Source organism: Oryza glaberrima, chromosome 3, assembly GCF_000147395.1.
Source record: "Oryza glaberrima chromosome 3, OglaRS2, whole genome shotgun sequence".
Lineage (NCBI taxonomy): Eukaryota > Viridiplantae > Streptophyta > Magnoliopsida > Poales > Poaceae > Oryza > Oryza glaberrima.
Genome location: NC_068328.1, coordinates 26,155,531 through 26,209,847, shown reverse-complemented (window position 1 = coordinate 26,209,847; position 54,317 = coordinate 26,155,531). Strand labels below are relative to the sequence as shown.

Sequence of the window (54,317 nt, the reverse complement as noted above, 5' to 3'; positions counted from 1 at the left end):
TTAGCAAATACCACAAACTAAAGCTGCGTTCGGAAGTGAGGGTTGGGAACCCTCACTCCCCAGCACGAAAAACGGAGCAGTGATTAGCACGTGATTAATTAAGTATTTGCTATTTTTAAAAAAAATGGATTAATATGATTTTTTAAGCAACTTTCGTATAGAAACTTTTTTCAAGAAAACGTACTGTTTAGCAGTTTAAAAAGTGTGCGTGCGGAAAATAAGAGGAGGAGTTGGGAACATGTCCTTCCGAACGCAGCCGAAGTGTCAGTAGTAAATTTTGCATTATCCTGCATTACCACGAAGTGTGACTATACAGGCCTATAAAACTGGTGCATTCTTAGTAGAGCTAAAAAAAAAAGAAAATTGATTTCACCCACGTGAGTTGAATTGTTATCAAGTTTCTAAAGGTCACTCTATAAATAATGGAGGAGACTATACTTAAGAACAGTAAATTGATTCCGAACAAAGCGGGCATCCATTAGCTGAACACCGGCCAAAAAGAGAAGCAGTGCACCCATAATTGAAGAGTATCCCGCACGCCCCGGATAATAATGTCTTAGGACCAAAATCATAATTGAATAACAATGTCCAGAGAGGAGAAAATCTCGTATGTCTTCTTCCCTGGGCATTTAAACATAAGCCAACAAAAATGTGTGTGTATATGCATAGATCAAAATGGTCCAAATCTATTTGTGAAGGATATGTAACGGCCAACGGGGCCGTTGCATGCAGCAGCAGCATGTGCTCCAACAGTTTGCAACATGTACCAGCAGTTATTAGGTTTAGGCACCGCCTGTTGCCTTGTTGTCGTCGAACGGTACAGCGCTAGTACGTCCACACATTTTGTAGGTTGTCAAGGCAGGATTAAATTAAACCACTAAAATTGCAAAGGTTAATATTTTTAATGTGAAATGCTAAGTTAAGAGCCCTTTGATTGGTAGGGAAAATACATGACATTTATAATCCTTTCAAATAGTAAGGATGGGGACCTGAACACTGGTGGAGAAACCATCTTTGGTCGGTCGACCAAATTTCATAATAGTCCCGGTTATATTAAAAACCAGGACTAAAAATATCTTTAGTCCCGGTTTTAAAGCTCCAGGGGTACTTTTCAATCTTTAGTACCGGTTGGTGCCGGTTGGTGTTACCAACCGAGACTAAAGATCTATTTGTAGTCCCGGTTGATAACACCAACCAGGAAAAAAGATCGCCATAAACTTTACTCCCGGTTGGTGTTACCAACCGGGACTAAAGATCTATTTGTAGTCCCGGTTGGTAACATCAACTGGGAAAAAAGATCGACGCGGAGATCGGAGAGGCCTACGCGATCGGATCGAGGTATCTCCTCCTCTCCTTTAACTCCTTCCTCCTCCTCTCCTCAACCATATCTCCTCCTCTCCTTTTAACTCTCTCCTCAACCTTATCTATTCCTTTCCTTCTCCTCTCTACACAACAGCGGTGGGGCGAGGAGATGCCAAGCCGGCGCGAGGGCGGCGGGGCACGGAGGGCGGCGCGTGGCCGCCGGCGGCGGCCTTTGAGGCGGCGGCCTGCGGCTGTGGCCTGGCGGCCGGCGCGAGGGCGGCGCGGCGCGCGGTGAGGCAGTGGCCGCCGGCGGCGGCCTACGGCTGGGGCCTGGTGGCCGGCGCGAGGGCGGCGCGGCGCGCGGCGAGGCGGTGGCCGCCGGCGGCGGCCTTTGAGGCGGCAGCCTGTGGCGGCAAGGCGCGGATGGCCGGCCGGCCGGCGCGTCGAGGCGGCGCCTAGCAGTTTTTTTCTTTCTTTTTTTTTTGAGAATCTGAGTTGAGATTGTTGTGAGATGTATTTTATTTGTGTGTGATATGAATATGTATTTTGTAGAAGTTGTGATGTAATTTTTTTTAAGATTTTGTGATGTATTTGAGATGATCAATTTGTGGATTTGAAGGCAATTTGAGGATGATTGTTTTGGGATTTTGGGGACGGGATAGGGTTAGGGTGAAATCAATATATTAAAAATAATGAAGAAAAGAAAATAATAAAAAAGCAACCGGATCTGCCTCTGTAGTACTAACCGGGACTAAAGATAAAAGTATCTTTAGTCCCGGTTGGTAACACCAATCGGGACTAAAAATCGATTTTTACTCCCGGTTATCTCACCCGGGACTAAAGATAGTGATCTTTAGTCCCGGATTCGTAGTCCCGGTTGGAAAACCGGGACTATAGGGGTTACGAACCAGGAGTAAAAACCACTTCTCCACCAGTGGAACAATCCTACCAAATTCCTATGAAATGACTTAAACAAATGAGAAAAGTTAGGCCTGGTTTAGTTCCCAAATTTTTTTTCACAAAAACATCACATCGAATCTTTGGATATATGCATGGAGCATTAAATATAGATAAAAACAAAAACTAATTGCACAGTTTACATGGAAATCGCGAGGCGAATCTTTTGAGCTTAATTAGTCCATGATTAGCCATAAGTGATACAGTAATCCACATGTGCTAATGACGGCTTAATTATACTCGAAAGATTCGTCTCGCGGTTTTCAGGTGAGTTATGAAATTAGTTTTTTCATTCGTGTCCGAAACCATTTCTGACATCCGGTCAAACATCCGATGTGACACCCAAAAATTTTCTTTTCACGATGAAAACAAGCCATGTGAGGTACAACCGCGCGCTCACAGAAAAAACTTTTTGAGTCTTTAATTATCTCTCTAATTTCAATGTTTTTCTTATGATCTATCCGAATGTCCATTTCTTTGTTTTATCTATGTTTTATGATCCACTTGCATTCATGTTTAAACCTTATAAATCTTATTTCTATCTGTGCGCTTTCTCAATCTCTCGTTTCAAACTTCAAAGTACCCTAACTTGCCGTGGATAGCCGCTGTATGCATGTTGGAATTTTGAGTACTTTTATTCAGGTAAACAACAGTGACCAAGTCAGGAGCTTAGCTGTTGCATGTACAACGTATGCATGCAGCTTTTCGGCCATTAATTCGACCGAGATGTTTGCTGGTTTGACACTGTGGTGATATAGCTAGATTGCTGGAAGAGAGACTGTTTATGATGTGGCCTTTGTCCTTGGTATATGTTTTTTTGGTGAAAGATTTGGTGGTACAAATTAAGACTCCATTTGGAAGGCATAAATTAATTTCATAAAGAAATAGTACGTGCAAGGCCTAGTTCTTAATAGATGACGGATGGAAATGAAACCGAGTTTAGATAACCGTTTCGATGGCGCAAATGAATAAAATAAATACTATATATTTTTTAAAAATGATTATATATATTTTTTAAAGATACTTTGGTGAAGAAAGTTTTTGTAAAAATCGCACGGTTTAGAAGATTGGGAAGCATATATACCCCCAATAATCCATAAGCCAAAAAGAACGGGACCAAATTGTTGTAGCAAACAACCTGACAAATTTTATTCTTCAATTTTTATTTTTATCTAATTTTCTAGGGAGTGGGTATATAGGGTTGTAGGAGGAACAATTAAAGAAAAGAATGAGTATTTAGAGAGACAAGGATCAAAATTACACATATTTTTTTAGCGGACTAAATTACAGATACCTAATGTAGGACAGAAACATATTGTTATGATGAAAATGCCTTTCACCCTACCCGATACTAGGTAACTTAGATTTCTCAACTAATCAACTAGTCATGGGGCACACACTACTGTTTGAGATAGTACTGGATGTTGCCTAATTGCCAGTTATATGATACTCGAAGACAAAGAGAAGGATTGAATGTGTGTGAATTATGCATCGAGCAGCTTGTGTGATTGGTGAAGGACATCCACTTGACCACTCCTAATTTCATTTCTTTATTCGAACACGGATCCTATATCTGAATATCTAAAAATCTAATAGCAATCAAACATATCACTCATCTGCAGTGAAGCAGCCAGCAAGCTGCAAGCCTGCCTGCCTCCATCCAATCTGCTTGGCTGCATTGCATTGCATGGTTCCAGGCTTCCAGCCAGAGCCTTGGATGCTCTCAGGCTAAAACACAATAGACACCATCTTGTCCTGTTGCGCCGTCCGGCTGTGCACGTGCAGACACGAGAGCGACAAAGCAAATCAAGTGCCACGCCATAAACAAAAAAGCAAAGCTGTCGTGTAGTTTATAGCTGGCTCTCTCACTGTGTGTGTTCAGCGGCCAACGACACTGCGTCGTCGTTCTGAATTTCTGATACTATCGCTGCTTGTACGTACTCCGTATTTCTGATGGCAACTGTGTCGCCGTCTGGTTCTATCTCTCTCTGTTTTCTTTTTTTTTCTTTTGAAGAGTTTGATTCTTAACTTAGCACTACGTACCAGTGCCTTTTTAATTAATTTCGTCGTCTGCACATGAGTAGATCCTCCATCTGTTTGTGTGTTGACCGAATTTAGTTTTATATTTGCACCGTGCCTTTTAAAAACAAAGCAAGACAAGGAGAAATGGAACCGAGTGGCTGTGTACTAGAGTATATATCTATCTGCACTTGCTTTTGTTTGTATACGCTAGCTCTTAGAAACTCCTTAATGAAACCTATAACTCGACTTAGGTGTGGGGTAGCGAGCTTTTCAGTTTGCAAGGCTTGCCGATCTGGTTGACCCGTGCTCAAGCAAAGGTTGGTGATCGTGAAGTCGGAGCTGCGGCATCGGCGGGGCGCGACGTGCGGCAACAAACATGAGCCCTTTTCTGTTGTGCTTCGGCGTGTGTCGGGTCATTGACATGACTTGGCGTTTCTTAGTGAAGTCGGAGTCGCCCGATCACGTGAGTGATAGTGTGACGACGATAACATCATGTCTTTGCCAATGTGGGAGTCTTGATTTCTTCAAGTTTGCTGCTTGGTCTTATCGTTCTGTTGAGCAACGTTTGTTGTGTGTTTTGCTTGGTTGTCCTTTTCTGTTGCCGTGGTTGTTTAGGCTAGTTGGAGAGTCTGTGTAGTTGTGGTTTTCGCTTAGTTTTTTCTAATTAAAATGGGATATTCTTCTTTGTATAAAATGTCGGCAATGCACTGGTGGAGAAACCATCTTTGATCGGTCTGGCAAAATCCACAATAGTCCCGGTTCCAAAAAGAACCGAAACTAAATATTGTTTTTAGTCCCGGTTATAAAAATTTTGAACCGGGACTAAAGATGATATTTAGTCCCGGTTCATCCCCTGTCAGATGCAAGTCAGGGGGCCGAGGATCTTTAGTCTCGGTTGGTGTTAATAACCGGGACTAAAGATCACCACTTTAGTCACGGGACTAAAAATTACCAACCGTGACTAAAATTGAACACGTAGTATATAATCCCTATCTTTTATCCTCTCCTCCACAGTTACAACTTAGCGGATCGAATCTCTCCCTCTCTCTTCATATCTCACCTCTCTAACTCTCTTCCTCATCCCCTCTCCTCCACCTCCTCCCCTTCTCATCTGGCGGGCCGGCGGGCATCGGGGCCGCGCGCGGCGGCGGGCGGCGGGGTGCAGGCCGACGGGGCCGCGCCCGGTGGCGGGCGGTGGGTTCCGCGGCGGCAGCCGCGGCCAGCGGGGCCGCGCCCGGCGATCGTGGCGAGCGGCGGCAGCGACATCGTTTTTTCTTTTTTTTTTAAATTTGTGATTCACTGAGATGTACAAATTTGTGATTCATTGTTTGGATCTGTGATGTATTTGAGTAATTTTTTAGGATTTTGTGATGTATTTGATTTGTGTGTATAAGTAACTTTATGATATGTGATGTGGATTTGGTGATGTGAATTTGGGATGTTACTTTGATTTGGGGATTTGGGGATTTGCCTATTTGATTCGGGAGAAAATACAAAGGAAAAAAAAGAAAAGGGGACCATCTGGTACTGTCGTTATTGTCTCTTTAGTCCCGGTTGGTAACATCAACTACCAACCGGGACTAAAGATGGACATCTTTAGTCCTGGATCCTTACTCCCGGTTGAAAAATCGGGAATAAAGGGGTTCCCAACCGGAAGTAAAGATGGTTTCTACACCAGTGATGGCATGACTGTTTGGAAAAAAAAAAGAAACCTGTAACTCGAACAGAAGCCGTCGAGTTGTCTCTACATCTAAGTGGTTATCAAACCTAAAAAATCTACCAAATTTTGAAAAGGTTCTAAACTAAACACATTTAAGCCCGAAATGTGCCAATATTTGATAGCGTTCAAAGTGTCAACAAATAAACCAGCCCGAAAAAAATATTTTCACTACGTAAGAGTCCAGAGTGAGGCTCTCCGTCAGTGAGTTCAATTTTGGTCCCTAATCTGTTCTATACTGTATTTCCAATCACCAGAAAATAAATATCTTATGGAAGTATTAGTATCAGGACAGGCAAACTCGAACAATTTTGTTATATATTTGTCAACAAATTTTCTCCTAAAAATTTGACAGATGTAATTACAGTACAATCATAGTGTAGTTACACTGTAACTTGCATGTAATTACACTGTAACTATAATGTAACTTGCATGTAACTTTAAAAAATCTCTCCGTAACATCTTATTTCAGTAAAATGGAGGTCGTGGGACAAATTCTTTCACATGTGTGTGCTACGATTTTTTTCCTCACCAGAATAAATCTTGTAATAGATCTAACGATTCAAAATTACGTGAAACTTACGTACAAGTTACACTGTAGTTATATGCAAGTTACAGTGTAATTACATATAAGCTACAGTGTAATTACACTACGATTGTATTATAATTACATCTGTTAAATTATTAGGAGAAAATTTATCGGGGTGGTCCCAATACGAATATGGATCCTCTCTCTCTTTCTCTCTACGTCGTGAACCAGTAGATGGGCTGGCGCGAATAGGCCTTTCAGCACGAAAGAACATACGGCCCAGAACACCGTGAGCCCATGATGAGTCCTGCGCGGAAGTGAGGGAGCGGGCTGAATCCGGGAGAAGCCCACCGTGCACCAGTCGACACGGCCCTGGTCTAAATGGGCTAAATCACGGGCAGATGCATCTCTACATATTTAAAAGGAGGAATAAATTCACTTAGGACCCTCGTCTTTGACGTTAAGTTTGACTCACGTCCTGAAACCACAATATAAAATATTACATCTGAGGTCCCTTAACTTGTCAACGAATCTGATTTTCGTCCCTCAACCGAAAAACCAGACGTAACGGGTCCCTCAACTATCAATACCGGTGCAGATTACATCCCTCAGCAGTTTTGAGAGTGGTTTTGGCTGACGTGGTGCCTACATGGCTAATTTGACTCAGTCTTTATCTGACGTGGCATTGACGTGGCGCTTACGTGGCAATTCGATCCGGAAAAATAATAAAACCGGTAGGACCCACATGTCAGTTTCACACACAAATTAATAAAAAGAGAGAATCCACTCAGTACCATTGAGTTTTCTTCACTTCTACAATCTACCACTGACTTTGTTAAGTTGAATAATATGCCATTGTGTTTTCTTGAACCTCTAGTGCGTGCCATCGCTGTCCATGAGCCGTTAGTTGGCACCCGTTTGATGCAGTGAAAATTTTTTTAATGACTAAAATACCCTTTGACTAACATACACTGACACTTCTTGACTGAAAACCCTAGACGTGCACCCAAAACGATTTGCTCAGTATAAGGCTGCGCCGACTCCCATCGATGGAACGCCAGCCGCCCAAGTCCCCGACGCGTGGCCGAACGCCCGGCTCCCCATCGACGACACGCAATCGAGCGCAGGGCTCCTCATCGATGCGCGGCGGCGGTCGGTCGCTGGGCTCCCCATTGACGCGCGGCCGGGCACAGGGCTTCCCATTGACGCATAGCGCATACTCCAGCACCGCCACGGCCGCGTACGGCTGTTTCAATGTACCTGCGGATGGATTAGCTCGCCGAGTTTTCTGGATAACGGGAATAATCCATTTTAATAGCTCGATCGTTTCTACCTCCGGACTCCGGTGTATGCGACCGCGTCGCAATACGGTCCTGCGTCATCCTTCCGTCACCAGTTTCTTGCCGATGAGGAAGTGACATCACGCGTATATATATATATACGCTCCCGATATACGTGGCCGTATATATATACGCCGGGATATAGTAGGTGACCAACGTACGCAACTGCTGGCCATCGGCCCATATGCATGCAGCCCACACGAGCTGCTTGTATGTTTCTTTCTCCCTTGACAAAAAAAAACCATGTATAATGAGTTAGGGGCAAATATGTCTTTTTACAGCTGACGGCGATGACACACAGTAGAGGTTCAAGAAAACACGATGGTATATTATTCAACTTGACAAAGTTAGTGGTAGATTGTACAAGTGGGGAAAACTCAGTGGTACTGAGTAGATTATCTCTAATAAAAAATGGTGACCCCCACATATCATGCTCACCCCTCTCTTCTTCCTCCTCTCTCCCCAATCCCCATCTCTCCTCTCTTCGTCTCTCTCCTCTGCTCTCTCCAGGCGACGGAGAGGTAGCGGCACGTGGCGGCCAGCGGCCGGCGGGAGAGGAGGAAGCGGTGCGCAGCGGCGGAGGCACGGCTCTGGCGGTTGTGGGCGGAAGAGGAATCGGCGACGAGAGGTGGCTTTGGCTGCGGCGGCCGCGGTCGCTGCATGTGCTCGACCCCTTCGCGGCCGCTGCCGCGGCCGCCGCTGCCGAGGCTCCGTCCGGGGAGGCCGCCATCGCCGCGGTCGGAGCGGCGGCGGAGGAGGCAACCCCGACGCTGATCGACGATTCCCCTCAGCAAGCTCAACAACCACCTTGATAAGATGCTGAAGTAAGATTTCTTATGTTATGGCAAAAACTGAAAATTGATTCCACAACGCTTGATGCATTCCTAAAAAAATGTTTGAATTTTCTGTTGTTGAAATCGATCATATTTTTAATAAATTTTTGGTTCTGGTATGTTATGTTTCTTTTGAACAGAGACATGGAGGAATCATGGCTGGGGCCATGGAAATGCCTTCTCTTGGGGTACGAATGTACGATTTAACTGACCAACACATTGAGGCAGCTCTGACAAACCTGATTGCTGGTCTGGAATCAGAATACAAATTTGAAGTAAATTCAGTGCTCATCAAGGTCATCCTTGGTGTTGCTATGTCAGTGGATGAAGTGCAGGACTGTGTTTCTCAACTTATATCGTGTAAAGGCTATTTTGGCCGAGGAGGGTGTTGTGGGAAAGACAGACTTAGAGCCTTCTCTTCTTGCTGTATTGAGTCTGAAGCTCTGGAGACAGTCGAATGCTTAACAAAAAGTACAGTGAATGAGCTGAGTGAACCAGTTGATAGAGATCCAGTCATTTTTGTTCTCGAGGAACCTGCTGCGGCCACGGCCACGACCACGATGACACTTACGCTCCCGAGATACCGCCACGTAGCAAGCCCTCCGCCCCCAGTCCACGCCGGGGTCGCGGGCTTGGGCGACGAGCAGCAATTGGAGTAGCTGGCGAGGGTGCTCTCCTCGCTGGGTACAAACGAGATGGCCTTCGCGGCGCCGCTCCTCGCCAACTCAGCGTTGCTCGCGGCGTGGCCAGGGTCGATCACCGTCTTCGCGGCTCCCGACGTCTTCCTCCGCTCCTCTTGCACCATGTGCTCGCGCTGCCATGTCCTACCGGAGCACATCGCCCTAGGAGAGAGGAGGAAGAACTGGAAGGGTGAGTTCTACTGACATGTGGGTCCACGTGGGTCCCTCATTTTTATTATTTATGTGTGAGACTGACATGTGGGTCCCATGGGTTTTATTATTTTTCCGGATCGAATTGCCACGTAAGCGCCACGTCAATGCCACATCAGATGAAGACCGAGTTAAATTAGCCACGTAGGTGCCACGTCAGCCAAAACCACTCTCAAAACCACCGAGGGATCTAATCTGCACCGGTTTTGATAGTTGAGGGACCCATTGTGTCTGGTTTTTCGGATAAGGGACGAAAATCGGATTCGTTGAAAAGTTAAGGGACCTCAGACGAACTTATTCCTATTTCAAAGGAGGAATAAATTCACTTAGGACCCTCGTCTTTGACGTTAAGTTTGACTCACGTCCTGAAACCACAATATAAAATATTACACATTCCTCAAATTTCAAAACATGTGTAAGTTAGGTTCCAAAATGGTTTGGATGTCAGTTTTAGCTAATGTGGCACTTACGTACGTCGCTTGTTTGACTTAGTTCTTGTCTTATGTGGCGTTGATACAATAGTAGAAGCAAAATAAGAATATTTAAAAAATTAAATAAAATATGTGGGACCATATGTTAGTCAAATAAAAAGATAAAGAAATACTAGGATGCACATGTAAGTAGGTCCCATCCTCCACCTCACCCTCCTCTCTATCTTTTTCGGCCGATGACGCATCCTTCCACTTCTCCTTTTCACTCCTGACATTTCCTCCTCCCTCCTTGAGATCGCTCGGTGGTTGGACACGGCTGCTGCATCCGTCGATCATGGAGGTCGAGCACCAACGATGGTTGTTCCCCTGCTAGGGACGAACTCAATGACGACACAACTGCTAGGGACGAGGGTCTCGAAGACGATGTTGTCCTACTTGGCAGTGGTGTCTGTGACCTTGTCAAGGCCTAGGATGTCCATCTGCTTGTTTCTCCTGGCGGCGGTTAGACCGTCCTTAGCCGTCTACCCTAGCACGAGGTTTACGCCCAACTATATCGTGGTTCTGGATTTCTCGGTAGGAACCGATGGTTTAGGGCAGGTTACAAAAATTCCATATCGGTTCTATCAAAAACCAATTACAATATTATTTCGCCAATTTTTTTTGATGTTTTTCAACTTTTTGTGAATTTGGCAATATTCGTACACATTTGACTAATTTTTATTAAGAACGAATAATTAAGGATCAAAATTTCGGAAATTTTAACCATGTCGATACCCTCGATAGAAATGGTGGAAACAGAAGATTGAACCCATGTTTAGGGTTGTTTCTTTAGGCGATTTGGCGAGCAAGGCAACATCCTGTTGCTCGCCGGTGTTGGATCTGACCGTGAGGAGGCAAAATATTGGTTGTTGAGAAGGGCCAGCTCGGCCTCACAGTCGATTTGTTTGCCTTGGGTTGAGGCTGCGGTGGCGATTGCTGAGACGCTTCTTGATTTGAGCTCATTCTTGAGTTTTTGCGTGGTGATGCTTTAATAATTTAATCCGTCGCCATTCAATTCTTCCGTATCTTTTTTTTTCCCTAAATCCGCGTTCTTACTGTCGTGGTTCTCTTGTGCTGTTTGAGATGATCAGCACCGCCTTAAACGACCGTTGCAGGCTTGTTGCATCAAGATTTGCTCATCTCGTTGTACGCAAAGTGCTTAAAATGTGGGCACCCTCACCCTATATAAACACACACATACACATAAGTATTAAAAAAACATATATATATAAAACTAAAGTGAGAAAAATTAAACTTGCAACCACTTCTCAAGCCTTTCGTGCAACATCGACTACTACTACTATTAGACTATGTTCTTTTCTCCAACAAAAGTTGGATAAGCTTCTAGATACTCGTGGCACGCTTTTCAAACTGCTAAACAGTGTGTTTCATGCGAAAACTTTCTATATGAAAGTCGTTCTAAAATACTCCATATCAGATTAATCCATTTTTCAAGTTTGTAATAATTAAAACTCAATTAATCACATGTTATTACCATCTCGTTTTGCGTGAAACATTTAATTTTTATCTTTATCTTTATATTTATCTTCAGAAGATTTAAACACCACCTTAGTATTTGGTGATTCACCAAAAGGATAAGAAAACAAGAGAGATTTTATAGCAGGTGAAGTCTTTGGTGATCGATTCACGAGCATACGAACATAACGAGCTTTAATTTGTTCCGGTCAAAAAAAGTAAAAATAAAACGGTAATACTTTAATCTATTTACAGTAAACCATAAGGCCAGAAAAATGGCGTGATCAACTTGATTCAATCGTCGTTCAGGGCTTGAGGAGGCATCGTCTTAGCCAGCCTCACCACGCTCTGCACCACACCGCCGGGCCCCTTGCACGACAGCCCGAGCCCGAGCCCGGACCCAAGCCCAAGCCCAAGCCCGAGCCCGAGCAGCTTGCTCCCGCCCTTGGGCGCCCCCCTGTTCCCGCGCTCGGTGCACGCCAGGAACGCCGCGAGGAACGGGTCCTCCTCCGGCCGCACGGCGGCGCCGCCGCCGCCGCCTCGCCGGCCGCCCCGACCCGCCGCCCCCGGCGGCGGACGCACTCGTATCCTGTGCGGCACCGCCTCCTTCTTCGCCGGCGGCAGCTTCTCGGCTTCTCCCGCCGCCGTCGTGGCGGTGCCCTGCAGCAGCTTCGACACCCCCGGCTCGTGCTCCCACGCGAACGCCACCGCGCCGCCGCTCGCCGGCGCCGGCGCCGCCACTGCTCCCGCCGGCTTCATCTCACACGTACTCTCCGGGCTCTACCTAGCTAGAGATCTCAACCAGCTTATATATAATTGTGGATGGTTTTTGGAGACGGTGGTCAGAGCTAGCAGCCTAGCATGCATCTTTGTTATTCTTGCTTCAGTTTTTATAGCAGCAGCAGCAGCAGCAGCAGCAGATAAATCGATGGGGATGTCAGGTTGGGCAAAGGTAAGGGGGATCGTCGTTTGATCGCTCATCGCTGACGTGGACATGTAACAATGGTGGCTTAGGGCTATTTCTTTTCTCCAACTCTCGGCTTCCTCATTTTTCGTTATTATATATTTTTTAAACTATTAAATGGTATATTTTTTACGAAAAAAATTAATATAAAAGTTGTTAAAAAATTAAATAAATACACTTTTCAATTTTATAATTACTAAAATATGCTAATGAGCTTTCTTATTTTGTGTGCGATAAAAGTTTCTCTCTAAATATGGATATCGGACGCAGCCTTAGTTTGAGCTTGACCATCATCTCTTCTCTCTTCTTCTCTCTCACCTTGTCGTCAGTATTTTCCTTTGAGCATGGCAGCTGGAACGGACACACGCAAGCCCGGCCGGCAGCTAACTGCAAGTGGTTGCGATGCAGCTTCGTATCGTCGACGTATGAGTTTTTTTTTCTCTCCGTGTACAGATACAGTCGATGGAATCTGTTTCGGATCATATCGTCATCATGTAGCTGGTAAATTTCTTTGTCATCGATCGACGACCCCTGCCTTGATTAACGGATGAATGAATTTAATTGTTTCCTAATTCCTATTTGTTACTACGTATAGGAGTGAATTTCACTTTGAGCACTGGTGTTTTTCTTTGTACCATAATTTAACCATTTTTTTAAAAAAAATTCGAACGAGATAGTCTTATACTCCCTCCGTCCCATAATATAGGGGATTTTGGTGGGGATATGATACATCTGTACTACGGATCTGGATAGAGAGCCTATTCATAGTTCTAAGATATGTCAAATCCCACCAAAATTCTTTATATTATAAGACGGAGGATGTATTTGTTTGTACTTTATACCACCCTAACTATTTCCTTAAGCATATGAATGACTTTGAGTAGACATGCTCCTACTTGTAAATAAACTCTCAAAGTCACAGTTGTATGTACACTACTCCTTTAATATTTGATAAATTAGATGTAGATAAAATTGAAGTGTTAATATTGGTCTAAAATGCTATAAAGATAAAATTATCTGTTTCAAAGTGAAAATATTGAGTAAAAAATATAAAAAAAACATTGATAATAAGTGGCGGACGTAGGATTTCAACAATGGAGCTACAGAGTTATAGACTACGGACTGTACGTAATACTAAGGAAACTACTTCCTTCGTTTCACAATGTAAGTCATTCTAGCATTTTCCACATTCATATTGATGTTAACGAATCTAGATAGATATATATGTCTAGATTCGTTAACATTAATATAAATTTAGAAAATGATAGAATGACTTACATTGTGAAACGGAAGGAGTACTTGGTATTCCAATGCAATTTAGAAAGCTTGGTAACAAAGACTGGAAGGTTATTGAACAAAGAATTGAGAAAAAAATTTAGTAGTTGGAAAGATAAGTATATGTCTGTTGGTGGTAGATTGGTGTTGATTAATTCTGTACTTTCAAGTTTACCTATGTTTATGATTTCCTTTTTTGAGATACCGAAAGGGGTGCTTCAAAAAATTAATTATTATAGATCTCATTTTTTTGGCAAGGAGATGATCATAAGAAAAAGTACGTACTTACTAGGTGGGATATCATTTGCCAGCCCAAAGATCAGAGTGGTTTAGGGGTTCATAATTTGGAAATACAAATAAATGTCTTTTGAGCAAATGGTTGTTTAAGTTAATTAATAAACAAGGGGTTTGGCAAGACTTATTGAGGAGGAAATATCTTCATAATAAGTCTATTACCTAAGTTGATAAGAAGCAAGGTGATTCTCATTTTTGGTCTGGTCTCATGAAAGCTAAGTGTACTTTCTTAAACATGGGTTCCTGGATTGTAAATAATGGAGAACAAACTAGATTTTGGGAAGATAAATGGTTAGGTAACTTAGCCTTTAAAGATAAGTATCCTTCTTTATATGCCATTGTCCGAAGGAAAGGTTTTTCAAGATCTGTTCAACTTAATGTTTCTTTTAGGAGAGCTTCAATTGGTCAGAATCTTATTTTTGACATGAGTTGTGTACTTCTATTGTACATATCCAGTTGAACCATTTTTCTGATTGTTTTAGATGGAACTTTAATCAGAATGGAAGGTTCTTGGTTAGGTCAATGTATCTTACTTTAATTAATAATGGCTATATTGAGAGAAATAAAATAATTTGGAATCTTAAGATGCCACTTAAGATTAAAATCTTCATATGGTACTTACTTAAAGGGATTGTATTAATCAAAGACAATTTAGCAAGACGGAATTGGAATGGGAGTTTAAGATGTTTTTTTTATGAAAAATGAGAATATTCAACATCTTTTCATGGATTGCCATTATGCTAAGTTTATATGGAGAGCAATGCAGTATTCTTTTGGTCTATACCCTTCTAGTAGTATATCACATTTTTTGATGGTTGGCTTTTAGGGGTGGACAAGAAAAGGAGTAAGCTTATACTTGTGGGAGCCTCTGCAATATGTTGGGTTCTGTGGTTGAGCAGGAATGATTTGGTTTTTGATAAATCACCATCTATTACATATATGCAGGTAATTTTCAGAGCAGCATATTGGTTCAGGTGTTGGGCTCAGCTACAAAGGTGTGATGAAGATGGCGAGTTAATGAAGGTTGCATGCCGTAGGCTTGAGACGACAGTTATGTAACTTTTTGCCAATTATGGTTGGAGATTCACAAATAGACTTCGATAACGTGTTCTCCTTATCTTAGATGGGTTTTTTTTTTATTTTAAGTATGTGTTCTCAATGTTTTGTTGAACTACACTCTTTTTTAGTGCAACTTTATAATAATTGATTGTAGCTCGTTTTGAGTAAAGGCCGAGATATTCTATTTTATTAGTAAAAAAAAAAGTGGTTCGAAGTGAAATTCACCTAATAAACTCCATCGACTGCGTCGTAATCCAAAACGAGGTAATAAAAAGGTGACTAAAATCAAATCCGTTTTTCTTCATATGCTGATAACTTTAGCGATATCTCTGTCGTGTTCGGCGTACGAGCTGCCGTGATGACCGATGAAATTAATGTGGTTAATGTGTCTAATACACATGGCAGGCATGCATGCAGCTTATTGCCTGCAGCCTCGCGGTCAAGTGTTTGCACACGTGAAGGTACATATGTTATCACGACATTGACGCTAGGCTACAGCACAGGAGTCAATACCCCAAAAACACACACATGAAGAAACTTGACAAGCTTTTGGTCACATTAATTAGTTAGAGTACAGACAAAACTGTCTAATACAGTGCTCGATCGATCGTCACAGGCCATGAAACAATGGAGAAGACACAGTGGTCAAATTAATGAAATGGAATTCCAATTGTCCCCTGGACTTATCTAGCTTCAGAATTTTTGCATCAGGAAGAACACAAATTGGCGATGGATGAACCGAACAGTTTGGCAAATTGTTTCTTCAGAGGTTGGCCGGGTTGAGAGCTGGAAGATTTGCTCTGCACAACAGGGACAGGTAGGCTGATTTATCGATCTGACAGTGACTTTGTTTGGCTAAGCTACCTAACCTAGCTTAGTTCGATTGCAACAAGTATTAGCAGTGGTAAAATTCAGATTTGTTTCCACGCATAACCTGACATATCCGGAAAAACTGGTCAGATATCGATCCAAGGGCACGCAGACAAATCTTTCGCTTTTATGATTCATGAATGCGTTTTTGCCCTGCAAGATCGGCCGGGGAAATCCCCCCACGGTGAGAAATCCAATCAGATTACCATTGTGTTTATTTCGATCAGGGGGCGACCTGATGGCGACTCGATTCTTTTGACAGTTCTGACGAAAGTTCAGGAATCCTCATCTCTACCACTTTCTACTACTTTAAAAGCGTAGTCGTTCTCCTTTCATCTCCTTCTCACCGTGCTCGGATGTCGTGTAACTATTGTAGGATCCAATACTTTCATCTTAGCCTACCCATCCAATCAATCTCCAATTATATTTGTATATAGCTTGTGTTTTATCTTTAATCCACCCATCCAACCAATCTCCACTCATATAGACTTGGACTAGGGGGTGAAATCGGTCACGAAAATTTCCGATCGACCGAGTGTCGTTTCCGTATATGGTGTACCGTTTCTGACCGTACCGTTTTTGGCTATTTTTAAATTTTGTTTTTTCACAATTCTTTCTGCATCGTATTAATGTCGATACCGAGTAGTTTAAATGATAAATATGGTCAATTACCGGCTGATTGAGCATCATTTCCGAAGAGATGCTACCGATTCCGATCGTTTCCGACCGTTTTAACCCCTAACTTGGACAAATTTTCTAAGGGGAAAAAGTCCACTTTGACTCCCTTAAAAATAGGCCGAATCTAATTCGTACCCCTCAACAAGAAAACCGGACAGGAACACTCCCTGAACTATTGAAACCAGCGCAATTTTACTCCCTGAGCGGTTTTGGATGGTAGTTTTGCTGATGTGGAGCTGACGTGGCAGGGTTGACCGGGTCTTCATCCCATGTAGTGCTTGCGTAGCATTACAATTTACGAAAGAGTAAAGTCCATCACCGGTCCCTAAACTTGTACCGTTGTGTCATCCCGGTCCCTAAACTCGCAAATCGACCATTCAGGTCTTTAAACTTGTCCGACTGTGTCATTCTGGTCCCTAAACTTGCAGACCACTCATTTAGGTCGTCCAACTTGTTCAGTTGTGTTACCCCGGTCCCTAAACAGGACGGTCTAAGAACTTTATATCAAAAAATAATTCATAACTTTTTCATGTGAACTCTAATGAAGACAAACTTTATATCAAAATTGTAGCCCTCGATGCAACCTACAACTTTGTAGTTGAAAAGTTTTTGAATTAAAACTGTTTAGGGTCCCAAAATATTGTTGCATGTTTATAGATGTTGAAATTTTAATTTTAAAATTACATTTTGGGACAAAAAAATGACTTAAAATAAAAAAAAATTCAACTACAAAGTTGTAGATCACGTCGAGGGCTACAAGTTTAATATAAAGTTTGTCTTCATTAGAGTTCACATGAAAAAGTTATAAATTATTTTTAACTATGAAGTCTTTAGACCGTCATATTTGACCTAGATGATATTTAAATCCAAGTTTAGAGACCGGGGTGACACAACTAAACGAGTTGGAGGACCTAAACGAGTGATCTGCAAGTTTAGAAACCGGGATGACACAGTCGAACAAATTTAAGGGCCTGAACGGTCGATTTGCGAGTTTAGAGACAGGGATGACACAGCGGTACAAGTTTAAAGACCGGTGATAGACTTTACTCTTTTAAGAAATATATGTGGGACCCATTATCATTTACACAAAATATTATGGGCCCTACTGACATATGGTCGTCCTCTGTCTTCAACTCTTCTTCCTCCTCCCTCTCTCTCTCTCTCTCCCTCTTATCTTTCTCATTTCTTTTCCCCTTCGACCGTGGCGGTAGTGAGCGGGACGACGGGTGTTGGAGCGGCAGCGCTGGCAAGCGGGCGAAGGCTGGAGCAGCAGCGGCGCTGGCGAGCGGGCGAATGCTCCAGCGGCGTGGAGCGGGGTGTCCCTTGTACAGCCTCCCTGCAGCTGAAATGAGCCGCGATGATTGCTCACGCTGAAATGCACACGCAAACTCCCATTCTACGAATGCACGCGTCCATCTCCTTCGTGCCTCACCGTGTTGGGCTTGCCGTTGGGCGTTGGGAGTCCACAGAGCTGGATGTGTCGTTGGCGAACGAGCACGTCCGCGCCGACAACCTGAGGTGATGCTCCGGGATGCGTACACGCACTTGGCGGCGGACAGCGTGTCGTGCTCTTGGGATTTTGGGAGCTCTTCATGAGCCGCGATGATGCGCACCTCGTCGACGCCGAGGGAGACGAGAGGTCAACGATGGAGTCTTTTACCTCTATGCCATTAAAAAATTTGTTGCTTACCTGTGTGTCAAAAAAAAATTTAGAGTCACCTGTATACCATAAGGCTAACTTTCGTTGACCCGTGTGCCATTCCATCCATCTTCTGTTAGAACTTAACGGTTCCATATCTCTGACATGTGAGACCCATGTATGAAAATAACTAATTTGCCCCTGCTCTATTTTCAGCTCTATACTCTCACTCTCTCTTCTCCTGCTCTCTCCCCGTTTTTGCCGCACGCCAGCCGCACCCTAACCCTAGCCGCACGCTGCTGCCGCCGCCTGGCCTCGCCGTAGCCATCACCACCGCCTAGCCTCGCCGGCGCCCTGTTGGCCCGTCGCCCCGCGCCCAGGCTGGCGCGGCCTTGCGCCCTCGCCCCCAGGGCGGCGCCCCCTGCCTCCAAGCCGTCTCCAGGCCAGCTCCCGCCCCCCGTCTAATTTTTTCCCTATTTTTTCCATCATTTTCTAATTTATCCCACATTTTCCTAAATTTTCCTGGATTTTTAAACATTTTTAAAACTTATTCTCACTTTTTCTGGTTTTTACCTTTTTTAAAAATTTATTTTCCATTTTTTTATTTTTAACGCCTTTTCTAAATTATTTTTCACTTTTCTGATTTTTTAAACCCATTATTGTACACAAGGGCAAAACTGTCTTTACACAGCCCCTAACACCTCTGTTATGTCTCCATCCATCCAAAATGGCACACGGATCAACGAAAATTAAGCTCATGACATATAAGTAACTTTAAATTTTTTTTCTGACACACAGATAAGCAGCAATTTTCTTAATGGTATAGGGGTAAAAGACTCTCAACGAGGGCGGCCGCTGCCTGCTCCAGCTCAAGCGAGATTGTCTTACCCGCACGCACGGCCACGCCGAGGACAGCAGTGAGTTCAAGTTTCAAGGACTCCACGGCACGTACCACGTCGACTTCGTCACGCCCACCAGCAAGATCTCTCCCGGGAGTTCACGGGACAGCCTCCATGCTCCTCGGCTCCTCGCCGTGACGACGGGGTCCCCAGCGCGTCAGCCGTGGTCATGCTAGGCCTCGACGGCCTGGGCATCGAAGTGCTCTACCTCAAGTTACTGCACGACGACGATGGCTTGGGGAGTTCGCGGCGGCCGACGACGTGCTCTGGCGCGGGCCCGGGTGCGTGCAACAATTCTAGGTGGAGTGCACGGAGCAGTGTCCGCCACGTGGCCGGTACCGGTATGCCGCTGCCGCTCCGGCTGAAGGGGAAAAGAAAAGAGAGAGATAAGGGAGAGAGAGGGAGGAGGAAGAAGGGTTAGAGAGACAGAGGATGACATGTGGGTCCATATGTTAGTGTGGCCTATAATATTTTTTTAATAATAATGGGTCCCACATATATTTTTTAAGTTTTAATGCCACGTAAGCGTCATATGGGACAAAGACCGGGTCAACCCTACCATGTGAGCGCTACGTCAGCAAAACCACTATCCAAAACCGCTGAGGGAGTCAAGTTGCACTGATTTCAATAGTTCGGGGAGTTTTCCTGTCCGGTTTTGTTGTTGAGTGGTACGAATTAGATTCAGCCTATTTTTTAAGGGAGTCAAAGTAGACTTTTTCCTTTCTAAGGCAAGCAAAAATGGCGAGATTGGGTTCCTGTGGGCCTCAGTAATGGGCCGTGGCCCACTATCAGGACTAACGAGGTTGGCCCGGCCAGCAGATCCCCGCGTCGAATCCCAGGAATGGACGGCCGAGATCTCATCTCCCACAAGCCCTAACCCTAACGAAGTACTAGCAGTATTAACAAGCGGCGAGCGCTCGAGCTGGGTGCGCGAGCGGTTGGCGGCGACGGCCGGCGGCCGGCGGCGAGGTCGAGCGAGGAGGCGGGCCGGCGAGGCGCGCGGTACTTTGTGCCTCGAAACGAGTGGGCCTTTATTTTTTTTTTGGTTCTGTTTCGGCTCGTCGCGGATTTCGCACGGTTTGCTTCGTTCTCGGTGATTTTCTTGAAGCGTCGTCTTCTCCAATCGATCGCTTCCTGTAGCTTCTCCACCCTTCTTCTGTGGTGGATACAGATTTGTTCTTGGAAGCGGCTGGGATTTCGGTTAACGATGCCATTGGTTTCTATTCTAACATATGCTTTCTCTTGTCTCTTGTGTCTCTTGTGTGTTCAGATTGGGCTTGTTGGTGTCGGATTTGATTGTGGTTTCGTGGCTGTGATGACAAACAAACCTCGTTTCTCGATGCTGAGACTTGATTTGTTCAAGGACCAGAACTGTGCTGACCTTAATTTGTGCGTGTCTGAGCCACCCCAAACACACCATGTCCGAATCGATTTCTGCGAAAGTTAGTATGTCTGCACGATGCCACTCGATGCTACTACTAGTATTTAGGTGTCTTTATTAGCTTTTTCCTCTTCTATGTTTATTGGCTGTTTCTTGCATTTGCGTTGTTGTAGTGTGGCTGTGAGGACTAACTACTTTGTTTCTCGATGCTGACTTGATTCAATCAATCAAGGACCAAAAAAATTTGATGACCTTTGTGCGTGTCTGAGTCACTGCAACTCAGTTTTTTCAGTCTTCGCTTGTGTGAAGATATCATCTTGCCTTCCGTGTTTTGAGCCTGAACGATAAAGAAGAGATGTTTCTTGGTGCTGATTCGACTCATTTTAGGATGGAATTTTGACGAGGCTCATGCGTGTCTGAAGTCTGAACCATTGTAAAACTTGGATGTAGTTGTTGTTTTAGGTGTCTGAAGTCTGAACCATTGTAAAACTTGGATGTAGTAGTTGTTTTTTTTCCTAAAAAAAAGAGAACTTTTTTCTCTCGTTTTTTCTCTGCTGTATTTGAATTTGTTCATTTTTTCCAGCTGTTGTACACTTGTACTTCATATTGGGATACTGAATGTTAGGTGCGATCAATGTAGTAGTGCTTGCATGTTTGACAAACTCATGGACATTAACTCAAGTTATCTAAAACATTGAGATCCTTGGAATAGTTATGCTGGAACTATTGCATGGAAATTTTACAACTCGCTATATGCTAGAAGCGAATCCCCGTAGTTCATTTTCCTCAATCAGCCCAGTAGATTTCTAGCTAATGGTATCTGATAAGGGGCAAATTGTTTTTTCAAGGATACAGCTGAATTCATAAGAACTGAAAATCGCAATTAGCTGGTATTACATTGCAGAAGCTTGAGAACAGAAAGAAGGGAATAACATGCATGGGTAACGCCAATACTAAAGCTATCCCATGGTGAGCTCATTAACGACTTGATCTCCATTTCCTGAAGATTCACATTGCATGATCCTCGAGGTTCAGTAACCAACCATATGGCCTTGCTTCTGGTTTCATGATTGAATCGTCAGGATTTTTGGAGTTTGTCAAGATCTCACCTAGAGGCCCACCTTGAGGCATCTCCCAAGAACTTGAGATGCTATCCTCTTGCATTTGTGCCATATTAGGTGCATGGCAGCTGACGCGTGGGTCCTCTTGCGAGGAATAGAAAGTTGATGGAACTGTCATGACATTGGAATCTTTGCTTTTCTGAAACTCCATTTTCTCGTCCTTAGGCAAGCTGAAATTCTGAAGGACTGACTGAAGGCATCCACGATCATGCATCTTGGTGAAAGGAATGCTTTTGTTGTTCTGCTGGTTGCTGCTCTCCCAAGGCTTCAACATGGTATTTGAAGAAATCGATTCACTGTCTCCTGCTGTATTGAACTTCTCCGGTTTGTTCTGTTGCTTCAACTGAGAGAACAGGGACAATGTTGGCTGTTGATTCGTTAAATTTAGCAGTGGGCCATTGTTTTCTTCAGCAGCTTTGTTTCCTTTCTCTTTGTTCGCCATTGTCCTGCAAATGTGTACAGGTCTTCAAATTAAATGATTATTACTTTCTATTAAAACTGAAATAATCTAGTTGTTTTCCTTTGTCCCTGACTATATTGCAGCATTTGTATTCCATTCTTTATAAGAGATTTTTTTCCACCAGAACCACAACGATTACCTTCTATCATGAAAATGTACCAGAAAATCTTAAACCATCAATAGGATATGCAAAAATGGTGGAAAAAAATACTGTGATTCAGTCTGTAGCACTAAAATACTTGCACGTAGAGAATATTAAACCAAGTTTAAGGATGTATTAACCTGTTCAAACTATCTGTCCAATAGCTGATACTGCCTGGCTTCATTTCATTAACTTTTGCCTTCTTGAAGCTGCCCTGCCCGACAGAAGATGGCAATGAGCCAGCACACGGTGTCTCTTTCACAGTCTTTCTACTTTGGTTTTCCACAGGCTTTCTTGAACGGTGGCGGTTTCTGTTGATGTGCCTCTCACAATACTTGTGGTCGGCCATGGCCTCCTTTGAACACCGCCATTTCTTGCCATCTGTTCGACGGCATCTTCCAGGTTCTGGGTCAGAGTCTGCATTTGGGAAGCCTTGATAGAGAGGCCTCCAGCTCACTGCAGTACAATAAGTATGTCATGTTTCCATTTGATTTACATATCACGTTGCCTTTTGTCATAATAAACCTGAACTGGTGAGAACTGAGAACGTAACATTGATACAGCTTGTATGCAGCTCCTTTTTGTTAATAACATGCTCACTTGTACACTCAGATTTGCAATATTCAGTTTGTGAAAGCAGTATTCTTTACATACACCTAACTGACACACATATTGGTGTATGTAATGTATGTATGTAACTTGATGATCGTACGTTTCAAGTTGATGTAAAATACTGCATTTCTATTTTGCTCATTTATACTTAACATGTGTTTCATGTATATGCAGTAACATAAGTAAACAGTTTTTTTTCTGTTCTACCCAGGATATGAAAATGTGAGTTTTCAGGTTTAAAGCATCAAGATATTTGGGTTTGAATACATACTTCTGTTAGCTGATGATCTGAAGCTTTTGCTGATTGAAATGAGCAGGCTGGAAGGTATAGGGGCCTTTGCATTGAGATACTTGTAAATGAGAGCCTGGTGCTCCAGCTCCATCCACTGTGAGGGAGTGAAAGGCCTCTTGGTCCTAGACAACAAGAACCTCTGCTCATTTTCCCTCCCAAAATCCAAACCTGGATAAGTCAAGGAAAAACATTTTAGTGTGGTCAATACTATATTCGAAAGAATCAAAAACCTTATCTTGAGATAGATATGGATATGGTTAAGGCATGCACCGGCCAGAGTCAAGACAAAAGTGTAAAGTTAAAATAAAGCAATGAAATGAAACAGCCTTAGGTTTGGGAAGGGGGCCCCAGGGTTTGTGCTCATCCCCATGACTCGTTCTGTAGCACTCATGAGAGCTCATCAAGTTCAATAAATGTATCACTTGATTTATCTTTTCTGACTTTTTTTCCCTCTCATTTGTGCAGGTGAACAGAAAAAAACACTGTCCATCATGAGTTGCAGAGAAATACACAGATCAATGGCCTTACATACATACATGCACACATGATCTTTGCTTCTAACCTATTGCAAGTTAATAACATGGAAGTGTGTATGTATGTGGTGATGAGCAAGGCCAGACCTGATGGCAATGTGTGAGCAGCCTTGGCGAATCTGAGCATCTTCTGTTCATCAAGAAAGGGGGAAGGGTATGATGCAGCAGCAGCCTGGGTGAAGCTACCAGCAGCAGCTCTCTTGATGAGGCTCAGATCACCCTCCTTGGTGGATGGCACTGTGAGTCCTTGCAAGCCCAACACCTCTCCAAGCTCCATGGCAGCAGCAGAGAAGTCAGCAAACATCTTGGAAGGACAGGAGGAGGGGAGAGGAGGAAGAAGAAGAAGAAGAGGAGGGGGTGAGCATTGCTGGGGACAGTCACAGTGAGGCTGAGGTTGAGAGTGAGGAGGGTGTAGTGTGTGCTTTCTAGTAGGAGGCAGGAAGTGTGTGGTGATATATTATGGGATGGTGGCTCTTTGGGAGACTAGAGGTAGGGCTAGGTGGTGGCCCTTAAATAGCAGGAGTCCTTTCATTCTTTTAGTGGAGTAACTTTTTTTGCTGTCATTTCTTTATTTTATTTTTATTTTATTGATTTTTTGGGCTCAATGTTTCTGTGAAGTGATACTGCTGGGTACTGATGGGGAGGAGTAATTGGTTCGTAAAAAGGTAGTAGTAGCAGCAGCATGTTTATTCTCTTCTTTTCTAATTAAGGTCTGGTTTAGTTTCAAACTTTTTATTCAAACTTTTAACTTTTCTATCACATCAAAACTTTCCTACACACAAATTTCTAACTTTTTCATCACATCGTTACAATTTCAATCAAATTTTTAATTTTGGTGTGAACTAAACATACTCTAATATATAAATTTTATCTTGGTTTTCATTGGGAAGTTTTTCAAACTGTTTAATGGTGTATTGCGGAAGTTGCTTCAATATATCAAATAGAATCATTTTTTATGTTATGATAATTGAAACTTAATTAAACGTACGCTAATGATTTTCTCATTCTGTGTGGATACTTAATCTCCATCCTTGTCGTACTCCCTTCGTCCTAAAAAAAGCTAACCTAGTATTAAATATGATGTTTTCTAGTATCTGTCCAGATTTATTGTACCAGGAAACATCTCATCCAATATTCGTTGTACTATGAAATATCTCATTCAATATTAGGTTGGCTTTTTGTGGGACGAAGGGAGTAGGTTTGAACACAAGCCTCAAGATCAAAATGTGATTGAGAGCAATGTATGTACTGTTCCACAAAAGCGGAGGGAGAGATTTTGCGGCCAAATTGATTGGGGGCAATTACGTGAGCTGTAGGGGCAAATCAATAACTACATGGCTGTACTGGCTGTACACATCGCTCAGAATTAACCCTCTATGCAGTACTACTACTACTACACTTCCAATAAGTGCAGTGCACCCTTGTGTTCTCTTGCAAGTAAATATGCTCGAAATGAATGGTCGAGCTTCATGTGATGGTCAGAGGCTCTTCTCTCTTGCTCCCTCCCTGAAGGAATTGTTTAGTTTTTATGTAGGAGTATTTATTTGTGTTTTTTTGAAGTCACACACACTTCACTGCTTTTGCCATGTCCCAGGACAGACAAATTTGATTATTCAATTTAGCAATATCTGTACTTCGCGCCAAGAAGAAGCTCAATATAACGCAGAGTTTCACTGTGCTCTAAGGTATACTCCTACGTCGCAAAGAAACTAAATTCAGTACAATTTTATTTTTTTGTGAACCATTATCTGTGTGTATAAAATAGTGTGATTCCGTGTTTTTTACCACAACACCAAGGATGGTAGGACGTCCAACCAAAGCGCTGTGCTCACCACAACACCAGCAGTGAGTGACTAGTGAGGCAGACAAGTAGCAGCAGAGCTAGTACCCCTGGCATCGACGCGATTGAGCCTCTCATCGTTTTCGTATTAATTTTTCAGTCGTAACTAAATTCTGAATTATAAAAACTTAAATTTTTTAGTTATTTCAACGTAGTTAGTTTTTAAACCGTTAGTGACACGCACATAAAAGTTCTACCCATAAATTTATTCCACAGCGATAGTGAGTTTGCTCTTTTTTATAATGCTTCCGTCCTAAAAAAACATTAACTTTTAGGGATAAGTCAAGATAAGCATTTGTCTAAAATTCATCCTCTATTTTATTTACTTATATTCAGTTTACTTTCTCCGTACCAAAATAAATAAACTTAGCACATAACGTGATATAAAGAATTTGAATAAACATGTAGCCACATTCTTTTCTTCAACTCCAAACTTCAACTTTTTCGTTTTTCGTTTTTCATTAGCATGCTTTTCAAACTGTTAAATAATACTTTTTCTCTCAAGAAGATGAGATCGAATATAGTCTCTCCGTTTCAGGTTATAAGATGTTTTGACTTTGGTCAAAGTCAAATAGCTTTAAGTTTGACTAAGCTTATAAACAAATATAGTAATATTTACATTACCAAATTAGTTTTATTAAATTAATAATAAAATATATTTTTATAATAAATTTATCTTGAGTCAAAAAATATTACTATTTTTTTTCTATAAACTTGGTCAAACTTAAAATAGTTTAACTTTAATCAAAGTCAAAACATCTTGTAACTCAAAACATAGGGAGTATTAGATTTTTATTTTAATTTTGAGATGGAGGAAATATGTGTGTTGTTGGATGGGGGGGACTCAGACTCTGCATCGCCAAGTACGGTAGGGCGTAGGCGAGGGGGCGCCCCCGGTGAGACGCGAAGAAGCTGATAGTCGGCTGGTGGCGCTGCGCGCGGTCACGAGGTTGAGATGACGCCTTTCATTCATTGCCGGCAGCCGCCCGTGCCGCCTCTCGCCATAATATGACTTCATTCATGCGCGTCCAAGCAACAAGATACTGCGACACCGTGCTACCACCACCACTACAGGCTCACATCACAGCAACATGCTGCTACTGGAGGTACGTAGTACCAAGCACACACATCTCTGATAGGATTTTATACTCTCTCTCTCTCTATCTCTCTGTGTTCTACCTGAGGTGTGGAGTGAGTGAGTGAGCGAGCAGCTGGCAAATCTGGCATGCATCATGTGAGTGGAAACAGGGGGGGTTTAATTGGGTCCCCGATCCCCACACTCAGATACGTAATCTACGTGTACGGGCTGCATTCTCCTCGCTCCAATGGGTGTGCGTCCGTGCTTGATGATGTTACTCATCAGGGGACCAACAACTGAAGAAAAGCTCACTACAGATTTTACAGGCCAAACTATCGTGCCGGAAATTGTGTGCGCCGGTATTTTGAACTACAGTTACGTTAAAGGAGTAAAATTTCAGAAAACTACGGATCTGTGCGCAGGAAGCCGACCTAATTCGATGTATTTGCGCAAAATATAAGGGCGGGATATAAAACTGCTAGTTGATATTATTCTACCTGTGTACTATAATAATTGTATTTTTAGAATTTGAATTAATTTGTTCTAAAAAATAGTTGTCACACCAGAGTAGTAATGATCTCATTAATAATTTCTTGTGCGAGACAGGGTTCACCGGCAGGTCCCAGCGCGATGTGCTTCCCATAGCGACAAACTTGTTTTTTTATTTAAAAAAAGAGCAAATTTTGTTCAAAATTTATCACTAAAAAATTCCAACATTTTGGTCTCCCAAAATGATGTCGCATGTATTCTGATATTGTTGACCATGGTATAGGGTGGTATTGTTAAAGAGACAATGTTGTCCAAGAGGAACAACCTATGTGTATATATGGATGCCGGGAGGATGCCAGCATGCACATGATTGCATCAAAGGCGGTATGCAAGTGGCTGCCGTACAATGCGTACCAAACACAAGGCAGACCAGTGGTTCACGTTCACCTTTTTTTCCTCCTCTCTTCCGTGCTAGTGTATGCGACCTGCTACAATGGCTCAGCATTCATTTTCTCTTGTGTTTTTACATCTTGCATGAGGCCTTCTTCCAATACGATTAGAACCTTCACATCTCCTTTAAAAATTATTTGAAGAAGAAAGAAATTGGCCATTGCGGTGAATCTCATACTTTCAATTCCTCGCATCACTTCAAGTGATGCGAATGTCCACCCATTTCATTCCATTTTAGCTACCAATCAGGTGACTAATATTTCTCCACTCCTAGCCTGTGGATGCTAATAATTTGACAATCAGAGAATCGTCTTTAACCTCCAGTAGGTAAATGGGATGGAGGAAAACTGTCAGCAGAAAATTTAATAATAAAAGTATCACCTATATCGACGGTGCCGTGTTACTGGCCAAATCCGTATGGATTAGGTTAATTATCGCGGTTGGGGCGAGAAGCGGAGGAGTGTCAGGTAGAGGTGGAGGCTTCATAGGGATGCCGTAGGATCGGAGGTGAAAGCCCAATGGTAGGTGGTAGTTGTAAAAGGGTGATGAGGTAGCAGTGGTGCCTCTCGGCCGCAGGACAAGAGAGGATGAGTACGGGATAGCGTTGGTGGTGGTTAGGATGATGGGTGTTGTTGTTCGGTGCAACGGAGACGTTGATAGAGATGCAACGCGAAGAATCTAGTCAGATTTGAACAAGAAGAGCTAATAAAATAAGGACGGCTGAGTAGGAGGAGGAGTGAGGGAGGGAGGCGACGGCTGGTAGGCCTCACCGACACCAACGAGGCACATTATTCGCTATTGACAGATATGAGAGATTGAGGCTAATATCCTTGTATGATTCTTGAAGTGATCTTATCTATCGAAAACATCAAAAATATATGACTAGGCCTGTTCAAAACTGAGTTTAAAATGAAGATTAAGTGCGCATGCAAAACGAGAAAATCATTAGCGTTTAATTATTTTAAACTTAAAAATAGATTTATTCAATATTTTAAAATAACTTCACATAAAAAAAATCATACAAAACACGTTATTTAGCGGTTTGAAAAACCTTCTTAATCGAGAAAAAAATATACATCTTAATGGAAAAAACTATATATATCAGGTGATTGTTGAACAGCTGGCCCTCTCCTCATAATTTTGTTCGCACGGTCAGTACGTTTTTTTTCAACGCTACAACACTGTATATATACGTGTTCTACGCTTGCCATGAATTTCTCCCAAGTTACTGTATAATTAAAGCATCACGAACAGTCCCATGTCATATACTCAACCGGGCCCCGTCAACAGTGAGCTCTATCCGTGGCGTTTGCCCCCACCGGACGACCGACCGGTCCCATACATAATCCACCCGTGCATTTAACTCTCTCTCTCTCTCTCTCTCAGTCGACTCACGCATACTCCTACAGCAGGTCAGCAGCAGAGTTAATCCAGGGAAAGCATCAAGCGAAAGCGGCAAAGCTGCCGTACGCCGAATGTTTTTTTCCGCCCACGCGCGCATGGAATTCTTTTTAATACTCTGTTTAGAGGAATCGTTCCGTATAATCCATTTAACTGTTTAGTAACGAGATCAATATGATGCTACAGAAAGAAAATCAAATTCATACTGTATCATCTTAGAATAAGTTTAATTTCCGTCTCTCCTATTTATCTAAAAAATAAGTCCATTTTCTAGAAATTATTGTGTTAAAGTCTATGAAAGTAGATGACATTGGAAATTAATAAAGTAGCTAGGAAATAATTGCATTTAGATTTAATAAAGTGTGGGTATTTAATTAGTCTTTTTAGCTTTTTAATGCTATGTATAAGATGAGTGAAAATAAACTCATTTCAAAATCGGTGGAGTATATATAAGTAGAACTATAAACAATCCTACTTTACAAAAACGATGAGCTTATTTGGTTTATTACCATACTAAAATATTGACAATGCTAAAACATAAGCAAATTTTAGTAGTGCCAAATGTTTTAGCAACTTACGTATCTTATTGGCATATTTTGTTAGCAAACCAAATAATAGCCAAACTACTATTCAAAATATCAACAATTCGGTAGATAGGGTATATTTTGGCATCAAACTAAAATGGCTCGATGTTAGGTTGGTCGGGAATTTTCGCAACCCTTTGATCTCATCCCCTCCCGCGCGCGCGACGCGATATGCTTTGCTACGTGGGGGGCGGGGCGGTGAACCGGTTGGGGGGGGAGGGGGGGGGGGGGCACCCACACCGTAGCGTAGCATCGGCGTACGTGCTTTTACTGAGACGGGCCCCGTACGACGACGTCTCTGGCCCGTGTGTGCCGCGTCGCGGGACAGGAGAGATTTGATGGGGGAGCGAGACGCTCTCTCTATCGTTCTCGTCGTCTCGTGCATGTAGTGGCGTCGCACGGCATATGTCTGGGAGATTACGCGCTAGCCATCCGTAGCTAGCTCCTGCATGCCCCGGCATGTCCGGCAGGCCCCGGACATGTACACTACTGCAGCAGCTAATATACACGCTCGACATGGCTCCCTTTCCCATTGGTCTCCGTGTACCGTGTACGTATGCGTGCATGTGCAACCGTACATGCGTATATATATTTACGTAGTGGAGTACTACGCTAGATACTACTCCTAGGTACTAGAACAGTATATATGTTGTTGTACAGACAGGGCCATATATAGGGGCCATCAATGTGATTTGATGATTCATGTGCGAGTAGAGAGGAGTATATGCATGGTGGTGGTACTGGTAAAGTGGCGCAGGGGTACGTACGCGGCGTACGTGCCACCACATGTGTGTACAGCGTTGTACGTACTAGTACTCCACAACCAAGTTCCAATCGTGACTGTGTCATTGCGATTGTGTCTGTTGCGGGTTGGCAACCCATCATGCGTACAAAAGAGCCTTCCGCTCATTGGCTCTTTGGCAGTAAACAGCACTCCCTGTCCCAAAAAAAAAAACCTAGACATGCATAGATGTGATATATATATCCTAGGAGCCTATGTCGAGATTTATTGAACAACTCCCTCCGTCCCATAATAAAGGGTTTTTGATTGATGTGACATATCCTAGTACAATTAATCTGGACAGACCGAACCCAAAATATCTTATGAGTATTATGTAACGGAGGGAGTAGGATATATCACATCCATGCTAAATTTATTCTTTTTTCTACAGAGGAAGTACCTCTCAGGCTGTGTTCTTTACTTGGTACTGGGAATTAATTACTCTCGCAATCAAAACGGAACAACTAATTAGCGCATAGTTTTTTTAAATAGATTAATATGATTTCTTAAAGCAATTTTCTTATATATATATATATATTTATTTATTTAAAAAAACTTACCGTTTAGTAGTTTTAAAAACATATAAAAAATGAGAGAAGTGAGTTGGGAACTTCAACGAAAGAGCTCAGCCTGATCACCGCATTTACCGATAGCAATTACCCACGCACGAGGTGGACGCTTAGGCCATATTTTTCGGTTTTCATGATTTGTGTCGCTATACGCATGGTTAGTGAAATTTCTCATGAATATATACTACCTCCTTCTCCAAATATTTGACGTTTGTTTGTTCAATTTTAAATTAACCAACGTTAAAAAAAAAGAAATGGAGGGAGTACAATTTATGGGCATTAGACCGTACCTTATTCAGCTTAGCTGGCTGCAGCCTCAAAGTCATATACTTCCTCCGTTTCACAATGTAAGTCATTCTAATATTTTTCATATTCATATAGATGTTAATGAATCTAGATAGATATATATATATGTCTAAATTCATTAACATCAATATGAATGTGGGAAATGCTAGAATGACTTATATTGTGAAACGGAGAGAGTAGTAATAATTAACCATCAGTCATTCGTGCAAGCCTTGTGTCCAAAGACTTCTGGTTCATTTTCTAAGCTGACATATGAGTGAGAGATCGTCTGCCTCCTTACTGTTTGACTGTTTTGTTCAAGATGAATGATGTAAGGGGGCTGTTATATTCTTAAAGTTGTTTGGTTGAGTTTGGTAGAAACGAGACGATGACTAGAGAGAATATTCCCTCAAGACTCAGCACAGGTTAATCCTAAAATAAAATTTGACGGACCAATCCATCTCACCGCCTCACTCTCATTAACATACAGGTCATACCCACCCATCCTTAAAAAAATGGACCATTCCATTTTATCCCTTAAAAACAAAAATGGCTTCAATCTATTATGTCATGTCCTCGAACCAAACACTGCTTAAAGTTTTGAGATACGAGTTTGCGAGGTTTTATATAAGATAACAATAATCAAAGTTGTAGGTGCTGACTAGCAAAAGCAATGAGGCTAAGGCATAAATGATATTGTAGGAAAAAAAAGAAATTGTTGTGAGGAGGTAATTAATCAGCTTGAGAACACGTGGATTTCCCATCGGAGTTAAAAAAACAAAATAAACACGAAATGTAATGGGGCGAGGAGCACAGGGAGGTCCAATGATGAAGCTAGCTAGTGGCGCTGTATAGTCCCATGGAACGCCCAAGAATTCGGTCGAGTTTAGAACTATTGTAGATGTACTTCCTAATATTATAAACATTTTATATGGATCATCTTTTGTTTTGACTTATTACATCTAGAAGGATTATCATTGCTCTAGATCACAATTAGCTATGCCACTGGTGAGTGGTGGTGATGATCCTCATTGGTACTAGTTGGCCGCGTATTTTTCACCGGTTTTGTAGTTTTATCGTCAAACAAAATCATACTTTTAAATGGTTAGATGCAACTCTATGTATATAGAAAATATATGATAATGTAGATTTATATATGTCTTATGTTATCACATTGCAATTCATGCTTTGTTTTTCCAAGTGTCATTATGTATTGTTATAATATATGAATATGATTTTCATGGCAATATGGGTATTGTTGTATTTAGACAGTTTGCATCTCTCTACTTCGCTCAAGTTTTATCTAAAAATGGATTCGGGTAATAATATCTAATAATTGTATGCTATCTTATCATGCATAATAAAACACAATACACATATTAAACAATAATCACATATTAAACAATAATTTGATTGTATTCGGAAAACATGGTGTTATGCACAAAATATGTATCAGTGCTATGTATAACTATGAGATGAAGCAAAAAGAGGTGAATGGATAACTAATAAATAATCGATTGAATTGGATGAATAAGTAGCTTCTTAATCTAACGGTTGTTATTTTATACTAATATGATCTGATGGCTTAAAATTGTTGATGATATGGCTTCTTGCATATCTTATTGTATAGGAGTAAATGCTTTTTAGTGGGTACCAACTAGGAAGATAGGATTGTCGTGGTGCCATTAACGAGACCTAATTAAGGTGCATGCTACTTTGGAGGAAAAATAGCGTTAAGTACATGAGACAAGTGTCAGCAATTGAAAAATTGGAATTTCACTCCCTTCATCCCTGAAAGACCTTTTATGTTTTCCATCTCATCTCCTTGGATGGATTTTTCAGGATCGTTCACACTATCTGATAACGAACTAAAATGGCTCCTCAGAAAAGATTACTGTATTTCCTTTCTTAAAAGAAAGACATTACTTATTGCTTATTGAAAGGTTTAATCTATTATTATTATCTAAAACCTCAAAATACGATGTATGGTCGACGGTCCAAGGTCCATTGCCATCTTACGTGTACTGGTCTACTGGACTACTGGTACCGTGCTGGCAGAAGGTTAATGCGGCGCCGTAAGTTGCATGCCGAGCGTGGCCGTATATGATCTACTACTTACTATATGTTCGTATGGCATACTATTAGCGAGTGTAAATGCGTGTCACGTTGCCCTGTAAGCCTGTTCCCTAGCATGGGGTTCGCCGACGATTTTGTGCTATGCGGTTATAAATGATGCCACACGTGTACTTGAGCTCACTTCATCTGTCCCAAATATAAAAGTACTTTTAGAATTTCCTTTTTATGATTAAGAAGTAATATGATATTAAACTAGTTCTATTCCAATCTGATCGTTTCGTAAAACTTTTTAGGTCTTTCCGAAATGATTATCATCTTAATTATCGATATCTATTGTTTATTCATCTATACGCAAATGGTATCGTTACATATCTGTTCATTTATTTATGCCAAAGTAAATGATATCGTAGCATGCCTCACATGCATGCAGTTGCACGTAATACAACATATTAATTGATGAGGTTTAATTTTAGAAGATATGGTGCTTCTTGTCTTGGTCTCGAATGACACCTTCTATAAATATGATGATTAAAATGAAAAATGAGAAAGTCAGAAGAGGGATTTAACAAGAGGTAATTATGATCAGCTAAGATAAGAAAATATAGATGTAGAGAAGTCGTTGTATTTGAGGATTAAATTTGAACGATATTTTTTTATCTGAAGCAGTATTAATGTAGAACCGCCTGGCGCCAGCAGTCCTAAACATATTTTGACTTTGTACCAGTAGGATCATCGAGTCAATGATGATGTGGAAGTAAACTAATAACCAAAATTCTCCCTCGTAATTATTTTAAAATGATGGGAATGATACCTGTACGGCTGTACTATAACTCCATAGGGTACTGGCAGATAATAAATACATATGAGAGGAAATCGATCAATAGTGCACTTTTTGGACAAACATCAGTTATTGTAAATATGTTATTTATTGACAGGCTTTATTTTAAGTACTAACTTAGGGAGTATATTGCAAGAAAAATCTAATTTACTCTCTCAAACAATTTCGCTATAGCAGTTAACACCCTAAACATTTTTTGACTCGTTCTACATCCCGAAATATTGAAAATGGTTCACCTTCCTCCTAATGATATGCATGTTTATTGTTTCTCTCTATATGTCATATTTTACACTAAATTTTGGTTGAATTGATAGATGCATTATAACTTACCCATAATATTTTAAAGATTTTTTTATCTATTTTTAAATAGGTAGGAAACACTAAAACTAGTTAAATATTGAGGTTTAAAATAGTAATGAAATTTTTGAAAATATTTTGCAACTTTGATAATTGTGTCATCTATGGCTCTAAAAATTTTAGTTCAAAATACGACTCGTATGAGGAGAAACAAAGAAAAGAAATGCTAATGAGTGGTGTCGGAGTTCAAACTCCTCTAGCATGGAGAAGTGGCACTCTTTTGGGATTCGGCCAGGGAGCGGGTGCGTGGAAACGAGGTGATTGGCATTTCATGGATCAACAAGGGCTAAAATAAACAATGGTTTAGACAGGTTTGGGATGATCGGAAGTGTAACACCCTACTTCTGTGTTCTTAGCTAGATGATGATGATGATGATGTTTACAGAGAATTTCTTGAGGCTTATTTGTGTCTGCTAGGGGATGAGCTCTTGCCCTCTAAGTTGCAGCTTGAGTTGAACTAAGTCTAACCCAATTGAACATTCCCCCTTTCTCAGTGGTATTGGTCATCTTTTTATATGTCATGGGGATACCACAGTGCCCATACATGTGTGCACAAGTGGGACCCAACCCACAAGTGGTGGTATGCTTGGCCTTGTCACATGATAGTTGGGGGCCGGGCACTATTGGCCCTAAACTTGCATTTCAGTCATGTTGGTGGGGCATAGAGCGACTTCTCTCCACCCCATTAGGCCAGTCCCAACCCAATGACTAGGACGGTGTCCATAGTATAAATAAGCTGTCATCTAGGATGTAAGATGATGTGGCAAGTGATTAAATGAGGAAAGAGAAGAAAACCAGATCTTGCATGAGATATGGTTCTACACAACATCCAAGACATCATGTGAGAAAGTAGCATTAAATTTAAGTATGGAACATTGGTGTTTGCATTGAAAGAGTAGTTTCTTGATGATGTGAAGGTTTATAGAAACCATATCTAGTGTCTTGGGTTGGGACTGGTCTTACTCCTTCCTTCGACGCGTGGCTTAGGGTAGGTGATGTGGATACCTTGGTGGTTGTTGGGTCAGCGCACCAGCCTCGAAGGCTAGGTGGAGCCGTACCGCGGTGTCCTAGGGTTGGTGTATGTCACCTCGCATTGAATATGAGACTTGATTGAGTCAATGCATTGCATCTACCTCGAGCACACAGGGAAAGGTGGAAGATGTCCCTAAGCATAGCCCATGGGGAGCAAAGCTTGGGGATGGATGTGCCCCGAGCACAGCCCACTGGGAGCCGCACTCATGGGCGGACCTGCCTTGAGCACAACCCACGGGGAGCTACACCTGGGGACAGATGTGCCCCGAGCACAGCCCAGGGCCCGGGCCTAGGGGCGGATGTGCCTCGAGCACAACCCACGAGGTGTCGGGCCTAGAGGCGGATGCGCCCTGAGCACAGTCCACATGGGGCTGCGCTTGGGGAAAGGCGACAAATGTGCCTCAAGCATAGCCCATGGAGGGCTACACCTAGTGGCGAATTTTCCCCAAGCACAGGTCATGGGAGGTCGTGTTAGGGAGCAGTGGCAAATACGACCCGAGTAGCTGGCGATTGGGACCTTGGTTTCTATTTCTCCGACAAACAGTAAAATGAATTGTTTTCAATTGTTCAAGGTGTTAATTGCTCCAATAAAATAGTTCAAGACTTCACGGGAGTAAAATGGACCTTTTATCAGTATACTTGTTTTGTCGATGGAGGATTGCCCTACATTCCTTCATTTGTATCTCAAATGTAAGTTGTTTATATCTTTGTATTCTCTAGCTCTATGTAGTAGGGATAAAAACGAAGCGGATAGTTTCCATCCGCTCCGGACAAAAACAGATACGGATACCTTTCGGATCGGAAATTTCTCGGATAGTTCGGATACGGATACGAATACGGATATTTTCTCCCGGGTATGGTATCGGGGTTTCCGTCGGATACAGATAATAATTCGGATATTCGGTGAACAGTGCTATTCGGATATCCACAGAAGCCACGAGACATACCCCCATTTCTTTCTAACTTTATAACCTTCAATATACCTTTATAGATTTTAATAGTAGTTTATCTCTTAAAACTAGTCAATACTATTAATATTACTTAAATTTTAAAAATATTTATAAATTATACTTCACTTTGTATAAAATGAGCTAATTATATATGTTGATATTTATTTCTATTAGAAGTTGAGTTTGTTTTCGTGTTCTGAGAAAAAATATTTCCATATTCGTGTCCGATCATATTCGATTCTTATTCCTATTCGATTTTCCGTATTCGTTTTCGTATCCGGTAAAAAAAATATAAAAACAAATATGGTATGAGCACTATCCATCCGTATCCGCTCCATTTTCATCCCTACTAGTATGTAGGAGTACATAATATTACCGCATGGGCAACACGAAAAGCAAGCATGTTTCGACATCTGCCGCACACAGAACCGATAAACCGTGAAAAAACAAATAAAACAACTAAAAATATTGATGGATAAAAATTTTAATTGATATTATTAACGGATAAAAATTAATGTTTAAAAAACAGACTAGATGAAAAAAAAAAACTACTCCTAAATGGCTAACTTCAACTCTATAAAACCATGTGGGACAATGAATGCCAAGTTACTGACTTCTTGTGCGTCCTGCTCGGCCCTCAGAGCTATAGCTAATTTGCCAGTATATATAGGAGCGCTCAATTCGATCCTGTAGACCGTAGATTGGCCGCACGAGGTACGTATACGCGGCTACGCGCGCGCTACAAATCGCACAAAGCGATCGATCGTCTCATGCGTTGTGCGGTCGATCATCATGAGTAGTACTCCCTATAAGAGATTTTGCTATTTTTCTTGCACATTATGACCACTCGTCTTATGGAAAAAAATTATGCAAATATAAAAAACGAAAAATTGTGCTAAAAGTACTTTAGATAATAAAGCAAGTCATAAATAAAATAAATAATAATTCTAAATTTTTTTAAATAAGACAAATGGTCAAATAGTACAAGTATAAAAATCAAAATCTCTTATATTAAGGAACGGAGGGAGTAGTAGTAACAAACAAGAGACAAATAGATCCTCACTCGCACGGATATACGCTCTCTACGTTATTCTGGGAACAGAGCAAAAAAATCCTGATGTTCTAGGACAGTAATCAAATCCTTTAATTTTTTACTGCTGCTACTACTACTACGTATAGGATCCCGAGGAGATACGTACGTGTAGACGAGGACAAAAAATCTGGATGAACTGTAGTGGTACAAATTTTTTTTGCCGGCGCCGTTCCACACAAAACACGGCCGTAGGTAGCACGACGCGATTAAAATTCTGATACGGGAACGGGAAGTCCGCGTGCGCCATTGCTCCCTCCTGACCAACAGGAATGGACCATATTGGTTTATTGTTTGGAGTACATGATCCAGCGAATGCGAATTGGACCACGGTTTGTTTAATTGTTGGGACTACATTGGTCCAGCGAATTTCGGAGTTAATGCTTTTGCGGCAGCTCTATCTCGACTGGTTAGCTTGATAGATACTCCCGCCTCCGTTCACTTAATTTTGATCGTCGTATTTTGAGTTGACACTGAGTATCATAGTTGATCATTTGTATGAAAACCTCTAGTGCCTCAGTTCCATGCCGAAAACTCGAATTAGAAACTGGAGCCAATTATTAGAGATGGTAGGTAAAATAACTGCGAATTACAAATCACGTCTTAATTTAAAACAAGAAAACTACTTCCTCATTCAATAAAAGTTACACATATTATTTTTATCATTAAGATAAAAAGAAATTAACTCATTTTGCATATTACTCTGATCCAAGAGTGCATACACGCAAGTAACCAATGAGCGTTATTATAGCTCCTTGGGTTTTGATCAAACATTTAATTTTCCTCTTCATTTGAATCTTGGTGTAAAAAGACTACAAATAAAAGCAACTTGTTTTAAAAAACTAAAATATAAAATAGGTCTTACTCTTGTGAATGGATAGAAGTATTTAGAATGACATATCACATCTTGATTTAAAACAAGATAGCTATTTAGAATGATTTGATCATACGCTTAGACCACAACAATGGCAGACAACAACCAGGATGAAGGATGACGAAGAATGCTCTTCTGGATTTGTATCTCCTGCCGGCTACGCGCTATTATCACGGCATTCTTCCTCCTTTTCAGAGGAAAACAAAGGGTATTTGATGTTGTTCTGACCGGACGAGTAGTGCTCATGGAGCCAGGACTCGGGAGCGATTTCTCGCATGTGGCTCACTCATTGAAGACGCTCGTTCCCATCATATGAGTGAGATTTTTCCCAGATTTCGAGAAATATATAAGGCTGTCATGCTTTTTATTGTTACTGTGCAGACGCTTCGAGTGAGGCCAACATCACAAGAAAGCGAAGCCTTCCGAAGGAGCACCATTGACTCAGAGCGGCACTATTACCGCGTCAAAATCCCGGGATAACCAGTACAGTTTCATAACTACGCAATCCTACTGTCCCAGGACCAAGCAAAATCACACAACCCTTTGTCCCTCTCTACTACTGCACTACTAGACATTCGTACCAGCTGTTCAAATGAACCAATTCAACCCCCGTTTCTATCTACGCTGAAGTACAGTATTACGTACTAATATAAACACATATTTGCACCCGGCACTTCCCCTCAGCCAAAAGAAAGGTATGGCACCGATTTTCTGGTTCAAAATGGGAAGTGACTGCGGCATGTGTCATTGTTCTTCAACATGTACGTCTGTCTCATCGTATATCTCCTCCTGTGCCATCATGAAAAATATGAATTAATGATATAATATTGCACAATGTCATTGTAACTACTCTTAATTTTAGAGCAGTTATGTAGGGCATTGAAGTTCAGCACATCTCATGGTTCAATGGTTGGACATATAAACATGAAAGTAACTACTTTATGAGTAGTATATGATTGGCTGATCATCCGCATCTTACTGTGTTGAATCGCCACTGAGCATGTGTTAAATAAACAAATAGAGTTGAACAAACGGACAGTTCTACAAACCTCTAATAAAAAGAGAATATTTGCAAACTACTAACCTGGAGCAGCTCTTCTATGACATCCTCCATAGTTATGATACCGACAGCTTCTTCATCTTCATTCAGTGTCGGCAATGGCTCTTCATGTATTTGAAGAACATCTGATTGATCTTTGGACCATTTTCTATTCCTGTTCCCTCTATTAGAATTCTGAGAGTTGGGGTAGCTCTTCCATCTTCTTAGTGGAGGAAGATTCTTCACAACCTTCTCACCATGCTTATCATCAATTGAGATCGCAACCTCTTTGTTCCACATGGAAAGAAAGAAAGAAAACAAGGAGAAAATGGTAAGATAAAAGGCTGTTATATATATGCCACATGCAAGCTACTGAGAAAGAAAATTGCCTTGGAGCTCACCAAGAGTTCCACCGTCGTTGGCAGGAGGTTCAGCTGCATAATTTGCATTGGTTTGTCTTATGACTACTGCCATGTGACTGTGGCCCTTCTGAAATTCATTTAGGATGTCATAGAGGGGCATGTCTTCTGAAACACTGACATTCAACAAGATGAAGGTTGCGTTAGCTGAAATGCTGAATCTTAAACTACCATACGTTCAAGTTCAATTATTCCATTTCAAGCATTTCATTAAGGTAAACAGGCACTTCAGGTAAATCTAGAAATTAGTTACTAACACTGTCATTTAGTAACTTGCTACTATTATTAGAGATACTGTTGCCATATTCTACCACGATCAAGCCTGCAATATGATAGGAAGAAAACAGAACTATCTCCTGGATTTCTATTATACACCATATCTGTTAACTTCTCCATTTTGCAATATAAATTAGTTCCCTTTTGTAGATGCCAGAATTCATTTCTACTACAAATTACAACAAAACTACGGATAAGTTAAGCATTTGCAGATGACCTAATTATATCAGCTGTTGCTTTGTGTTTGCAGTAAACCAGTGGTTAGCAGGCATTAAATCATAGTGAGAGGAATATTCAGTTGTATTGAACAATTTCACCATTAAGATGTTGCACTGTTGGATAAAAGAACAATTTACAGTTTAATACCGTACCGAGGAATTTTGCGGATAGTTACGCTCTTTATAGGAATTTCATCATCAGGGTTGATGGATAATAAATTCTTCACCTGAAAATTGCTAATTTTAGGTGAGTACAACACAATTACATATCTGAAGTTGCCAGATAAATAAATTGCAAACCTAATGTAAATGTACTAGCAGCTCAAATCAAGATCCAGTGATCCACACCATAACATTAACCATGGATGCTTTCAAAGCATACAGATCGGTCATACAAGACACATAATGCTATCCATTTTTGTTGAAGAGCGCAGATCCACTGATCCACATCACAACATTATCTAATGCATGGATGCTCTCAAAACATACAGATCTGTCATACAAGACACATTACCGCTATGCATTTTGTTTGAAGATGGCACAGATGCAGGGTGTTGACTGTCCTGCCTGTTTTAAAATTTAAATGCACATTTACCAGCTGCAACTTATAACATGCTAATTTGAATGCCTCCTTCCTTCACAATTTATGCTCATTTACACAGCTAAGGACACTATAGAATTATCATTCTGCTGAGAAAATGTTGCATGCTAGTTCATAATAAAAGAATTATCATTCTGCTGAGAAAATGTTGCATGCCAGTTCATAATAAAACTACAACTAAAAAGAATCTACTCCAACTGGTGGCACTTCAATGGTTATACTCAGATCCAGAGTTTGACAAACCATACGGTTTGATGTATTAAATTAAATAAGAAGCACATAAATCATATCTGGATGGTAATTAGTGATTTTGGGTTCTTTGCCAAATTTGTTAATCAAGTTCTGCTCAATCTAATGCTACAAGGCATAAACAGGTAGATGCCAAATACGAGAAAACTAAAAAAAAAGTTTCATCCAGACAAAACACAAGATACAATTTACAAGAATCGTATGATTGTTTTGAAAAGGAAGATAGCATTACCAATATCAATCCAATAATGTTTGTCTTCTTCTCATAATAAACCGGCACCCTGCTATGACCTTTGTCAAGGACTTTTTGCATTAGATCCCTGCACGAGAACATGAATGACAGGATTATGCAGTTGAGAAAAGAATATGGTAGGGCCAATTAAATCATGTGTAATTGTAACGCAACCAATACCTGTCAAGCTTTGCATTTATATCAATAGCAAATGTTTGACATAGGGGTGTCATAGCATCTTTAGCTTTCTTTTCAGTAAGCTCAAGAGCTCCAGCTATTATAGTAGTTTCATCGTGGGTTAACTCCCCACCTTTACCAGCCTGTTGAAATTGAAGTAAAACAGTTATAAAACAGATTTCCGTAACCTCAACACTCATGCAAAAACTAATAGGAAGATCAATAAACATGAATTCATTTTTTACATGACTAAGTCAATGATTGGTACAGGTAAGACCAACTAGCTCTCTAAGCCTGTCCAGTTTCAAGTGTGGACTGTGGACGGCCTGTAAGCAGAGTACCAACCAAATGACCTGCACCATTAGGACATCTAAGATCTATATTCTAACCGGGGTTGCAGACATGAGTATTTAATCACAACCTGTGAAGTAAAACCATATCCTTCGTATAAAGCATGAAAGGTTAGGGGGAAAAAAAAGCAAAGTATGTTTATCAGTAATATTCCAGCATGCCTATGCCCTCTGAGTCAAAATCCACTTAGGGTGAGGAAGGAATGCATCAGATTCCACTAAGTTCACTCTCCCTTTCCTTTTTATGTTTTGTATTTCTTTTGTTATTTCCTTGGAAGTGATATTGATAATAAATTACTTCAAAATAGCACATAGAATCTCCAAACCTAAGCTTTTGCACATCACACAACCCAACGAATCAGAACCCTGACTGTGGTAATTCATACGTAGATCGGATGATATACAGAGGTATTAACAATTTAACACCCGAAATTCTTAAAAAGTGGAGCTGTCTATGATCTACAATTTCGTGTAGTCTCACATACATAGGATAATAGCAATAATCTAATTTCTTCTTTAAGACACAATATTTCTGTTTACCTCATTTCCATGCAGGGTCACGAGTGTTTTTAGTTCAGCTCTACGGAATAGAGCTGTATGACCTTTACCAAGCAGATGGTCCAGCAGCTGAAAAAGAAAAGTAAAAAAATGTTCAATACATGTGCATTCGAGGATACTGATGCTAAAAAAGAAAGTAAAATATATTTAATACATGTGCATTCGAGTATACTGATGTAATGATATTGCAGAGTCTGCGAGTATAATTACCTTGCTTATCGGATATGCAACAGGGAAGCAAACCCAAACGAGCACACGGACTAATGGAGCAACTGAGGCACCAATAGCCAGCCCATAGCGTGAACAGATGGATTGTGGTAATATCTGTTTATACCAGAACATAATATTAGCATGGGGTGCAAAAATATAGGCTTGTAGCTGAACATCATAGTAAAGTATATATAATTCACCTCACCGAACAGCAGGATCAATGTCACTGAGATCAAAATCGCACCCCAAGCAGTCACCAAGCTATCAAGGAATATGGGCAGAGCCTAGCAACATACAGAAGCATGCCATCACATGTTCATTCATCTGGAGAACCTTAAAGCTCTAACCGGTCTACAAATAGCTTGAAATAAAGCCAAATACCTCCATGGCTGCAGCATTGCAGATCAGAAGAGTACATAGCAGAAGGTGCTGGTTTTTCACAACAGGCAATATCTTAGCTGGAAAGAAAAGAGAAAAGTTAAGATGAGCAGTTTCACAAAAATATGAGAAGATTTGCATTTGACGCATGCCATTTTACATATTTAAAAAAAAAGATGAAGCATATGCATTTCATTCAGCCAAATAAATAGCTCAAGAATGGATCGCCTAACATAGCAACAAAAGAAAACAAAAATTAGATGAGTACCAGGGTTTACTTTAGATTTTACAGGGTGTTTTTAATTTACTTTTTCTATGCCACTAGGTCTTACTTTCCGAAATAAGAAAGTGCAGAGCATGTCGCTATCCCCTAAAACAGCAGTAATACGACCACTTCCCAGGTGATCAAGCCAAACCTTCGCAACAAAAAGTACACAAAAATTTGTTGGGCCGCCTCTAAAATCGCATGGATTGATCAACCAAAAGTAGGCACAACGGGAAGGCCGCGTGTAGATTGCATGAATTGATCGCCCAAAAAAAAAAATTATACGACCCATACGTTCCAATCACCCTCCCAACAACCGCTCTATTCGCCAAATTCATCACAAAACAACGTTCATGCATCGATTCATCGGTCCGACCGACGCCCGCGGGATGTTCGACGAAATGCCAAGCCCGGAAAAGTTGCAGCCAAATCCTACCAGAAACCCATCTAATCAGGCACGACACGCACACCAACGAACGCCGCCGCGCGTCGGAACACACCCAGGCGGCTGTCGGGCGGGGCGGGCACAGGGGAATGGCAGGGCGCGCACCTGCGTGCTTGCGGTCCTGGTCGGTGCCGGACTTGGCGAGGACCTCGAGGTCGACGAGGCTGAGGGACATGAGCCCCAGGGTGAGCCCCGACATGAGCCCCGCGAAGAGCACCAGCACCACGATGATCACCACGTGCTCGAAGAAGGCCGCCCCGCAGCAGTGGTACTCCACCGCCATCCGCCGCCGACGCCGACGCCACTCCCCCCCTACTACTCCCCTTCCCTTCCGCGCTCGCGACGCACCACCGCCTCCTCCTCCTCCGCCGTCGGCGGAGCCCGCGGCTCCCGCGCTATTTAGCGGCGAGGGGGAGCGGGAGGGACGCCGCGTGGTGTGCGCTGCCCGAGCGAGCTGGGCGAGGCGAGATTTTGGAAGAGAAGAGAAGTAGAAGTGGAAGTGGAATCGAGAAGAGAGAGAGACGAGGCGATGCGTGGGCGCGGAGGCGAGGCGACGGGTGGCCATTGCCATGGGTGATGATGGGTGGTGGCCTGACATGTGGGCCAAGTGGTGATTCCACTGGGTGTGTAGGGCCCACGCTGCAGTGGCTGTGGAGGTTGAGTTGGGTTGGTTTGCGATTATCCCGGGGTTTCGGGGGTTGAAATTGCTGGAAGCACCTGCTTTGCTTGTGCAACCGTGGGCTGTCGGCATGTGCCGGTGTCTTCCGTGGGACCGGTCTATATGGACTATGGACGCCAACTTCGGGACCCTACTGCCCATTTGTCTCGCAAATCTCATCAATGTCTCCTCATGCAACTTCTTGTCTTTTGGCTATTTTTTTAAAGCTATTTAAAAAGGAGTGCGAGTCATCTTATATCTAGCCTCTTCTCGTTTAGAATCTCCTTTAAAATAAATATGTAAGGGCTTTTTTACGAAAATATATGGTAAAAACTACATATGTGGTGGAAACTTAGAAACTACCGTTAAATCGAATAATGGACGTCCGAAATTTGTCCACGTCATAATCCGTGAGTAAAATTTTTACTCGTGATGACGTAGATGAATCTCGGACGTCTATTTTTCAATCCAACGATAGTTTCCAAGTTTCCACCACATACTTTTCCGTGTTTTAGGATGTTGATCCTATAGAATATAATTGTGCGAAGCCCTTTGAATCGAATGATAATTTCATATCCGTTCTCTTAAAATTTTATATGGAATTAATAATTCTAGAGCAATTTTAGAGGAAAATAAACATGGTTTTAAATCTCCGACTACAACTATTTGAGAATGGTTTTAGCTATTTCCTCTCATATATAATTTATCCGCTATGATTCCTTTTAGCCCACTGTAGTTGTTGCTATAGTTGTTTGAGAATATCATCAACTGCTAAATGTCTTAGCCGGCTATTTAAAACCATTGAAAATAAGCATAAGAATATACCTCATGCTTTTCTCTTCCCATGTCTTGAATTTTTTATATGTACTAATAAAACAATAATAGTTTTAAAACTTTCACGTGTTTCGAAATATAGTAGGAATGCAGATAATACAAAGATTTTTTTTATCTGGTTTATTTTTACATTAGCTTTTAAACCGTTAATAATATAACTATGGTTTTCTTGCTTAGTTCATTTTCCCACGTATTGTCATCTACTAGATCAAATCAAACAATCAATCATAGCGTCAACCTTTTTTATGCACTCCATTTTTTTTCTCGGCGTGCATCCCCTCTCACAAATAAATTACTCCTCTATTTTTAATAATTGGTACTACCTACGTTCCAAAATAAGAGTAATTTTACACTATATATATTCAACATTTAACTATTATTTTATTTGATATTCTTTTATGATTACTATTTTTATTATTATTTGATGATAAAACAGGAATAATATTTTACGTGTGACTGATTTTTTTAATTTTTCATAAAGTTTTTAAATAAGATAGACGGTTAAATGTTGAATACGGATAGCATGGCTGTACTTATTTTATTTATTTTATTTTTTTAAGACAGAGATAGTATAAGAGTAGACGGCCAGGTCCTGTACGGATCTACCCGCTTGATTGCTCGCATGGCCTTTAGCCAATGCTACTAGCTTGTGCCAAATATTTTTTTCACAAGGAAATCGGGGACGGGAGCACGTGTGTAGATTATTCGGCACACGGACGTGTACGTGGTTTGGTCCATGGACCGGCTCCACCGCCCAAGGTGTGCGGCGCGTCGCTTGCATGGGAGGCGCGTGTGCGTGAATCGGGGAGAATGGCATCTCATCTTTTCGCGGATCTGTGCTGGATCGATCCACCGTGTCTAGCATCAGCATCTGATGCTAGCTGATGCTACTAGCAGGCTGCTGGTTTTCCCATTTTCATACCTCACGGGTTCCCACTTCCCACAGCCCCACTGCATGGTAGGGTTGGTCACTTGGACTGTTCACTGATGGAGGGTGATTGCTAGACTGTGCTAGGGCAGCTTTGAATTATGAGAAACGGGTAGGAATTTACTTCTACAATTATAATATATTTTAGCACTATAAATTTAAATAGATAAGGTGATTGCTAGCTTGTACTAGCGAGCTTTGGATTAAGAGAAACGGGTAGGAATTTACTTCTAGAATTATGGTATATTCTAGCACTATAAATTTAAATAGATATGAAGTAGAGGGTGTAATTTGTAATAAAAAAAAGCTGATTTTAGCTTCTAGGGTTATTTTCTGAATTATAGCTAAAGCTTTTGAGAATCTGGATAAAAAGTTAATTTTTCCAAGAGAGCTTTCAATTATACGAGAAGCTATAGTGCTATACTTGCTAGAAGTTAGATTATCGGTGAAGTTCACATTATAGGCTATTAGGGTGATGAGCTGGATGACTATTAGGCCGAAAGTATGGTAGGCCTTAATTCTTTTATTTTTTTGGTTAGAGGTGGAAAGTGTGAAATTATAAAGTAAATGTTTAAATACAGCCGTTATCCACTTGCCTCAAAACATGATGACTCTGTTATATTATTGGTTGATGTCCTGTGCTTTTGTTGTGAGATGTATTAATAAATACATGTAATATTATAGAAATAATCTATGGATACATGCCGAAATACCTGCAAAATGGTGTGAGAATGAGGATTTTGACATGCTTTCATGTTAAGCTCAAAATATAAAGAAAGCATAGATTGGATGATGCAGTACTATAGAAATGATGGATGAGGATGGTAATTTTGTGCTTGCCTGTTGAGCACAAGAATATAATAAAATTATAGATGGCGTGTAATACTTGTATTAGTTTTAAGATGTTAAAGCGAGGAACTGCATTGTTTTGACTTCTGAGAAGGCCCCCGTTTCGCTCTAAGGGCAGCGGTGACACAGGTGGTGACCACCACCGCCTTCCTCCCTCCTTCGCCTCGCCACCGCCCGAGCAGACCGCCGGAAACCACGCGGCTGAGAGGAAGGCGGCACGAGGACCTTCCTTCTCCCTCGAGGTCGCGGGTCGGTGCCTACGACCCCGACCAGATGGGGCGACGACGGTGTGACGGCATCGGTGTCGGCGTCGGGTTGGGCGCACGGAGGCAGCTAGGTGTGGAACGGATGGGCTTGGAGGTGGTTGGGTGCGGGGGCGGCGGCGACGGCGCTAGATTTGGCGCCCCTCGCTACATCCGGCGGTCCGTGTCACGCCCAGAAATTCCCGAATAGAATTCCAAGCAGAATGTGCATTTAAACCCCCGTCCAGGACCGGCCGGGGTACACAAATGACAAAGTTGACATACAGATCCACGTCTTACAAACTTTATAAAAGTCTTACATAAATGCAGCGGAAAAATAAAAGATAACTGGAGCTAAGCGTTGACTTGGATTACAGCGGGAACACCACTCCACAGGCATCCTCGACGGCACGGACGAAGCCTACTCCTCGGAAAAACCACCATCTGACGCATACTCAAACTCTGGGGTTTTGGGGAAAATAAAGCAAAACTGAGTACTACCCACTGTACTCAGCAAGTCATACCGGAATAGGGGGTATGATGCAGGGTTTAATCAACGTATGGCTAGAGCGGTTCATTTGTATAAAGCGAGCATTTATAAACAGTAGTTGAAAGCAGTAAAACGGCTGTAATAATTAATCAATATTAACCATCCATTGTCCAACGCTGCACCACGTTGCAACAGGCCCAACCATCCACCTGAACTAATCAGTTCCATCAAACTAAACTAGGGTGAGACTAATCACGGTGAATCTGGTCGACCGCCCATAACCGCGGGCACGGCTATTCGAATAGTTTTACTCTGATCAGAGGTGTACAACTGTACCCACAAGACACAGCCCCAAGACACGCTTCTGTGCGCCGACATGCCACCACGACATACCGGAAAGAGGCCGTAACAGGACCCTTCGCATAACCCCCTCTAGCCAAGCACACCACACCTCAGGTTTCACCCCCCGTCCCCAGCAGGCAACGGGTAGTCCCCTCTCGTGCCTAGGTGAATCCGGAAGCGACAGAGGCCGTCGCAAGGCCCGCCCCGCTCCATCACGCTCACCCTTGCCTGGGAGCGTCGGCTAGAGAAAAGCTACACTACAAAACCACCCGTTGCCTACGCTGGCTTGTGGTAAGTACAAGGAATTCTTCCAGGGTTTCCCGCGAACCGGTCCTTAATTGTCATGGGTGCGACTAGCAAAACCATGCACCCACAGCCCACCATTTAATATATTTTAATTAACCAACACCGGAGCGATGGCATTAACCAACATCATTACTAGAATCTGATATCTATGCATTAATGTATTTCCCCCACTGTATGCTAGTTGAACTAAGCATGGCTAAGCAATCCCTAGTTCAATATCTAGTCATGTTATATCCCCAAGCTAACAAAGGAGCATGGTACAAAAATAGTATGGCTGTAACAGTAGGTAAACATCCCATAGTGACATTATAAAATGATGCAGTATTTAAAGGAAAACGGTAGGGCATTTGCAATATAGGATCAACATGTTCAAGTGACAAGCATGACTTGCCTTGCTCTGCTGCTGGAGGAACCTCGGCGACTATTTCAAAGTACACCGGAGCGTCGGGAGAGCCGGAATCTAAGCGACATACAAAGCAAACAATACAAACAGGCTATAAGACTACTGAAACAGAGGACAAAACCATTTTTAATAGATTCTATGCATTTTTTTGATTTACTGAGACTTGAATGGGCTTAAACGGAGCACGGATGAATTAGATATGAATTTTAGAAGATTCACTGTGTTTTTACTATAAACAGAAAAATCCTTAATTGATTTATTGCGCAATAATTAAAATCCCGGGGAGAGAGAGGGCGGCGCCGACATGCGGGCCCCGCATGGCAGTGACTCAGGGAGGGTGGTCCACGGTGGACCGGGTCCACGGACCGGGGAGGAGCAGCGCGCCACGTGGTGCACACATGGCGCCGACGCGGCGCACACGCGGCGGCCACGTCGCAGCCACGCGGGCAGCCGGACCGACGGCCCCGATCTACCCTCGGGTAGATCGGACGGCGGCGGGGAGCTCGCGGCCGGCGCGCGCGGTCGGCTCAAGCCGACCCGGGGCCATGGCACGGCGGCGGCGCGGCACCGGCGGCGACCGGCGGACGGCGGCGACGATTCGGCAAACCGCGACGGCGCGACGACGGCTAAGCGGCGGCGCTACCAAGGAAAAGAGAGGAGGAAGAAGGAAGGGGAAGGAGGGGCGTCCTCACCGAAGGGGTCCGACCGGCGTGGAGGGAGACGACGGCGACCGGCGACGAGGAACGATGGAGGGAGGTCGACAAGCAGCGGACGGGGTCCGGGACGACCTAAGGAACGAAATGGGGAAGATTAGAGAGGGAGAGAGAGACCATAGAGGGCGGGAACGCCGGCCGAAGGCGGCGGCCATGGCGTCTCATACCAGCGCACGACGGGGATGGGGCTCCGGCGGCGAACCTCGACGGAGGCGGAGTGGACGAGGTGGACCTCGGCCGCGCGAACCCAACGGCGGCGGTGGCGCGGTGCGGCAGCGGCCCTAGCGGCGGCTAGAGGCGACCGGAGTAGTGGAAGAGGCGGCGGCGGGTGGGTGCACGGTGCGGGAGCGATGGAGAGCTCGGGAGAGGCCGGCGGAAAAAGGGAAAATTAGGAGGAGGATGCGGGGATGGATTATATAGGGGCGGAGAGGTCGGGAACGGCCGGGAGTGGCCCGATTTCGCCGACCGTCGTGGGGGAGTGGGAGAGGAGAGAGAGAGGCGAGCGGGAGAGGGGGTTGAGGGGTGCGGGAGGGGCGGACGCACGCGCGGGCGTGGCCGACGTGGTGCGGGGAAGGCGGGCGCAGGCGGCGTGCGCGCGGCGGCGGTTGCCGGCCCGGGGCCACCGGCTGGAGGTTGGGGAAAGGACTGACAAGTGGACCCCACCTGTCAGCGCCTGAGGGAGAGAGAGGGGGGGCTCGGGCGAGCGGCTGGGCCGTGGCCTTCGGCTGGCCCAGCAAGGGCGCGGGAGGGGGAGGAAATGGGCCGACAGCCCATTTGGGAAAAAGGGGGGAAAAGGAAAACGATAAAAAGGAAAAGAATTTCCAAGGATTAAATAGTGCTTGAGCTCATTTTTAATTGGTTAAAATTATTTCTAGAGCTCTAAAAATTCCACTAAAAATCTTGTTAGCATATTTCGACATGTAGAACTCAAGAAAAATTCCACATGCCAATTCCGATTATTATTTGCATTGATTCCTTTAGGGTTTCTCTCTTGCTTTTTCACCGGTATTTTCTCGAGGTGATTTATAAATTCAATTTAGGCTTGGGAAAAGAACTTCATGGTGTGACAGTCCGTCCCCCTCCCAGGACGATGGCGACACCGAAGGAGGCGGGGAAGGGAGATGGCAGGCGACGGGGAAGAGGTGGCGGCTAGCGGCGGGGGAGAGGTCGGCGCCGGGGCAGCGCGAAGACCGGCGGCAGGCAGGGGCGGTGTCGCGGTGGGCGGGCGACGGCAGCGGCGGCTCGCTCGCGCCGTGGTCACAGTGCCGGCGTCGGTGTCGGCTTCGGCTTCGGTGATGGTGGACGATGGATGTTGCGGTGGCGCGCCCTAGCTGGTCGTCGCCCCCGAGCCTGGCTGGATCTGGCCGTCCGCGGCCGGATCCGTTGCCTCACGCCGGATGGCAGCCGGTCAGCGGGGCGGCTGTGTGTGGACGTTGCACGGCTCGGTGGCTCCGACGAGCGTGGCGGTGGCTCGCTGGTGGCCAGCCTCCTGTTCGGCAGGGGGCATCTTCTGCCCGTGGTGGGTCTCGTGACTCATGGGCGGCGATGTGCGGACGTGGAGTTGGCGGGATGACGGCTTGTGCTGGCGTGAAGCAGGAATAGGGCTTGACGTCCATGACGATGACTTCCTCGTTGTCGGCCGAGTGTTCTCCCTCCTTTCAGTTTCCCCCCTTCTTTGGCCGGACCCCTTTCTGGTCATGGGGAATGCTAGGGGGAGGGCGGAGGCTCTAGCTTGCTATAGAAGTTTGCGGCGGATGGATGGCATGAGGGTGGCCAAGGGCCCATCTTTGCCGTTGGTTACAATCAAGGTATGACTGCCTGTGAGACGTTATGGACTATTCTGTGGCCATCGATGTCAGGGTGCTTATGTGGGTGATGTGAAGATGCTAACGAAAGCCTTGCCGTGCTTTTGGCCGGTTCGACAACGACAGCGCCCGTGGGCGTTGTTTCCCTCCTTGGAGGCGTTGTCATGGCGTTCTTTCATATCCCCACAAATCTCCAGGTGAAAACCTCGTTACGATTTACGGACAAGCGGCGGCGGCGTTACGCGTCGTGTCCTCCTTGGGGGCGTCGCTTCGGAGAAGTTCCAACGCATCGATGACTGTTGATGGTCCTTTTCGGTTCAAAATCTTTCATACCTTGTGTTCGGAGAGGCTGCACCTTCTTGGGGTCCGCTTCATTCTTGTGGTGGGCGACACGCTCTTCGGTTGTTTCTGCTGATGAGTCGAAGCTTCTCGCTGATGGGGGTACGGCGACGCTTGGGAACGATGACATGTTGCAGTCTCTTCCATGGAGTTCTGGTGTTGGCCGTGTGAAGGAAGTGGCTCCTCGGTGGCTTGGCTGATGTCCATTGTTGGATGTCAGATCCGCTTTTCGCTTTGGCGACTTTCGTCTTCAGTGTCGCTTCGGTTGTGAAGTTGGCGCTGCTGGGTCGCTTAGGCGGCTAGCTCGGCAATGATAACACCTCTTCTGCGATGTGGGAGCTATTGTGTTGCTTTTGTGTTTAGCTTGGCGGCGACGTCCTGCGATTGGGCTCCGCCGCTGTTGTTAGTTGTGTAGCGGTGGGTTTCAGCCGGTTTTCCTGTAATTAACCGTGCAGTTGTTGGTTTTCGGTTCTGGTTTTCCTTATAAACTGGGTCAATTCTCTTCTTCTAAATATAAAAGTGGAACAAAGTTCCGCCTTAGGTTTAAAAAAGTTTTAATATGTTTTATAATAATAGAAGTAATTAATAGTGAGTGGTGATATTTGTGTGTTCTGCTTTATAAGCCTTTGGTTCTCATCGTTTTGCTTATCAGTGGAATAAGCGAAACGATATATTTGCAAATGAAAAATAATTTGTGAATAAAAATTTTATATATAAAAATTTTATATATGTGTTCTTAACGATCTAAAAGCAAAGGCTGAAAAATAAACTCCGATGAAAAACATCAAAATCAACTTTAAATTTAAGGTTGAAAATTTAAATTTTAGCTGATAAGCATAAGCATAAGCGAAAAGATGAGGCTGAATGAATTTCAACTTATATAGAAGGAATAAATAATTACGTATCCACCGACGTTATAGATATAATTAATGAATTGCAATGTTCTGGTATGTACTTCTTTAGAAGACTAGCAATTTAATATGATTTGAAATAGTATTGGAAGCAGCTTTTGTTAAAAGATTGCTTTTGACATCTGGTGCATAAATTTATAAATTTATAAATGTCAAGTAGCAAAAGGTTCGTAAATAGAATATACGCAATGCTTTTAAGCCCAATTAAGTTAGTGCTCTGCACAATTAAGTATGCCATGGAAAAAATGTGGATGATTTTCAGAGGAATGACCTATATGAATGACAAGAAAGGAGACATATTCTGACTTTTCAACCTTTTCTAGGCCGTATTTTTATAAATGGTTAGTTAAACAATTGCTCGCGAGAAAGAGGCGATGGAGGCATTGAAAAAATAGATCATCATAAACTACCACGATTTTGACATTGAACCGTATACTGTCTTCATTTTTCCTCTCTTGAAAGCTATATGAAAATGATAGCACAAGAAATAGGTCAATTGTACTGGCAATTTGTTGCAGATCGATAATGACAGGGGTTGATGGTCACAACGTACATAGTTTCTAGCAGATTAATAATATGTATTAATTTTGTTTATTATACTGTAAATGGACATGCATCACTATTCACATAACACCACACTCCCACACCCACGAATAATGCATCCGTGACATACACACTCAAAGAGACAAAAACCAACAATATATCCCGATCTCACTGAAATCCTGTGGGAAATAAAAATCCACGTACGTGCACAATATCCGTAGGCGCTAGAGTTTAATGCACATGTAGGTAATTTTCTAACAATTCTCTTTTCAGGATCGTTTGATCATATATATTTCTCCTAATTGTCTAATTGTTAAAATTAAATTGCAAAACACTAGAGTAAGATCAGCATGAGTAAATATCATCGTGGAACAAACAAAGCCCCCTATGTTATAAATATGTGACGCCAGTGACCAACCGTTTCATAACCAAAGAAGACCAGCCATGCAAAGTGAAAACCTCTAGATTTCAAAAGCCCTAAACTTAAGTGATCATGAGAGATTAAGGAAATTAATTGGGTGAAAAAAAAACATAAATATTAGGAAAGGACATAATATCAAATAGTTAGAAGGGGTGAGGCTTCGAACCCAGTTCGTCTAGCCCACCACCTTGTGAAACTAGCTAGCCAGAAGACCCGGAGCGGATTCACAATGGGGGCGGGGGGGGGGGGGGGGGTCTTTAGACCCTACTACCACCCCTGGGACAGTGGAGACCCCCTAAGCTCTCACTAATTTTTTTTCCATAGATTCAAAAAATGTGGGGACTGTAGGTTCGATTTATACTGATGTAGTTTATTCAACTCTCACTATTATTTTTTTTTAAATCCGCGAAGACATCTAGGTGTTTCTCATGAAATTAATTGGGTGACCTTAACAGGTAGACAAGAACATTATCTAAAAAAACAAAAAACAGGTAGACAAGAACAAAATTGCTACGGAAATTAGATGGAGGAATTAGTGAATTTGGCATGGTTAGGGGAAGGGATAAACTGCCGATGCCACGTTCGCCACGGGCTGAGCAAGAAAGTTGACGGGCTAAGCAAAAGCAAACGCTGATTTTAGCTGATGGTTGGTGTTAAAACACATGGC

The 54,317-nt window shown here is 42.7% G+C and overlaps 3 protein-coding genes, 2 non-coding genes and 1 pseudogene across 6 annotated transcripts; 3 read left to right on the top strand and 3 right to left on the bottom strand.

Moving 5' to 3' along the window:
* Window positions 1-8,273: 8,273 nt before the first annotated feature.
* On the top strand, window positions 8,274-9,940 carry LOC127768200 (uncharacterized; annotated as a pseudogene).
* Window positions 9,941-11,594: 1,654 nt separating this feature from the next.
* On the bottom strand, window positions 11,595-12,402 carry LOC127768609 (uncharacterized). The gene has a single exon (XM_052294222.1). The coding sequence runs from the start codon at window positions 12,293-12,295 to the stop codon at window positions 11,831-11,833; it is 465 nt and encodes a 154-aa protein (XP_052150182.1). The 5' UTR covers window positions 12,296-12,402; the 3' UTR covers window positions 11,595-11,830.
* Window positions 12,403-20,521: 8,119 nt separating this feature from the next.
* On the top strand, window positions 20,522-20,620 carry LOC127769125 (small nucleolar RNA snoR126). Its single transcript, XR_008016693.1, has one exon. It is a non-coding gene; the product is annotated as a small nucleolar RNA snoR126 (small nucleolar RNA).
* Window positions 20,621-20,770: 150 nt separating this feature from the next.
* Window positions 20,771-20,868, top strand: LOC127769126 (small nucleolar RNA snoR126). The gene has a single exon (XR_008016694.1). It is a non-coding gene; the product is annotated as a small nucleolar RNA snoR126 (small nucleolar RNA).
* A 368-nt stretch (window positions 20,869-21,236) lies between these two features.
* LOC127768166 (growth-regulating factor 9) lies at window positions 21,237-24,059 on the bottom strand. Its single transcript, XM_052293701.1, has 4 exons — window positions 23,843-24,059; window positions 23,202-23,390; window positions 22,459-22,774; window positions 21,237-22,162 (listed from the first exon to the last, which is right to left on the bottom strand). Exons 1-4 carry the CDS (start codon window positions 24,057-24,059, stop codon window positions 21,604-21,606), a joined length of 1,281 nt encoding a protein of 426 aa, XP_052149661.1. The 3' UTR covers window positions 21,237-21,603.
* A 14,733-nt stretch (window positions 24,060-38,792) lies between these two features.
* Window positions 38,793-44,418, bottom strand: LOC127768282 (DUF21 domain-containing protein At2g14520-like). 2 transcript variants are annotated; one of them, XM_052293831.1, is made up of 11 exons: window positions 43,972-44,415; window positions 43,160-43,236; window positions 42,979-43,062; window positions 42,779-42,892; window positions 42,551-42,637; window positions 41,664-41,803; window positions 41,484-41,571; window positions 40,555-40,628; window positions 39,890-40,023; window positions 39,534-39,775; window positions 38,793-39,238 (listed from the first exon to the last, which is right to left on the bottom strand). In XM_052293831.1, exons 1-11 carry the CDS (start codon window positions 44,147-44,149, stop codon window positions 39,194-39,196), a joined length of 1,263 nt encoding a protein of 420 aa, XP_052149791.1. In that variant the 5' UTR covers window positions 44,150-44,415; the 3' UTR covers window positions 38,793-39,193. The 2 variants fall into 2 exon arrangements, with proteins under 2 accessions (XP_052149791.1, XP_052149792.1); XM_052293832.1 differs by lacking the exon at window positions 38,793-39,238 and having other exon boundaries at window positions 39,639-39,773; window positions 43,972-44,418.
* Window positions 44,419-54,317: the final 9,899 nt, after the last annotated feature.

Coding starts and splice junctions, on each gene's coding strand:
- LOC127768609 (XM_052294222.1), bottom strand. CDS start 12,295: ATGAAGCCGGCGGGAGCAGTGGCGGCGCCGGCGCCGGCGAGCGGCGGC.
- LOC127768166 (XM_052293701.1), bottom strand. CDS start 24,059: ATGTTTGCTGACTTCTCTGCTGCTGCCATGGAGCTTGGAGAGGTGTTG. Junction 22,775..23,201: donor CAGATCATCAGCTAACAGAA/GTATGTATTCAA, acceptor ATTGTACTGCAG/TGAGCTGGAGGCCTCTCTAT. Junction 22,163..22,458: donor TGGACAGATAGTTTGAACAG/GTTAATACATCC, acceptor ACACATTTGCAG/GACAATGGCGAACAAAGAGA.
- LOC127768282 (XM_052293831.1), bottom strand. CDS start 44,149: ATGGCGGTGGAGTACCACTGCTGCGGGGCGGCCTTCTTCGAGCACGTG. Junction 43,063..43,159: donor GCAATGCTGCAGCCATGGAG/GTATTTGGCTTT, acceptor GTATGTTGCTAG/GCTCTGCCCATATTCCTTGA. Junction 39,776..39,889: donor CAACGACGGTGGAACTCTTG/GTGAGCTCCAAG, acceptor TGTGGAACAAAG/AGGTTGCGATCTCAATTGAT.